Genomic DNA, 72,089 nt, shown 5'->3' with positions numbered 1-72,089 from the left:
GCTTAATGGTTGGTTACTATGGGCAACACAGGCTGTGTAATCTGTTGTGGTCAAGAAGATGTACCTATGAAATAGATATATTAGATATTTATTATATATACTGTATATGTATACATTAGATATTAATTATATGGGGCTTTGCGTGTGGAGTGAGTGTGGCTATATGGAGTGGGTGGGGCTATGTGGAGTGGATGTGGCTTGATATATACATACATACACTCATTTATATATATATATATATATATATATATATATATATATATATTGATAATGTCCCTAGTCTCTCCGTATACACAGTATGAAGCTCTCTTATATACAGTATAATGCCCCCTCACTGTATATATACTGACTTCTTGGAATCCCCAAACTGTTTGATTGCTCCAATACTGTATGATGGCCCCATCACTGTAATCTCCACACCGTAAGATGGCCCCCTTAGGTAGCCTCCTTGTAGTATGCTGCACCAGATAGTCCACAATTTACAAAACAGTCTGCTAGTCACCATTTATTTATCTTAATGCATTCGCCATGTTGTATATGGGCCCTTGTACAAGTGATCAGGGGCATTGCTGTATGTACTCTATATAACTCATTTGTTGGCCATGTATATAGGCTTTTGCATACAATTGTGATATTATAAACCTTGGGAGCCATCCCCCACTTCACTGCTATTTTTACAGACATTGTTTGTTACTTTTTAGCCTGTTTATGCTGCTTACCTGTTTGTCCCAAATAAAGATTTTTTCACTTTTACTTTTCTAAAAATATTATTTTTTGGACTTTTTTGCATTGCGTTTCATTTGTGGTTGTTATAATGCATCCCCATAAGCAGGCTCTATATTGTATAATGCACCCCATAGGCAGACATTATAGTATAATGCACCCCTGTTGTGAGTTCATTTTCCCCTTCGTCAATGAGGTCTGGTGAACTCCCTATTCTGGTAAAGGAAGGTAATGAGCCTGATTATCAGGCACCTGAGCCTAATGATGATGACTGGCTGAGTGGAGTCACTGACTGGATATAAGGCTGCCGACGCCCTTCTGCCCTGCGGGTGATTTCTCTGTGGACTTCTAGGACACCAGTCTGATTCCTGCTCCTCTAAAGCTAAGTTTGCTGCTTTGCCTTTTTGCATTTGTGTTTTGTTTTTTGCCTTGCTTTTCTGGATTCTGCCATTCCCTGCTGGGGTGAGCTGAATCTCCTTTTGCCTGTTGCTCTGTCTTCAGAATATTCCTGAGTACTGACATAGTCTTTTTGACGCCTAGCGTCTTCAGGGCCTTTTTCACTGTCAGTCTGTTGGCTCTTATTTTCATAGGGTTTTTCACGGATTGCAGACAGCAGCCTTCCTGTCCTTTCCTATCTAGTTAGTCTTTGCTCAGTCTATCTTTCTGTCTGTGTTGTGTTCTTTCTTCTTGCTTCACCGTCATTATATGTGGGGGGCTGCCTTTTGTTTTGGGGTCTGCTCTGGGGTAGTTTAGACTTCCCTTTCTGTCTTTAAGCTATCTATTCCTCCGGCTGTGATCAAGGGGTCTAGGGCATCGTAGGAACCCCCCACGGCTACTGCTAGTTGTGTTGATAGGTTCAGGGGTCTGCAATCTGATAGCTGCCAACCTCTCTGGTTTTCTGGACTTAGCTTGCATTTCTGTTTTTGCCTCCTGCGGTGACTCAATCATAACAGAATCACCCGCCAAACCGCAGATCCTAGGGTACTCAATAGCAGGAAAGAATTGTGTTTTAAAAAAAAAAAAAAAAGGGTGTATATTCTTTCCTCTATATCTCTGAGGCCGCAGGGGGAATTTTTTTTTCTCTCAATGGAGATAAAGCAATTATCTGATCGTGTGGAGCAGCTCGCTGCGGAAGTGCGGGGAATCTCCGCCTATCTTGCTCGTTCGCATGCTGTTGAACCAAAGATCCCTATACCTGATGTATTTTTTGGGGATCGATCTAAATTTTTGAGTTTCAAAAATAATTGTAAATTATTTTTTGCCTTGAAGCCTAACTCGTCAGGGAGCTCCGCGCAGCAGGTTAAAATTGTCATCTCTTTGCTACGTGGCGATCCCCAGGATTGGGCGTTTTCTTTGAAACCAGATGATCCTATTCTGACTAATGTGAACGCATTCTTTCAAGCCTTGGGGTTGTTGTATGACGAACCTAATGCTATTGATCAGGCTGAAAAGACCCTGTTGGCATTGAACCAGGGTCGAGATTCTGCAGAGTTGTACTGTCAAAAGTTCCGAAAGTGGGCGGTCCTTACTACCTGGAATGATAATGCCTTGGCTGCTCTCTTTCGGAAGGGTTTGTCAGAAGCTATAAAAGATACTATGGTGGGATTTCCTGTTCCCTCTGGTCTGGATGATTCTATGTCATTAGCCATTCAGGTTGATCGGCGTTTACGTGAACGCAGGATTGCACGAGAGGTGTTGACACCGGTTGAACAGACGTCTGAACCTATGCAATGTGATAGAGTTTTGTCTAAGGCGCAACGTCAGGAGTTCAGAAGGCGTAATAAGCTGTGTTTTTTCTGTGGAGATGCCTTGCATATTATTTCTGTTTGTCCTAAACGAGAGAAACGCTTTGCACACACGTTTTCTGTTGGTGGTGTTCAACCTAAGTTTCTTCTGGCAATTACTCTGATCTGCTCCCTGTCCACATTTTCCGCCAAGGCTTTTGTGGATTCGGGAGCAGCGCTAAACCTAATGGACTTGGATTTTGCTAAACGTTGTGGATTTCCGATGACACCTCTGCAGACGCCTGTTATGAATGAGTCACCGTAGGAGGCAAAAGCAGAAATACAAGCTAAGTCCAGAAAACTAGAGAAGTTGGCAACTATCAGATTGCAGACCCCTGAACCTATCAACACAACTAGCAGTAGCCGTGGGGGGTTCCTACGATGCCCTAGACCCCTCGATCACAGCCGGAGAATTACATAGGCCTAAAGAAAGAAAGGGGAAATCTAAACTGCCCCAGAGCAGACCCCAAAGCAATAGGCAACCCCCAACATATAATGACGGTGAAGCAAGATGAAAATACTAACACAGACAGAAAGATAGATTGAGCAAAGACGGGGCCCAAAACTACCTAGATAGGAAAGGACAGGAAGGCTGCTGTCTGCAATCTGCCAAAACCCTATCAAAGACATAAGCCAACAAGCTGATAAGAAAAAGGCCCTGAAGCAGCTAGGCTTCAAAAACTAAATCAGCACTCAGGTATTTTCAGAAGACAAAGCTAAATGAATTCAGCACACCCCAGCAGGGAATGGCAGAAATCCAGAAAAACAAAGCAAAACAAAAACAAAGCACCAAAGCAAAAGGCCGAGCAGCAAACTTAGCTTTAGAGGAGCAGGAATTCAGACTGGTCTCCAAGGATCCCACAGAGAAATCACCCGCAGGGCAGAAGGGCGTCGGCAGCCTTATATCCAGTCAGTCACTCCACTCAGCCAGTCATCATCATCAGCCTCAGGTGTTTGATAATCAGGCTCACTACCTTTCTTTACCAGAAGAGGGAGTTCCTCGGGCCTCAGTAATGAAGGGGAAAATGAACTCACAACAGTACCTCCCCCTTGAGGAGGGGTCACCGAACCCTCAACTACGCCACCAGGGCGATCAGGGTGAGCCCGATGAAAGGCACGCACCAATCTTTTGGCATGAATATCAGAGGCAGAGACCCAGGAATTATCCTCCTGACCATAACCCTTCCACTTAACCAAATACTGGAGTCTCCGTCTAGCCAGACGGGAATCCAGTACTTTCTCTACCTCATATTCCATGTTACCTTCAACCAATACAGGGTCTGGAGATGCCACCCCCGGAACAACAGGTTCAACAAACCTCTTCAACAAAGATTTATGGAACACATTATGGATTTTAAATGTGACAGGAAGAGCCAAACGAAAAGAGACCGGATTAATAATCTCCACAATCTTGTAAGGTCCAATAAATCTAGGCTTAAACTTAGGAGAAGCCACCATCATAGCAATATTTTTTGATGATAACCAGACCATATCACCAACCTTAAACTGGGGACCAATGGTCCTATGTCGGTTGGAAAACCGCTGGGCCTTTTCCTGGGAGAGAGATAACTTATCCACCACTTGGTCCCAGATCTGGTGCATTCTCTCCACCACAGTGTCAACACCTGGGCAGGCAGAGGGCTCCACCTGCCCTGAAGAAAATCGAGGATGAAACCCAAAGTTACAAAAAAAAGGTGACATCAAAGTGGCAGAACTAGCTCTATTATTTAAAGCAAATTCGGCCAAGGGCAAAAATGAAACCCAATCATCCTGATCAGCAGAAATAAAACATCTCAAATATGACTCCAAGGTCTGGTTTGTTCTCTCTGTCTGCCCATTGGTCTGAGGGTGAAAAGCAGAGGAGAAGGACAACTGAATTCCCAGCCTGGAACAGAAAGTTCTCCAAAATCTAGACACAAACTGGACTCCTCTGTCATATACAATGTTCTCAGGAATCCCGTGCAAACGAACCACCTGTTGTAAAAACAGGGGCACCAACTCAGAGGAAGACGGCAACTTAGGGAGTGGTACAAGATGAACCATCTTAGAGAACCTATCACAAATCACCCAAATAACAGTCATCCTCTGAGAGACAGGCATATCAGAGATGAAATCCATTGAAATATGGGTCCATGGCCTCTTGGGGACAGGCAAAGGCATCAACAACCCACTAGAGCGAGAACACGATTTAGGCCGGGAGCACGTCCCACAGGACTGCACAAAATTCCTGACATCACGAGACAAGGAGGGCCACCAAAAAAAACGACTCACCAAATCTCTTGTACCAAAAATACCTGGATGACCAGCCAAAGCAGAGCAATGAACTTCAGACATCACTCTCTTCTTCCACTGGTCAGGAACATACAACTTTCCACTGGGACAACGCTCAGGTTTGTCCTCCTGGAACTCTTCCAGAGCATGTCTCAAATCGGGCGAGATGGCAGAAAGAACTACCCCTTCGCCTAAGATGGTAGCAGGCTTGGTCACCACAGGAGAATCAGCAAAGAAGCTCCTAGAGAGGGCGTCTGCCTTGACATTCTTTGTTCCAGGAAGAAAAGAAACCACAAAATCAAAACGTGTAAAAAACAAGGCCCACCTAGCCTGTCTAGGGTTCAAGCGCTTAGCCGACTCTAGGTAAATCAAATTCTTGTGGTCAGTGAGGACCACGACTTGATGCTTAGCTCCCTCCAACCAATATCTCCACTCCTCAAATGCCCATTTCATGGCCAACAGTTCCCTATTCCCCACATCATAATTACGTTCAGATGGAGAGAACTTTCGGGAAAAGAAAGCACAGGGATTCATTTTAGATGTTACAGGATCCTTTTGGGACAAAACAGCTCCTGCACCAATCTCAGAAGCATCCACCTCTACCTGGAATGGAAGTGAGACATCAGGTTGCCGCAAAACCTGGGCGGAGGTGAATCTTCGCTTCAGCTCCTGAAAGGAAGAAACAGCCTCCGGAGACCAATTTAACACATCAGCACCCTTTTTAGTCAAATCAGTCAATGGCTTGGCAATACTAGAAAATTTTGCTATAAATTTCCGATAAAAATTAGCAAAACCCAAAAACTTCTGGAGGGCCTTCAAAGAAGTGGGCTGAACCCAATCGTGAATGGCCTGTACCTAGGCCGGGTCCATTTCAATAGTTGACGGGGACAAAATAAATCCCAAAAAAGAAATCCTCTGTACTCCAAAAAGGCATTTAGATCCTTTGACATACAGGGAATTCTCCCTCAAGATCCGGAACACAGTCCGAATATGTTCCACTAGAGAATCCCAATCCTTGGAGAAGATCAAAATATCATCCAGATAGATAATCAAAAATTTAAAATATCGTTCATGAAGCACTAGAAGACAGAAGAGACCAATTTTCTAGTATTGCCAAGCCATTGACTGATCTGACTAAGAAGGGTGCTGATGTGTTGAATTGGTCTCCGGAGGCTGTTGCTTCCTTTCAGGAGCTAAAGCGGAGATTTACCTCCGCCCCGGTTTTGCGGCAACCTGATGTCTCACTCCCGTTCCAGGTAGAGGTGGATGCTTCTGAGATTGGTGCAGGAGCTGTTTTGTCCCAAAAGGATCCTGTAACATCTAAAATGAATCCCTGTGCTTTCTTTTCCCGAAAGTTCTCTCCATCTGAACGTAACTATGATGTGGGGAATCGGGAACTGTTGGCCATGAAATGGGCATTTGAGGAGTGGAGACATTGGTTGGAGGGAGCTAAACATCAAGTTGTGGTCCTCACTGACCACAAGAATTTGATTTACCTAGAGTCGGCTAAACGCTTGAACCCTAGACAGGCTAGGTGGGCCTTGTTTTTTACACGTTTTGATTTTGTGGTCTATTTTCTTGCTGGAACTAAGAATGTCAAGGCAGATGCCCTCTCTAGGAGCTTCTTTGCTGATTCTCCTGTGGTGACCAAGCCTGCTACCATCTTAGGCGAAGGGGTAGTTCTTTCTGCCATCTCGCCCGATTTGAGACTTGCTCTGCAAGAGTTCCAGGAGGACAAACCTGAGCGTTGTCCCAGTGGAAAGTTGTATGTTCCTGACCAGTGGAAGAAGAGAGTGATGTCTGAAGTTCATTGCTCTGCATTGGCTGGTCATCCAGGTATTTTTGGTACTAGAGATCTGGTGAGTCGCTCTTTTTGGTGGCCCACCTTGTCTCATGATGTCAGGAATTTTGTGCAGTCCTGTGGGACTTGCTCCCGGTCTAAATCTTGTTCTCGCTCTAGTGGGTTGTTGATGCCTTTGCCGATCCCCAGGAGGCCATGGACCCATATTTCAATGGATTTCATCTCTGATATGCCGGTCTCTCAAAGAATGACTGTTATTTGGGTGATTTGTGATAGGTTCTCTAAGATGGTTCATCTTGTACCACTTCCTAAGTTGCCGTCTTCCTCAGAGTTGGTGCCCCTGTTTTTGCAACAGGTGGTTCGCTTGCATGGGATTCCTGAGAACATTGTATCTGACAGAGGAGTTCAGTTTGTGTCTAGATTTTGGAGGACTTTCTGTTCCAAGCTGGAAATTCAGTTGTCCTTCTCCTCTGCTTTTCACCCTCAGACCAATGGGCAGACGGAGAGAACAAACCAGACCTTGGAGTCGTATTTGAGATGTTTTATTTCCGCTGATCAGGATGATTGGGTTTCATTTTTGCCCTTGGCCGAATTTGCTTTAAATAATAGAGCTAGTTCTGCCACTTTGATGTCACCTTTTTTTTGTAACTTTGGGTTTCATCCTCGATTTTCTTCAGGGCAGGTGGAGCCTTCTGCCTGCCCAGGTGTTGACACTGTGGTGGAGAGAATGCACCAGATCTGGGACCAAGTGGTGGATAAGTTATCTCTCTCCCAGGAAAAGGCCCAGCGGTTTTCCAATCGACATAAGACCATTGGTCCCCAGTTTAAGATTGGTGATACGGTGTGGTTATCATCAAAAAATATTGCTATGAAGGTGGTTTCTCCTAAGTTTAAGCCTAGATTTATTGGACCTTACAAGATTTTGGAGATTATTAATCCGGTCTCTTTTCGTTTTGCTCTTCCTGTCACATTTAAAATCCATAATGTGTTCCATAAGTCCTTGTTGAAGAGGTTTGTTGAACCAGTTGTTCCTGGGGTGGCACCTCCGGACCCTGTATTTTTTGAAGGTAACATGGAATATGAGGTAGAGAAAGTACTGGATTCCCGTCTGGCTAGACGGAGACTCCAGTATTTGGTTAAGTGGAAGGGTTATGGTCAGGAGGACAATTCCTGGGTCTCTGCCTCTGATATTCATGCCAAAAGATTGGTGCGTGCCTTTCATCGGGCTCACCCTGATCGCCCTGGTGGCGTGGTTGAGGGTTCGGTGACCCCTCCTCAAGGGGGAGGTACTGTTGTGAGTTCATTTTCCCCTTCGTCACTGAGGTCTGGTGAACTCCCTATTCTGGTGAGGGAAGGTAGTGAGCCTGATTATCAGGCACCTGAGCCTAATGATGATGATTGGCTGAGTGGAGTCACTGACTGGATATAAGGCTGCCGACGCCCTTCTGCCCTGTGGGTGATTTCTCTGTGGACTTCTAGGACACCAGTCTGATTCCTGCTCCTCTAAAGCTAAGTTTGCTGCTTTGCCTTTTTGCATTTGTGTTTTGTTTTTTGCCTTGCTTTTCTGGATTCTGCCATTCCTTGCTGGGGTGAGCTGAATCTCCTTTTGCCTGTTGCTCTGTCTTCAGAATATTCCTGAGTACTGACAAAGTCTTTTTGAAGCCTAGCGTCTTCAGGGTCTTTTTCACTGTCAGTCTGTTGGCTCTTATTTTCATAGGGTTTTTCACGGATTGCAGACAGCAGCCTTCCTGTCCTTTCCTATCTAGTTAGCTTGGGCCCCGTCTTTGCTCAGTCTATCTTTCTGTCTGTGTTGTGTTCTTTCTTCTTGCTTCACCGTCATTATATGTGGGGGGCTGCCTTTTGCTTTGGGGTCTGCTCTGGGGCAGTTTAGATTTCCCTTTCTGTCTTTAGGCTATCTATTCCTCCGGCTGTGATCGAGGGGTCTAGGGCATCGTAGGAACCCCCCACGGCTACTGCTAGTTGTGTTGATAGGTTCAGGGGTCTGCAATCCGATAGCTGCCAACCTCTCTGGTTTTCTGGACTTAGCTTGCATTTCTGTTTTTGCCTCCTGCGGTGACTCAATCATAACAGATTACATAATCACTGTCATTTCCAGTTTCGGAAGCTTTAGTGGAGGACATGTTGGAATAGCAGGCAGCAGGCAAGTGAAGCAATACAGAAAAGAAAAGTTAAGAAAAATTAAACTTGGTAAGTTCCAAACACAATTAAGCAAAAAAAAAAATAAATAAAATTGGACAACAATATTTACATTACAGGCAGTAGTCCAACAGCACAGCAGTCAGGCAGCACCAGGGCAGCAGAAACAGGACAGCAGCACCAGGAAGGCAGCACCAGGATGGCAGCACCAGGAAGGCAGCTCCAGGAAGGCAGAATCAGGAAGGCAGCATCAAGAAGGCCGCTCCAGGAAGGTAGCACCACGACTTAAGCTCCAGGAAGGCAGCTCGGGACCGGATCAGCAAACAGTCTACAAGGAACAGAAAGAAAAATTAGTACAGAGTACAGAATGCAAAAACAGACAGACAGACTTTTTCAAAGCTTCTATACTTATATCCAATGTACTGTGCTCGGATCCAGAGTCTGGAGAGTTATGGCCTTGCAGTGTCCACACTTCCTTTTATACAGCTGGAAATTAGCTGGTGGTGAATCACTTCCTGGAGCTGCTCATTCTGAAGTGCGCATTGCTTATCAAAGGTATGTGTACGCATGTCCTTGCGTTCCAATGCGTTCCCATAGACAGTAATGCGTTGTTTTGATGCACTCATTCGCTTGCGCATGCCTGCGCATATTTGATTTGGATTTTTTACGCCTCAAAAAATGCAACATGTTGCGTTCGCCGAACATCGCCGCACATCGCGAAATGACGCATGCATACGCAAATGCATGCAAACGCATGTTAAATATATTTATGCATGATACATGCAGATCTATGTGGATCAAACACTGCGCACACAAACGCTAATGTGTAACCAGCCTAAGATGTTTCTTTCATGCATTTGGTACATCTAAGGGTATGTGCGGACAGGTACTTTTTTAATGTTGATTTTTTTAATCATTCTGCTCCAAAAACTTTGTGTGCATATGCCCTACAGGTATGTGCCCACAGAGCCTTCTTTTTCAGACAGATTGTGCCCGGAATCCACATGAAAAAATCCCATAAAAGCGCCCCATAAAATGATCAAGTTGTGCAGCAATGCAAAAACTACATTGCTGTGCACATGTTCTGTATTAAAGGGAATCTGTCACCGGAAGTTGGCGGGCTATGTAAATGCCCTGTGTCCGGTCCGATGGGCGGTGTTTCTTCTGTTTTTCTCCACCCTGTCCGTGGCCTCCATCGTCAATCTTTTCCGGAATTAGAGTTGTTCTCCTCCATAGTTCGCGCATGCTCAAAGCAATCTTGCCTTGCACATGCGCAGTATGCTTTGCCCCACTGCGGGCAAAGCCGAAAATCATTACTGCGCATGCGCCAGTACAATATGCGCTGTGTTCCTATATCATCTGAGTGCTGTGCGAAATACGCTGACCCTGGCAATGGAGAAGATGGAGAAATTAGTTTATCTGCCTCCTCCGCAGCTGTGCTCCGATCCGCTCTGTGGGACAGGCTCGGAGCACAGTAGCATGACACTCGGCTCACGCTCGCAGCAGAGCAGGAGCCAGGGGTCATTGGCATATCGCTTCCGAAGCTCTTGCATTGGATGCCATATGCTAGTATGACCCCGGCCTAATAGTCCTAAGCTTCTAAAACCTTTAAGAGATTATTATAATCCTCAAAGCAGTTAAGGACACGTCTGTTGAAAAACAGTGCCATGAAGTTTACATGGATTTTGTCCAAAATGCAGTTTTTAGCAGTTGAGAGTTTAAATAGGAAATGCTAGAACAACATTGTGGTTATATGATATACCTGAATTTGGATGGACTTGTAATATTTTTAATTCTAAAGGTCATTCATTTCTTGAGAATTTTGGACTAACGGTGTTTTAAATAGAATAAATAGATTCCAAAGTAGCATTGCTAGACTGAACTTTTATATTTGCTAGAAGCAGGGTCTCAAGGGATTGGTTCCATGACTTCTTCCATTTTTTTCCCAATGCAGATGTTCCAATAGCTATTATGAAAATAATTTAGAAGACTAAATAATTTATTTTGAAGACTTCGTTTAGCAATGATGTTGACTGTTACACACTTCTACACTAAACAAATGCACTGTGCCTAGTCTTTATACCTACATTATTCTATTGTGTATGATGTTGTCCTCACACTGGCCATACACATTTTATACATTTTTTTATGGTCAAAGGCTAAAAGCATCTCTGATGATTTGAAAAGATGAATATCACGGCAAGATGTGCCAAAATCTGTTTCAGTTGTGTGATTTTTATTTTATTGGTTTTGTATTTATATGATATTGAATGGTTGAACCTCGGCTTAAATGTATCAAATTACGAGATTTTGCAGTTTTAAATATGATATAATATGTATTGTGTAACTCAGAGTCATCATTACCAAATATGGTTAATATATTTATTTAGCTTCACACTATGTGCAAGTTCACCGAAAATGCCTACAAGAGCTAAAGATGGTATTGAAGTAGAATGCGGCTGCTGTCATGAAGACAAAGAAGCTGAAATTCTGAGCTACCAAAGGCTATGTACACACAGTGATTATTAGATGTCGAGTTTTCCCAGGAAAATGCCACCGGTTGTCCTCCTGAAGTGACTTGCAGTCACTCTTTCAGTAACTCCGCCACTCTGACAACTCTGTGCTTTCAAGTACAGAGAGCTGGTGGCTTCCTACCATTTTACATTGCTGTGCATTATGTTCATTTTATAGGGCACTTAAGTGGGGCTTTTTCAAGCGGATTCCAGGCGGAATCTGCTGAAAGATGTACTGTACACAAAACCTAAAAAATCTGTAGATGATGAATCCTAAGATGTAGCTCAAGCAGATTAGATCATAAAACATATCTGAATAATTTAGGCCACGTATCTGGCCAATCTTAACACTCCCTTAACGAAACGCTATGTAAGAGCTCCAGAATAATATTTGGTAAAAACAAATTAAATAAACCAACTTTAAAAGCGATATCCACTTTTTTGAAAATCAAGGCCCAGTATGGTTCAATATACAGTGTCTTGAAAAAGTATTCATATTCCATACAGTTTTCATGTTAAACCCACAAACTTTAAATGTTTTTTTTATTTGGACTTTTTGTGATACACCAACACAGTAGCAAGAATTTGTGATGGGTAAAGGAAATTTTATGAGTTTTTAAATATTTAAAAAATCTAATCTGAAAAATTGTGATGTGAACTTGTATTCAGCCCCATGAGTCAATACTTTGGAGGACCACCTTTTGCTGCAATTCCTTTTTTTGGGGATGTCTCTACCACCTTTGCGCAACTTGAGGCTAAAACTTTTGCCCACACATCTTTACAAACCGGCTCTAGGTTAGTGAGATTGGATGGAGAGCGTCTGTGAACAGCAATTTTTAGGGCTTGTCACAGATTCTCAATGGGATTTAGGTCTTGGCTTTGACTTGGCGATTCACATTTATGAGTATGATTTGATCTAAACCATTCCAATGCAGTTCTGGAGTAAAAGACGTGGAGTGACTTTAGGGTAATTATAGTCTACTCTCAACAAGCCTCCTACCAATCATAACTTTCATTACAGGCCATTCTGAATATAATCTGTCAAAAACAATGAGCTTTCCCTTTAACCCCTTAAGAACCAGGGGTATTTCTGTTTTTGCATTTCAATTTTTTGCTCCCGTTCTTCCCAGACCAATAACTTTGTTATCTTTCCGCCAATATGGCCATGTGAGGGCTTATTTTTTGCAGGACGAGTTGTACTTTTCAATGACACCATTGCATGTACCATATCTTGAACTGGAAAATGGGAAAAAAAATGCAATCCCACAATATTTTTTTTTACCATGTTCACTAAATGCTAAACTGCAATTATGATTCTCCAAGTCATTACGAGTTCGTAGTTGCCAAACATGTATAGCCTCTTTTTTATTAAATGGCAGAAAAAAAATGCAAAGTTTGTAAAAAAAAAAAAAAAAAAAAAGGTGCCATTATCCGAGACCCATAGCGTCTCTATCTTTCGGGATCTTGGGCTGGTTGAGGGCTTATTTATTGTGTGTCAAGCTGACATTTTTATTGGCACCATTTTGAGATAGATACTGTGACAACGACGGCCGTGGCCGCCGCCGTCCCACGGGCACCGGCTCCCTCCACAGCTCTCACTCACCCGGCGGTGCGCGCGCTCCCTCCTTCCTCCTGCTCACATGCTTCCCCTCTTCCTGGTCACCGGGCAGCTCCCCGCCCTCACATGCTCACTAGGGCGCGGGCGCGCGCCCGTTCTGATTGTTAACCCTGCGGTGGGTGGCGGCCGATTAGCGGTTAGCCAATCACTTGCCAGCAGGGGATATATCAGGCGTCTCCCATAAGGGGATGATGCCTGGTTATTGTGTGAAGTCCATACTTTGATTTGGCCGCCTATAGGGTCCCTATAGGTTTTCCTCCTGTCCTATACTCTTCATAGTCCTTTCGTCTGTGCCTCTCCTGGTTACCCTGTCCGCCCTTCGCCCTACTGGTCCTTGTCTCCTAGTCATCCATTCTGTCCCACTCCCTGTGTCTGGTTCCATTCCTGTCCAGTCTCCTAGCCTGTGGTTCCCCTGTCTTCTCTATTCTCTTGGTTACTGTTGCTTTGTCCGTCTCCTCGTCTCGCATCTTGGTCACGGTGCGGTCTCCCAGTCCTGCCTGTGGTCACTCCGGTCCCTTGAGCCGCCCCTCTTGGTTTCAGCTGTCGCGGTGTCTGATCCCCCACGGGCCTGCCCCAAACAGTCCCTGTATAGGGGTCGGTTCCACCTGGTGCGCTCGCCCTGGGGGCCTCAGTTCCACGATCCAGAGGGTCCACTCTCGGACACTGCCAAAACTCCCGAAGCGTCACAGTATAACCAGGCCATGGACCCTGCTGGAGCCACGGCCGCTACGCAAAAAGAGTTACTATTCCTGCGGGAGAACCAGACCCGGATTATATTCTTTATGAAGTCCATGGACACCCGGCTATCTGCCCTTCAAACCACCGATCCAGGGCACGCTCCCATGTTAGCCGGCATCCAACAGGAGCTCGCGCAGCAGCGCGACGCCCAGTCCCACATCCTAAATTATATGGCGTCCGTCGATGACCGTTTACTTTCTCTACAGTCCTCGGCGGCCGCCTCTGTCCAACCCCGGGATCTGGCATCTCACCCGCCACCTCGCCTGGGGAAGCCTTCCAGGTATAGCTGAGATCCAAAGCTATGCCGGGGCTTCTTGAACCAGTGCAGACTGCACTTTGAGCTGTTACCCCAGCAATACCCCTCCGACCGTGCCAAGGTGGCGTTCATCGTGTCCCTCCTTGAGGGAGAGGCTTTGGCCTGGGTGAATCCTTTGTGGGAGAGGGATGATCCTGTGGTCACTAGTATTCAGAGTTTCCTTGACCTGTTTCGCAAGGTATTTGATGAGCCCGGGCGCTTGGCTTCTACTACGGAGACTCTGTTTAACCTCCGCCAGGGTTCGCTCACAGTGGGGCAGTACGCCATCCGCTTCCGGACACTGTCTTCGGAGCTTGGGTGGAATAATGAGGCCCTGGTGGGAGCCTTTTGGAGGGGTCTTTCTGGCAAGATAAAAGACGAGCTTGCCGGACGGGATACGCCTACCACCCTGGAAGATCTCATATCCCTGGCCACTCGTATAGATCTCCGATTTCTCGAACGTTCTCGGGAGGCCGCCAGGGAGAGGAGACCCTTTAGGCTCTATCAAGCCCCCATCCCATGTTCCTCCATACCCTCTGCCAGCTCTGCCCCTGAACCCATGCAAATAGACCGTGTTAGGTTGTCTGAACAAAAGCGCAGGGAGAGAATGACGGAGGGACTTTGTCTGTATTGCGGCAGTGCCAATCATTTTTTGCCCACCTGTCCTGTGAGACCGGGAAACGCCTCCACCTAGGCCAGGTAAGAGAGGCTTCCCTAGGTGACTCTAATTCCTCTCTGCCCCTTACCATTTTGGCTTTAATTATTTTAGGTCGGGAGCGTAGATCTGTGGAGGCGTATGTGGACTTGGGTGCGGCTGGCAATTTCATTCGGCTAGAGGAGGTTAACAAGTTCCAGATTCCTGTGGTTACCTTGGAGAACCCACGTGCGATTGTGTCTGTGGATGGCAGACCACTTCCTGAGCTCATCACCATGGTTACTGCCGAACTTGAGTTTCAAGTGGGAGCTCTTCATCTGGAGAAGATAGCTTTCTACGTGCTGTCAATTTGTCCCACGCTGTCCTCCTTGGATTACCCTGGCTCAGATTGCATGAACCGGCCCTGGATTGGCGCTCTGGGGAGATTTTGCGCTGGGGCCATAATTGCCAGGAACACTGTCTGTTGTCAGTGGCCCATTCTCATCTGCCACAGGAACCAGCCGATCTTCCGGGACTCCCGGCACCATATCACGCGTATGCCGACGTCTTCAGTAAGAAGGAGGCGGATTCTTTGCCACCACACCGGTTCTTTGACTGTCCCATCAAGTTGATTCCGGGAGCTACTCCCCCAGTGGGAGAACGTACCCTTTGTCTCCAGCAGAAACCTCGGCCATGTCGGAGTTTATACACGAAAACTTGGCCAAGGGTTTTATTCGGAAATCTTCATCTCCTGCAGGCGCGGGTTTTCTCTTTGTTCGGAAGAAAGACGGATCCCTCAGGCCATGCATTGACTATCGAGGCCTGAATAATATTACCGTTAAAAATCGGTATCCTCTTCCGCTGATCCCAGAGCTCTTCGACCGGCTGAAAGGGGCCCGGGTCTTTACCAAACTGGACCTGAGAGGAGCCTATAATTTGATCCGAATCCGCGCTGGGGACGAGTGGAAGATGGCTTTCAATACTCGGGATGGCCATTATGAATATTTGGTCATGCCGTTCGGTCTTTGCAATGCCCCGGCAGTGTTCCAGGAATTCGTCAACAAGGTTTTTCGGGATTTATTATACTCCTGCGTGGTGGTATACTTAGATGACATTCTCATCTTTTCACCCGATCTTTCCTCGCATAGAAGAAGCGTTCGCCTGGTCCTGCAACGTCTTCGGGAGAACCGGCTCTATGCAAAATTGGAGAAATGCCTGTTTGAACAAACCTTGCTGCCTTTCCTGGGTTACATCATCACGGATTCTGGGCTGAAGATGGATCTCGAGAAACTCTCTGCTGTTCTCAAGTGGTCTCGTCCTGCCGGATTGAAGGCCATTCAGCGCTTTCCGGGATTTGCGAATTATTATTGACAGTTTGTCCCTCATTTCTCCTCGGTGACTAAACCTCTCACGCTCTTGACCCGAAAAGGAACCAAATCAAACACCTGGCCTCCCGAGGCTGGAGAGGCCTTTCTTGCCCTGAAGCGCTGTTTTGCTTCAGCACCAATCTTACATCGCCCTGTAGCCAGTAGGCCCTTCATTCTTGAGGTCGATGCCTCCTCCACAGGGGCTGGGGCAGTACTCTCCCAGCGGGCCTCATCCGGACATCTGGTACCCTGTGGGTTTTTTTCAAAATCCTTTTCCTCTGCCGAATGCAACTACTCTATTGGAGACCGGGAGTTGCTCGCTATAAAGATGGCTCTGGAGGAATGGCGGTATCTGCTTGAGGGGGCAGTTCACCCCTTTACTATATTCACGGACCACAAAAACAGCCTATCTTCAGTCTGCCCAAAGACTCAACGCCCGGCAAGCCCGGTGGTCCCTATACTTCTCGCGCTTTGATTTTAAGCTCCATTTTTGACCCGGGAACAAGAACGCCAAGGCGGATGCGCTCTCTAGGTCGTTGCAGACACCAGAAGCGGAGGAGGTTCCATCTTATATCATCGAGCCTGCGAAAGTTATTACTTTGGCTCCCGTGAGCCTCTCCACCCTTCTGCCAGGCAGGACCTTCATTCCACAGGGCAAAAGACTGGAGGTGCTACGCTGAGGGCACTCGTCCAAAATCGCAGGACACGTCAGGACCAAGAAGACCCGCTTGCTTCTCTCCCACTACTATTGGTGGCCCTCTCTTCGCCAGGACATCTGGACATCTTGGATTTTGTAGCATCCTGTACTACCTGTGCACAGAACAAGGTGCCTAGGGATCTGCCCTCCGGCCTCCTTCATCCGCTACCTGTTCCAGAGGCCCCCTGGCAGCAAATTGCCGTGGATTTTGTGACAGACCTGCCTTCCTCTTCTGGGTGCACTACTATCCTTGTGGTAATAGATTGCTTCTCCAAAATGGTCCATTTCATCCCGTTAACTGGCTTGCCTTCGGCTCCTAAGTTGGCCGAGATCTTTATCCATCAGATCTTCAAACTGCATGGACTCCCTCAACGGATCGTGTCTGATCAGGGAGTTCAATTTACCTCCCGATTCTGGAGAGCTCTCTTTCAGCACATGGGTACGTCTTTGGATTTCTCCTCCGCCTACCACCCTCAGACCAACGGGCAAGTGGAACGAGTCAATCAAGTTCTGACAACCTTCCTGCACCACTTTTCCAATGCCCACCAGGACTACTGGGTCTCGCTCCTCCCTTGGGCGGAATTTGCCCATAATAATCATCCTAATGAGTCCTCCTCCAAATCACCATTTTTTGTGGTCTCAGGCCAAAACCCTGGCATCCCGCTGCCCATCTCCACGTCTTCGGGCATGCCCGCGGCAGATGCTCTCGCCGCTGACTTCACGCAAATTTGGAAGGAGACCAAAGAAGCCCTTGTGAAGTCCAGTACCCGGATGAAAAAACAGGCGGACAAAAGACGAAGGGATCGTCCACCATACCATCCTGGTGACAAAGTCTGGCTTTCGACTAAACACATCCGTCTAAAAGTTTCCTCATACAAGTTGAGTCTCCGTTATATTGATCCTTTTGAGGTACTTGGATGCATTAACAACTCTACTTACAAATTCAGATTGCCGGCTTCACTTCGAGTTCCTAACGCCTTCCATGTCTCACTCCTTAAACCTGTCATCCTTAACCGTTTCTGTCCTGCTCCTATCTCGCCCCCTCAGCCAATTGGGGATGATAACGTCTTTGAAGTTAAGGACATTTTGGCCATGAAAAAGGTCAGAGGAAGAACCCTCTTTCTTATCAATTGGAAGGGATTTGGTCCCGAGGAGAGGTCCTGGGAGCCCCGGGAGAATATAAATGCCCCGCAAATTCTGAAAAAGTTTTTGGCCGACTTCAGAAGGGGGAGATGTAAGGAGGGGGGTACTGTGACAACGACGGCCGTGGCCGCCGCCATCCCACGGGCACCAGCTCCCTCCGCAGCTCTCATTCACCCGGCAGCGCGCGCGCTGCCTCCTTCCTCCTGCTCACGTGCTTCCCCTCTTCCTGGTCGCCGGGCAGCTCCCCACTCTCTCATGCACACTAGGGCGTGGGCGCATGCCCGTTCTGATTGTTAACCCTGCGGTGGGTGGCGGCCGATTAGCGGTTAGCCAATCACCTGCCAGCAGGTGATAAATCAGGCGTCTCCCATAAGGGGATGATGCCTGGTTATTGTGTGAAGTCCATACTTTGATTTGGCCGCCTATAGGGTCCCTATAGGTTTTCCTCCTGTCCTATACTCTTCCTAGTCCTTTCGTCTGTGCCTCTCCTGGTTACCCTGTCCGCCCTTCGCCCTACTGGTCCTTGTCTCCTAGTCATCCGTTCTGTCCCACTCCCTGTGTCTGGTTCCATTCCTGTCCAGTTTCCTAGCCTGTGGTTCCCCTGTCTTCTCTATCCTCTCGGTTACTGTTGCTTTGTCCGTCTCCTTGTCTCGCACCTTGGTCACGGTGCGGTCTCCCAGTCCTGCCTGTGGTCACTCCGGTCCCTTGAGCCGCCCCTCTTGCTTTCAGCTGTCGCGGTGTCTGATCCCCCACGGGCCTGCCCCAAACGGTCCCTGTATAGGGGTCGGTTCCACCTGGTGCACTCGCCCCGGGGGCCTCAGTTCCGCGATCCAGAGGGTCCACTCTCGGACGCTGCCAAAACTCCTGAAGCATCACAGATACAATGTTTTGACCATCCTTTATTGCATTTTACAATGTTGCAGCAACCAAGAAAATGTAATTCTTGTGTTTTGATTTTTTTTCTTGTTACGCCATTTAAATTTTTTAAATATTTTTTAAAACTTTTTTTTTTTACTTTTTACTTGCTTCAATAGTTTTCATGGGAAACCAGAAGCTGCAATCATCTGATCACTTGTGTTACACATAGCAGGGCTTCAGTCCTGCAACGAGTAACTAAAATGCTCATCTTCTATGAGCGCCGACCACCGGAAGGTACTCATAGCAGTTCAACAATGACAACCACAGGGGTCTCCTGCAGACCCCGGGTTATCATGCCAACCCATCAGCAACCCGTGGTCATGTGATATGGCACCAAAGGGAGGAGCTAAGAAGTGCATCTGGTTTGCGTGAGTTGAATGCCACTATCAGGGATTGACAGCGGCATTTAACTAGTTAACAGCCACAGTTGAATCGCAATTCCACCTGTGGCTGTTAGGGGCACACGTCAGCTGATTAGATCAGCTGTCATGTGCCGGAAAAGGTGCGGGCTCATCGTCGGAGCCTGCACCAAAAAATAGGAAGTGACCAATGACGGACACTACATATCATAGGTCATTAAGGGTTTAAAATTAAGATCTTTTATAGAAAAACAACTAAAAATCTATGGCAAAACACATTAATCTACATTTTTGTTTGCTTGTTTTTTGTGCACTTGGCAATGATATTTTAAAATATTTACCTAATCACTTTGTCTCATTTGATCTTCCTTTGCACAATCATCAGATGATGTTTGAAATATTATTATCCATTTACCTTCTGACCTAGAAAAGGTTATACCAGCATCGATGAGAGCTTCAGAACGTACGCCAGATCACAGAACAGTCAGCAGTCTTTCTTGATGAAGCAATGTGTGCCTTCATGGGAGCGTGCTGTTCTGGAATAAAGTTTACGGAATGATAGAAGCAGTTGTGACATGTCAACTCACATATCAGATCCATGTCTGGCATTGATGTCAGTTATCTGAAATAAATATAGCTTCCCATCAGTCAATGAGGGTTAGCTGTCTAAACAGAGAAATCTAATATGACAAGTCTAAACTAAACTTGAAGAGCATCTGTTGGTCTGTCATACAATGTGACTGTATTTACCTACCGCATAAAACAAACATTGAAGAATATATCAAGAACGGAGCTAATATTAACACTAATGTTGGAGAGGTTTGGTGTCAAATCAAAAAAAGTAAACCTCTGGAGGGATGTGCATCATTTTAACCACATCACCACTAATTTTCACTCCTTTCAGCCTCTTTACTCTTTGCAGTCTTGGTCTCTTTTTATTTTGCGGGCAGGTAGCAACTTGTCCCCTGGGGCCAGAAAGCAAGAGAATCTCCTAGGAGTGCACTGCAATGTGCTCTTGCTACCACCTTATCCTACAGATGCATGGATGACGTCATGCCATCCCTGACAAATCAAATGCCATGCTGGGGATGCTGGACAGTAAGAGATTTGTGGGCTTCTCATCTAATTGCCAGGCACCACTGATCTAGATGTTGGACTGAAGTTCCTAGAATCGTTCCACTCATCTCTGTTTATTAGCTTATTTCACACACATAGATAGGCAAAGTGGGAAAAAGACTTTCAAAGTGCATCTGCTGCCTTGCCCAAGTGACTCCCTAATTTCAGCCACTTGTCTTTTTTTCTGTGAATATGCTGTTGCTTTGTGAAACATACGGTTGCAGCACACTATGAGGTTGAATATTCATGAAACGTAGGTTGACCCTGCAGCTTCATTTTCCCAATGCCTCTGATTGACAGTTTTTTCCTTAGTAATAATAGTGAAAAATCTGTGAATCAGCAGCTGGAGAGGGACTGTATTAAACCACAAAAGGTTTAGTTATTAATTATTTTATTATCCCAAACCATCTAGGTAACTAGGAAAGATCCAGAGTATCAAATCCCATCCGGTCTGCTGCTGTCTGTACTATCATATTCCATAGCACCAATAAAAACTAAAAGCAAGCCTGTCAGCTTCATCACACTGCCATCCCTGACAGCAGCGTGCCGTTGTTACAATCATTTTGCTTGTGGTTTGTTTTTTTTTAATTTTCATGGAAACCAGTTATTTTGAATCCACAGATCTGTTTAATGTTGCCTCGTATGAAACAAAAATTTGACCTTAAAACTGGTCTACATTTAATCTCAAATATATTCCGTGCTAAAAAGGCCAATGGTTAAAGCAATCAGAAAGATAAAAACAGCAGACAACATGCTTCAAGCTCTAACCCCAACATATTTTTCACTTTTAACTATTCCTACTATAACTGATGGAGTTGCTCATTATGTGCTTATACAAGAGAGCGAAACAGCTCTTTCCAGGACATTAGTAGATGAAGGATGTAAGCTAAATGTGCATACATGGGGTGGCACGGTGGCTCAGTGGTTAGCAATGCAGCTTTTCTGCGCTGGGGTTCTGGGTCCAAAGCCCACCAAGGACAACATCTGCAAGGAGTTTGTATGTTCTCCCCGTGTTTGTGTGGGTTTTTTCCAGGTTCTCTGATTTCCACCCATACTCCAAAGACATACTGATAGGGAACGTAGATTTTGAGCCCCATCGGGGGCAGTGTCAATAATGTCTGTAAAGCGCTGTGGAATTAATGGCGCTATCTAAATTAGTAAAATAAATAAATAAAATACATTAGCTTCAACAGTTATTTTTAAAAAATTGCATTTAATATATTTGAATCCCATTTGTATAGAGGCCCAGTGCCACTTTTCCAGCTAGAAAAACTATGTCAACCCACAAAAACTTTGCCTTCTAGCCCCACAAGTGTGACTAATTCACTAAAAGAGTATAGATGGCATTGCACATTGCCAGGTGAGGCAAACAATTATGTCTATTTTCCTGTTGGGCCAAATTGAATTTGCAGAGAAGAGAGGAAAAAAACAAACACAAATAGTATTTTCCCTTTTCCTGGAGGATCGGTGCAATCTTTGTTTCGCATGAATATCAGTTTACTTGTCCAAGCACATAGTGATCTATGTGTATTGAAGCGTCATTTTTAAAGGTTCCATAAAACACTCTGTTATCCAGCAAACCCTCTGTTTTTATAAATTTGTAAATTTACAAATATTACACAAGTTATATAAAATATTACTAAGTCATGACATTATTTGCTCAATGTGCAACGATAAGATTACAGGGACACGAAATGACTACTATGAATACATTTATAAACAGTATGTTTTAAGATCTGAATGTGCAATCAGTTTTTAGCCAATTTTCCAGTAAATAAAACATTTGTAGTACTTAGCCAAGTCAATAGACATATTTGTCACAATGCTAAAATGCAGTGTTTGATGTCTTTCTAATAATTAACCACAACTCAAAACTAATACAGGTTTTTGTTCCCACAGTTCCTGAAAATGTTACATAACATGATAGGAAGTTATAAACTTGATAATTATGAAATGTTATCATATATGCATATTTGTGTCTAAAAAAAAAAAAAAAAGCTTTCACCTGGTTTTAATGACACCGCATTCCAAATTATTATGCAAATGGAATATAAGTGTCATAAAGAAAGATTTATTGTTTTGTTTTCCAAATAAACTAAAGGATGGAATTGTGTCTCAGGGCTCTTTGGATTACTGGAATCAATCTCAAACACTTGTGTTAATTAATTTGCCAGGTGAGCCCAATGAAAGGAATACTACTTAAGAAAGAAATTCAACATTATTAAACAGGCCACAGGTGTTAAGAAATATGGGAAAGAAACAGGATTTCTGCTTTCAAAAAGCGTGAAATAGTGCAATGCCTTGTACAATGTATGAAAACATTGCACATTTCATGAAAAGTTAAGTGTGATCATCGTACTGTGAAGAGATTTGTGGGTGATACAAAGCATAGATGAATTTGGGCAGATAAAGGCATAATGAGGAATGTTTCTGTCAGACAAATTCATCAAATTATGACAGAAGCTTCTAAAATACCTGTTATGATACAGGACTGGGTAGGAGTAATTGTATTGCAACCACTAGGGGTAATAGAGGCAGGTATTGTATTTAGGGAAGCCAGAGGTTGGTACACAGGAGAAGGATTGCAATGTAGGATAAGCAGGTAGCGTAGTTAGTGGATAGCCACTGGTCAATATGTAAGGGGGTGAAGAGGAAGAAGAGTCAAAAAGGGGTTACCTTTCCTGCTCCGTATCTGGAACCACCTAGCCAGACAGCAGGGTTGTCGGGGGGAAGACTTTCTGGCCTGGACCGAGTGGACCATGTGACTGCAAGGGGCAGTGAGGGAAAAGAAGGGGCGGTGGACCGGAAGCTTTGCAGGGAGAGGGCATGAAAGGAGAGTGTGCCAGGCACAGAGCAGAGTGCGACAGAGACAGGAGAGAGTGCGCCAGAGAGAAAGCAGGCTGCAGCACCTCGCTCCCAGATAGCGATAACTCCCCATCAGAGAACTGGGACTGAAGTACGAGACATAGTGAACGCTGTATGTGAGTACATGGACTCGGTAGCATCTGTGACCAGAGGAGACCTCCCTCTGGCAGTGCAGAGACAGTGACCCGAGCGCGCAGTCCCGGTGACCGCGGTGACAGGCCAGAGCCCCTGAGTGTGGCAGAGAGACTTCTTAGTAAGTTCAATAACATTCCTGTGGAAAGACAGTCGGAGTATCATAAAGAGACTCAGAGCAGGGGAGACTCAGTTCCGCAGTGTCTTCCTGTTCCTTACTGTAACCCCTGAGGTCCCAGCTTCATCCAGAGGAGAGACTACAGAGACTGCAAGCACCGCTGTTGTCGGTGCCAACGTGGGAGAAAGAGACCCTTTAATCAAGCTTTCCCCGGCTTTATAAGTGATAATAATTCCAGTTGACCGTTTCAACGGTGCATAACTGTTTAATAGCTTTCTTTAATCTAGTTTGCTGTTTATATTGTTTACTCTGTCACATTTAATCCCCCACTGCTTCTCCCTGTGTGGAAAGTATATTCCCTGTAAATAAACCCTTTAACTCTTGGTCTGTCTCTGATCCATAGAGACATCTTCAGCACCTGCAGTATATTACAAATACACAGGAGCAGCAGGATAGTATGGAAGAGTAGCATGTAGATCGAAAGCTTAACTAAAGCCTAAAAGCTTAATAATCTCGCAAGGAGGCAAGTACAAGGTCAGGATTAAGTTGGATGTCCAATCAAGGAATCACAGAATGAGCGAATCAGGAAAACACAGGGTGGAGCCAAACAGAAACAATAGGTACTGATATCTGAACTAGTAGGGAGTTGTCCTTAGGTTTGAATAGCTTAAGGGGAAGAGCTGCTCGCTGGTGCACAGGAGTTGCCTGGTTTGAATCCTGACAGTAGTCTCTCCCTGGACATCTCAGGGACTGGTATCCCAGCTCTCGTAAGCCTGGGTGCATGAACATTGCACTCTAGCTCCCTTGAATTTTATTCCGGTCCATAACCATTCCATTGCACCGGATACTGTAATTTACCACTTATTTTTTAGCGTCCAGAATTTTATCCACAATGTATTTTTCTGTAAGAGTGTGACAGGGAGAGTCATATGCCTCTCCCCTTAAAGATAATGTTCGTGAATTGTATTGTATGAGTAATGTGGTTTTATTGTGGAAACACATGACATCATCATATGGGCAGTGTAATCTTAGTATATGTAAACTTTTCACTTTGCAGTAAGTAATAAAAATGCCTTAGACATTCTCTCTCTCTCTCTCTCTCATTATTTCTGGCATTTGGCAAATCTTCTTCTTCTTTAGCCTTCTGTAACATCTGTATTAGTTTTTCCTTGGTTTCTTGCAACTTTGTGAGCCTGTGAATAGCAGCAGGGTTAGCAGGAAACTATGGCTAACTATGCAAGCCATAGTTAGCATAATATGGACTTTGGGATGTAGAACTGTGGAGTTGTTATAGGCAAATTCTGATGTTGGTAAAGAGTCCACTGTCACACTGTCCTTATAAGCAGGGCTGGCGTTAGGGGCAGGCAGACCAGGCAGCTGCCTGGGGCCACCGCTCCTCCAGGGGCCATAGCGGCACACCATGCTGCTTCCATGGGGCCCCTGAGAAAGAGGGACCTGGCGCCACCCTATTTCCCCATAGCGCATTCAAGTTATCGGCATCATAGATGCAGATATAGTTGAAAACTGTGACGGTTTCTGGAGTGGACCCTCTGGGTCGTGGCACCCACCCACTTAGGGCGAGCTGACCTAGTGAGGACCACCCCCTATACAGGGAGTGTCAAGGGCAAGCCCAAGGGGGTGAGCCACCACAATTGCTGGAACCAGATGGCCGGCTCATGGGAGACATGAGTCTGAGTGTCTAGCAGCAGGGAACGTGCTAGGTGCAAGCAAGTGCAAAGTGTGGTCACAGGGTTACGTCAGGTACAAGACAGTTCTAGACTTTGTCACTAGGACACGATGGTTATGAAGCAAAGCAGGGTGCGAGCAGGTGAGCACGCCAGGGTCCAAGGCATGGTGTGTGGTATGAGACACGCCAGGGCCCAAGGCATGGTGCATGCTAGGAAGCACCCCAGGGTTCAAGACAGGGTCACAGGTTCAAGGCATGGTCCTGTGCATGCTAGGAGGCACGCCAGGGTTCAAGGTTCAAGGCAGGGTCCGACGCGTGCTACGAGGCACGCCAGGGTTTAAGACATGCAAAAAAAACCCTGTTTGGGAGAGAAGAACAGACAAATTGCGGTGCCCTAAGTGCGTAAACACAATATTGTAGTCTTTAAAGGGTGCACAATTTTATGCACTCACCTGATAGAAGATTAATATGGCTTTAGATTGTGTAGCCTCAAAAATCCTTCCTTCTGGTATACTTTTCAATAGACAGGGCTTGCAGCTTGCCTCGGGTGAATCCAAGTGAAAGAGCCAGATTCAGGCTCACACAGGATGAGTAAATCAAGAAAGGCACATCCAGCCCATGAATGGCAGCACTTCCCCTTAAAAAAGAGGAGATACAACGTGTTTCAGATACAGTGTATATCCTTCATCAGGTATCATAAAAAAGGGGTTCAAGACATGGACAAGACATGTGCTAGAGAGCACAACAGATCAGAGTACAAGAGCAAAGCTTAAAAGCAGAGTACAGGCACAGAGCACAGGACCGAATACGGTACAGTGCACGAAGCAGAGTACAGGCAGAGAGCGGAACGTATGCTGAGGCACAGAGATGGGTACAAGGAAAACAGTATAAAAAGGAAGAGAATAGGAAAGCAGAGCTTGTGCAAGAGAGCACAAAGAGGAAAGGTATAGGAAAGACAGAGCTTGTGCAAGGAAGCACAAAGAGAATGAGCATAGATAAGATAAGATAATCCTTTAATCATCCCACCATAGGAGGAACAGAGCATGTGCTAAAGAGCACGGCTGGAGATGAACCAGGAAAGACAGGACATGACAGAGTGAAAGAGCGAAGGACAAGGCAAGGTACAGGACACTAGACAAAGTACAAGCACAGTGTGTGTGCGAAGAAGCACAACAGAGCAGGGTGCAGGGGCGCTGAATACAGGAACCGACTGAGCAGGGACCACGCAGACCTACAGGGTTCACAACATGATAATCAGGCCCCTCCCATAGGAAGAGGTGGCCTGATATAGGGCATGAGCAATTGGACTTCTGGGTCAGGTCCCCCAGGATCATAGAGATGATTTCCGGGTCAGGTCCTCCAGGATCATAGAGAGGACTTCCAGGTCAGGTCCTCCAGTAACATAGAGAGGACATCCGTATCAGGGCCTCCAGGATCACCGGGAGGATTTCCGGGTCACGTCCTCCAGGACCACAGAGAGGGTTTCCAGGTCAGGTCCTCGAGGACCATAGCGATGGAGCGGCTGCAGTCAGAGCATAAAGGGGCATGCACACGGGCTGGGCATAGCCGTCCAGCCAGAAGATCCAGTATAGGAGGTACGCATGAGCACTAGCAACAGCGTGCAGCCATAGGGCTAATTGAGCATGTGTGCACTCTAGAGGGCCCCTGGAGTGGCCGCAGGGTCCCAGCTCCAGGGATCATGCGGTGCAAGCGGCATGACGAAAGCAGTGATGGAGGAGAGAGCATCATGTGATGCTCCCTCTTCCATCACTCCCACTCGGCCTCTGACTCAGTGTGTGCCAGCAGTGGAGCTGATGAGACACTGAGATGCTCTGCAGAAACCACAGCAGCGGGGGAATGAGGAGGAGAGGTAAGTATTATGTGTGTGGGTATATATATGCATTATAGTGTGTGTGTGTGTGTGTGTGTGTATATGCATGCATTATAGAGTGTGTGTATATGTCTGCTGCACTATACTTTGTGAGGGAGAAATGCACTATACTGTTTTGTGTGTGTGTGTCTGTCTGCTACACTATACTGTGTGTGGGGAGACTGCACTATACTGTATTGTGTATGTATCTGTTGCACTATACTGTGTGGGGGGACTGCACTATACTGTGTTGTTTGTGCAGGAAGACTGCACTATACTGTGTGTGGGGGGAATGCACTTTACTGTGTATGTGGGGGGCTGCATTATACTATGTGTGGAGGCTTCATTATACTTTGTGTCGTGGCTGCACTATACTGTGTGAGGAGCTGCATTGTACTGTGAGTGGGGGCTGCACTATACTGTGTTTGGGGGCTGCATTATACTGTATGTGGGAGCTGCATTATACTGTGTGTGGGGGCTGCACTATACTGTGTGTGGGGGGCTGCACTATATTTTGTGGGTGGGGGCTGCATTATACTGTGTGGGGGCTGCATTATACTATGTCTGGGAGCTGCACTATACTGTCTGGGAGGACTGCACTGTACTGTGTGTGGGGGGACTGCATTATACTGTGTGTGGGGGGACTGCACTATGCTGTTTATGTGGGGGGCTGCACTATACTATGTATGTGAGGGGGCTGCATTATACTGTGTCTTGGGGCTGTATTATATTGTGTGTGGGGCTGCACTATACTGTGTGTGGGGGACTGCACTATACTGTGTGTGAGGGGCTGTATTATACTGTGTGTGGAAGGCTGCACTATACTGTGTGTGTGTTTGTGAGGGGCTGAATTATGCCATGTGTGTTGGGGGGCTGCATTATACTGTGTGTGGGGGGCTGCATTATACTCTGAGGGGTCTGCATTATACCTTGAGGGGGTTGCATTATGTTCTATGAGGGGGACTGCATTATACTCTATGAGGGGACTACATTATATTCTATGAGGGGGCTGCAGTATACTTTGAAGGGGGGTACTTTATACTCTGAATGGGCTGTATTATACTCTGAGGGGGCTGCAGTACACAGGGCTGCATTATACTCTAAGTTGGGCTGCATTATACTCTGAGGGTGGCTGCATTATACTCAATCAAGGACCATGTAGTGTGCATTTTACTATATGGGACCTGCAGTATACTGTATCAAGGACTATGTGTACCATTCTTCCTCAGCCGGAGTAAGGGTAGGTGCACACGATCAGTAAATGATGCGGGTAGGATGCAGCGTCCAGATTTTACAGCATAGTGCATGGGATTTCAAGAAATCCCATTTCCACTATGCATGCACAGACACCCACGGCTCACCCTTGGACATGCGGCGCATCTCTCCAGACCACAGCATGTCTACTCATCTTGCTGAGATGCGAACCTACACAAGAAAAATATCACCCGTGCAATGTATTGGACGGGGTGAGTTCGCAGGGTTCAATGAACACATGCCGATTCACCTGCGTTAAATAGCCCTTTGGACCCAGCTGACATGTGCTGCGTCCAAAGTGTTGCCAATTACTGAACGTGTGCACCTACCCTAAGGAGGCCGGGGAACAAGCTTCAAACTACTTCAATACTGTCAATCACGCACGTTTAGCGGCCTGAACTCAGTGCATGTAAATACAATCAAAATGTTTCTGTGTGATGGTGCAATATGTGAGCATTTGGGGCCTCACTTTAAACTTTTGCCCAGAGGCCCACTTTGTCTAAAACCGGCCCTGCTTATAAGTAAATGAGGTCTGTAGGGCACTGCTGGTATCCACCATGTGACATATAGCACAGCATTGCATTATGTCTTCTATTATAATCAGAAGTCACAAACCTGATGTGAGCATGGCTTTTATTTTTCATAACTTTTTTATCCTGCTTCTGGTCTCCCCAGCAGAGTTGAGCTAATAGAACCGCACATGTTAGAATTTCGAAAATTTTTATCGAACATTAGCGGTTTTTGTGCTGTTCGATCGATTTCGAACTGGTTGTGTGGTCCGATACTGTTCGAAATCGTGTTCGAAATGGCTGTTGCATCGCACTTTCAGTTTCGCCGCCATGCCCGACATTGTGTCACCGCGAATAGAACCAATCATCATGAAGCGAGGGAAGGGTGCCGCGGCCATGTTCGTTCCTGGCATTACACTGATTGGCTCAGAGCGGCGCGTCATCGGTCGTGTCAGCGCTCGCGTCCTCGATCGCGTCATCGCCCATATAAAAGACTCGAGAGCGCGTTCGCCGGACGCTGTTTTGTGGGAGCTCAGATAGTAGTAGCTGGTTGGAGAGTTAGAGCAAGCAAAGCAGTCAGTTTCGCAGACAAGTGGCAGTTAGTAGTCAATGCAGTGTAGGTAGGGCTAGCCGATCCAGTAGGGTAAGTGCTGTTCTGTAGACTGGTCTAGTGTAGGGAGATCTGTGAATACAGTGATTTTTACATAGGGCCAGTTTATAGTTCAGCTGCACTACTGTGAGAAGCTTAGTTCTCATCAACACTGTGCTGAACTATTATCCCCCTTGTTTCTCGAAGCACTAAAGTCCTTTAAGGCCGAACCCAAAAGCTCTTTTTAGAGCTACAGACCCAAAAGTCCTCTTCAGGGCTAATTTATTGTGTGCACAGGCACATAGTGCGTAGCTGGCAGCTGCATTTATGACACAAAATGGTCAGAATGATCCGTAGTGCTGCTCTTGCCCGCGGTGCAAATGCGGGTGCAGCGCAGAGTCCAATGCTGCCGTCCAGCAGCGTTAGTCGTGCAGCTGGGGGACGAACTCTCAGTTCGCTTGTGCGTGGCCGTCTCCGTATTAGTCTGGCTGACACCCGCACACAAGAGTCCGTCCTGAAATGGATGACAGCCACACCATCCTCCCAGTCTGTAGCTTCGCAGTCTGCTGCCTCGTCTCAGTCTGCTGTGTCACAAGAACACCCCTCTGCAGTGGCGCCCCCTGTTTCTGTGGTACGAGAAACAGACTCCGTGGAGCTGTTTTCCCACACAGTTCCTACATCTCCTCGTCTGCACAACCCATTACCAAGCAGTTTGGGTGCAGATGATGATGGTGATCTGCTGAGTGATGCCCAAACCTGGGATTTATTTGAGGAGGTGGCGCAAGTTGTCGCAGGGCCTGCAGCAGAATCCTCACTGCTCAGACCACTCATCATGGACACTGATGATGAGGACGACACTATGATCCCATATGCTGCATCACAGGGCCCCATAAGTGCTCATTCGCCTGTAGTACGTTCGGATGAGTCACTTGAATCTGCTGCGGCTGATGATGACGAGGTTTTGGACCCAACATGGCGTGAAGCCACGGTGTCCCCAAATCAAACCTCTGATGAGGAGGGGTGTGGAGCAGAGGAGACTCTAACTTCTCCACAGCAGGCTAGTAGTGATCCTCCCATAGACACTACGCCAACAGCAGCACCATTGCCTGTGAGTCCCCGCAGTGAACCCCGAGCTGCATCTTATGGGCGCAACAAATCCTCTTTGGCGTGGGATTTCTTTAGGCTGGCCGACGGGAGTACTGATGTCATATGTAAGCTATGCGGTAATCGCTATAGTCGTGGCACAAACCGCTCGAATCTGACATCAAGTGTCCTGACCCGGCATTTGCAACACAAACACGTTATTGTGTGGCAAAGCCATCTGGAAAAATGCGGACACACGGTGCCAGCAGCTACCACCTCTACCTCACAGAGACGCGCTATTGGCACTGCTACATCTGTGCCAAGCGCTGCTGTTGGTGCTGCTGGAAATGTGGGCCCGTCCGTCGGTCAGCAGAGTGTGAGACGCAAGCGTGTGCGTGACACTGGCTCCACAGTGTCTGCTGGCAGCGTCTTGTCAGACACCACTCACACGACATCACAGGAAACCCTGCAGACCTCTGTTTCCGAAATGTGGGCACGCAAGTCTCCCTGGCCAAATAGCATCCCTAAGGCCCAGAGTCTGACGTTTGCAATCACTAAGCTGCTGGCTAGTGAAATGCTGCCCTTCAGACTGGTGGAGACGAAGGATTTCCGAGGAGTCTTTTCCCTGGCTTGCCCACGCTACCAACTTCCAAGCAGGCATTTCTTTTCAAAAACTGCAATGCCAGGGCTCCACAGGCACGTAGTGGCCAACATATCAAATGCCCTGCGGAACTCGGTGTGTAAGAAGGTCCACTTTACCACCGATACGTGGACCAGCAAGCACGGGCAGGGGAGATACATCACACTGACGGCACACTGGGTGAACTTAGTGTCACACAGTGCCGAACGTGCTGGTGGTGAACCACTTCCAGTTTTGAAAGCCCCAAGACTGGCTGGCCAGACAGCAGTGCACAGCACCTCCACTGCAGAGTCCTCTCCCTTCTCCTCTACAGGCAGCGGCATGCGCAGGCAGGCCATCCTGCATATGCGCTGCTTAGGAGACCGCTCACACACCGGTGACGAGCTGTGGGTGGCAATATCAGAGGACTTTGAAAATTGGCTCACGCCAAATGATATTGAGCCTGGGAAGGTTGTGTCGGATAACGGCACAAACCTTTTGGCAGCTTTTCGGAGGGGTGGGCTGACTCATGTGCCCTGCATGGCACATGTGCTAAATCTGGTCGTGCAGAGGTTCTTGAGGAACTATCCGGGTCTGCATGTGCTGCTGGATAAAGTGCGTAAGCTGTGTGCACATTTCAGGCGCTCGCCCACATCCTGTGCTCGTCTGGCTGCACTGCAGCGTTCACTGGGGCTGCCTGTCACTCGCTTACTGTCCGATGTTCCCTCCCGGTGGAACTCCACCCTGCACATGCTGCAGCATCTGTGCCAGCAGAGACTGGTTGTAGAGCAGTATGTGGTGCAGACACTGGCCATTTCAGCCCTTCGGAGTTGGGCACAAATGAAGGACCTGTGTGCGGTGCTCAGCGGCTTTGACACCGCCATTAATATGTTTAGTGCCGATGATGCACTGGTCAGCATCACAGTGCCTGACCTTGAAGGGTCTACTTTGCGAAATGGGGTCATTTATGGGCGTTTTCTGTTATTAGCCCCTTAAAGTGACTTTGGAACTGACTTGGTCCTTTTAAAAGTGGGTTTTGGAAATTTTATTGTAAATTTGAAAAAACACATGTAAAACTATAAACTTTCTCACGTCCTGAAACAAAATTTTAATTCCAAAATGATGCGAATATGAGGTAAACATGTGGAGGATGTTAATCAATAACTATTATGGGGGGTACCCCTATTTTTGTAAAAAGCAGAGAATTTCAAAGTTAAAAAAAAAAAAATTTGCAAAATTCCAGCGTATTTTTTTTCCATACAGAAAGGTATTCACAGTGAGAAACATGACTACATACCTCGCTCCACTATCTCCCGTCGTATGGTCTCGAGACGATCCCGCTCCTTCAGTTTAAGGTCGCTCCTCTTTTTCTGTAGCTGACCCGCGGTGCGTTCGACGCTGAATTTGTGCTGGAGCACCCTTCCGACCTTTCGCAGTATCCTCTCCTTGTGGTCATTGGGATGTCACTGGTGCTCCCTCTCCATGTCATAGTCCAGTTCATCCATGATCTGGACCATCGCAGCCACCTCTTTGTGTCCCAGGGGGGAGACTCTGCTGCGGTGGCTGGAGCTTCTGTGGCGGCTGCTGCTACTGGCCATTGCTGCTGCAAACTCTGCAAGTGCCGAAACGGTCGTTTGCGTGGTCACGTGAGCCCTCGCGAGAACGAGCGTTGGTTTCGCTCTGTACCCGTCTATGCGTGACGGAAGTGACCGCATTCGCGCTCGCAAATGCGGTCCAATTAGCGAGCGCGTTCACACGCGAACGCACTCGCAGATAAAAGTGTATTCGAACAATGTTCTATTTGAATTCGAAATGAAATTGAACATTTTCGAATCGAACCGCACTTTTTGCGGTTCGATTCGAAATTCGATTCGAATAGAACATTTTTTTGTTCGCTCATCTCTACTCCCCAGTTTCTGAATTGATGGATAGTTCTGACACATAAAGTATCATCATATTTGTACAAAATAGCATTATTTTAATACTTTTATAGGCAATTAAATTAATTTCCATTGTTGCACATATGCTAGCTAAAATAATTGGAATGCTTTATCTAGGCCAAGTAAGGGGTCTGTATTTCAAAATAATGAATTGCAGTGATTAGCAAATGCCAAGGACATTATTGCACTGTCATTTCCAGCAGTGTTTTAGAACCCAGAGACTTCAGATCAGGATTAATGGTTATTAAATATTATTGTAATGTCTACATGAAAAAAAGACATTGTCCTTCAGAAAATTGTAGCATAGTTTATGAAATAGACCAACAAGTATAAGATTAACTACTGTAGGTAGTTCAATGCTGCCTCTTACCTTAAAGGGCTTGTCTTTGACTTACCGATTGAGGAAGTATCCAAAGATAGGTCATCACAATGAAATGCCCTGCTATGTATAGCACAAGCGATCAGATGATTGCAAAGTCAAGTCCACTAAGGGGACTATTAAATACAGTAAAATGTTAAAAAAAAGTTTTAAAAAATATGAAAAAAATAAAAAAATCACAAAAGTTCAAATTACCTCCCTTTTTCCCCCATTAATCCCTTCATGACCAGAGGTATTTTCGTTTTTGCATTTTCGTCTTTTGCTCCCCTTCTTAACAGAGACATAACTTGTTTATTTTTCTGTCAATATGGCAATGTGAGGTTTTTCTTTTTGTGGGATGATTTGTGATTTTTAATGGCATCAGTCACTGATGCAAGCGTCGGCAGCTTCTCATTCATTCATCAGTGGCTTACAGCCGGGACGGTAGCATTAGCACCGCTCCCGGTTGTAAACTGTATATCCCCCAGATATGGATTGCGCCGTGGCACTGAACACCGGACAGGTATGGTATATTGTTGTTTTTTTAATTTTTTCTTTATTACAGGAGATCGAGGGCGTCGTTTGGATTAGCAGAACAATAAAGATGGCAAAACTGTGTGGTGTTTCATTTCATTAAAATACTTTTTCTGGCTATGTGTTTATTTAACCCTTTACGTACTATAGGATTAGTAATGGAGAGATGTCTTATTGACACCTCTCCATTACTAAGCCAGGCTTAATGTCACCTTACAATACAAAGGTGACATTAACCCCCTATTACCCCATATGCCACCACTACAGGGCAGTGGAAAGAGAGGGGCTAAGTGCCGGAATTGGCACATCTTACAGATGTGCCTTTTCTGGGGTGGCTGGGGGCAGATGTTTTTAGCCAGTCACTGGTTTTCACCCCGTGGCGCAGAAAATTGTGCAGGAGCCCACGCCATTTTTTCCCCGAAAATAATCTTTAATTAAATACATACAGGTCTCCTATTTTACATACACACACTACTAAATGTATTTACATTTATAAATCAAACTGTTCCTCATGGATTTACTGTATGTAAACCATGTCTTCTATCCTGTTGGCTTCTGCATTGATTTTACAGAAGCTGACAAATGAATTAACGGCTATTCTTCAATCTATCTGTCTATGAAATATAAAGATATATATATGTGTGTTATTGACATATATATATATACACCTATTCTATGTGTATATATGTATTCTATCTATTCTAACACAATCTATCTATCTATCTGTTTTGAAGATTATTTGGTTTTAAAATGATGTTTACAGTTGTGTTTTACAATGCGATTTTAGCATGAGCTTTTACATACAGAGAACTGCTGTAAGTAAAAGCTCATGTTAAAATTGCATTGCATATGGATGTCACACTGATACTAGATGCGAGGATATCAAATCATTGCATTGCAAACGGATTACATACGGATCACTGTTCGGGGAACATTTGTGCGATTCTCGGGTGTCAAAATCGTACCGATTTTTTATACGTTAATTGTGACTCCAGCCTTATGCAGAAAATCAATTTATAAGATGGCAAGGGCTATATACAAATCTTATACTTTGAGTCATTTGAGTGGAGAAGTTATACCCATATAACCCTGATTGACATCAGGCCCGTTATCTGACCTCGCTGCTAGCTGAGCTGATATGCCACTCATAGGTAATTTACAAGGAGTAGCATGACAACATCGATAAGGCTGTGTTCACACACAACATTTTTTTAGCGGTTTTTACCATGGTTTTCACTATAAAACCGCTAAAAATAAGCTTCCCTGTCATTTCTATGCATTTTGCACTTTTTGTGCACAATGATGCGTCTTTTACCATGAAAAAACCGCATCGCGGTAAAAACCGCAGCATGCTAATTAATTTTGCAGATTTTTCCGCGGTTTTGGCTTCTTCCATGCGGTTTGAAACCGCTGTGGAAAAAAACGCATCAAAAACCACCGCGGAAAAATAGGTGCGGTTTCTGGGAAGGGATTCAGGTTTTTGAGCAGAAATTTTCTGCAACGTGTGCACTTAGCCTACATCTTGCTGGATCTAGCATGTGTAAAGGAAGATAATGTCAAGCATGGTTTTGTTGACTTCACCGCCCTTGTCCAGAATGCACAAGTGAACAGTGCATGCACAGGATTTTGGCTAAGAAGCATGGCAGGATATCAATCAGAAATTTATATAATAAAATCAGGGACACATTGACTCCTCAACTCTGCTAGCACCACCCAAATGACTACAAGGTAAGCAATTTACATACAGCACACATAATTTTGCCCAACTGGAAAATGAAGCCATGTTTTGCACACTTTCGATGAGATTAGGGTCACACGACTGTTTTCTCTCCATCCTCAAACGGTCCGATTATGCTTAGCAGGGTCCGATCACAGTTTGATCAGAGTCTGATCAGAGTGGGATCTATTTTTCTCAGAGGTGGTCCGAAAACAAAAGTTTCTCCACCTTCTCCATACAGTCAGTCCGTGAAATCGAACAGCACTCAGATGTCATGCAAGTGCGATCCAATGTTTTTCACGGATCCATAGACTTGCATTGCCGATTTTCATCCAATTCTCTAAAACAACAGATAGCACTCGTCCGATTTAAATGGTTGTGTGCACGAGCCCTGGGCCACAGAGCTCCTTAGAGGCAGTGTACCTGCAGAATACCTAAACATAGGTGCCTTTTAAATATGACTTACTGACATATATAAAGTTTTATCAAGACGTGTAAGAGTTTGAGTTTTGAATAAAACCTTTTCAAGGTGCGGTTGCTTGGAGGAAATGGAGCCGCTGTTACTGTATAATACAGACTTGTTTGCATTGTTATACATGGCAAGTTATAAGAAAAGAAGTCACCTAGAAGATGAATGACCGTAAGTAAACAACATGAATGGCAGCTCAGCATTATCGATTGCGGTCGAAAATTCCCTGGCCATAAATCAAAGGCAATTTAGAGGCAGAAGAACACAATCTCAAACCATTGCTAGGCGGCTCATTTTGACGTCCCCATGATGTAAATAACACATTCTTACTTAAGAACATATTGTTAAAGGTATTAAATTAAACCAGTATGAGTATTGCTTAAAATTGCTTAGGCTAGTTTCACACTAGCGTTACCGGGCGCAGCGCATGGCAGCTGCTAAGCTCCGCCCCCTGCTGCGCCCTCTCCGGTCAGCTCCTCCTCTGATCGCATGACGCTGCATGCGATCAGCGTACCCTATAATTAGTGTTGGGTACGCTGGTCGTGCGCTGGTACACTTTTGACGGCGAATGCGCCCTTTTGGTGCTGCACCGATGTGCGCCAAACGCACTGTGTTGCATTTTTGTGCGCTCGGCTCAGCGCCAAAAGGGCGCAAAATCATGCCACCCCCGGCCGCATGATTTTGCCGGTGCTTGCGCCCTTTTGGTGCTGCGCCGAGAGCACACGCTAAATATAGGGTACATTGATCGCATGCAGCGTCATGCGATCAGAGGAGGAGCTGACCGGAGGGGGCGTGGCCGGGGGCGGAGCTTAGCGGCAGCTGTGCACTGCACCCGGTAACGCTAGTGTGAAACTAGCCTTACAAATACACAGTACTGAATAATAGCTTACATTACAGATGAGTGACACTGCACAGTAAGGATAGGATAGCAAATCTTATTATTATGTCTGTTTTGAGGACTGTATGTAATTACAGTATGTACTGTACTTTCTTATCCAGTGTCCTTGGACTGATTAAGAAGAATCCTCCACTAAGTCCAAATACTTATTAACTTTGTTTGCTTTAAAAAGCGCGCAGGAATCACCAAATTTGTAGTTTATTACTAAGGTATTCTATATACTTTAGATTTTTTTTGCTTACTGCATTAACCAGTTTTTGAGACCATCACCATGATATTAGCGTTAACAGCTGAACCGTAAAAGCTAAAACAAGAGCTGAAGAGCTCATGGAATGTCTAACTGTAAAATATGGAGATATTGAAAACGAACTGTTTCTGCAAAGCATGATAACCTTTGCAACCAATGTTTTGGTTTTAATTGCTTCACTACTTCTAAAATAAGAAAAATTAAACCCTATCACAGTATTGCCACTACAGATTCTGTTAGGACAGTGCTAGCGCCTCTGCATGAGTCCCCTTCCTCCTCTCAGCAAGGACGCCGGCGTGTTCACTCACCCTCCCATGCTGCTGCGGGGCCCGCTGTCTCTGTCTCCTTCCAGGGCCTACGCACAGCACTCAGGCTTCCTGGGTGAGTGCTCAGGGGTAAAAATGTATATAATGCACCTTCCACAAATGGGAGGTACCTTAGCAACATTAGTATCAGTGCGTTTCCTGTTATCCAGTTATTAGGTCCCTGTACCTGTGCGCTCTGAATCTGATCCTACCCGTCCATTTAGCAGACCCTGTCCACCATACCTGCACCTGATCCTGTCCATCCTGCTGCACCTAGTCCTGTTCCTGACATGTCTTTTCTGGATGTAATTGTATCCGGGGAGGGATTCTGCATGGATCCAGGGAAGGTTCAGGCCATTACAGATTGGGTGCAGCCTCATGACCTGAAGGGGTTGCAGCGATTTCTGGGCTTCGCTAATTATTATAGGAAGTTCAATAAAGGGTTCTCGCAGGTGGTAAAACCCTTGACGGACCTCACTCTTAAAGGGGCAGATGTAAAAAATTGGTCCGTGGCAGCAAAAAATTCCTTCCTGGCTTTAAAGAAGTGTTTTACTACAGCCCCTGTGTTGGTACAACCTGATTCGTCAAGACCTTTTATCGTTGAGGTCTACGCTTCGGAGGTGGGGGTGGGGGCAGTATTGTCACAGGGCCCCTCTACCCTGACTAACCTCAAACCCTGTGCCTTTATCTCTAAGAAGTTCTCTTCGGCCGAGAGAAACTATGATGTCAGTAACAGGGAATTGTTAGCAGTTAAATTGGCCTTCGAAGAATGGAGGCTTTTTTGGAGGGGGCCGCTCATCCCATTACGGTCATCACTGATCATAAAAACCTGGCCTATATCGAGTCTGCTAAGAGATTGACCCCCAGACAGGCTCGGTGGGCACTTTTTTTTTCTCAATTTCATTTTACCATAACGTTCCAACCAGGGTCTAAAAATGTAAAGGCTGATGCCTTATCCCGAAGTTTTGATTCTGTGTCCCCTCCAGAACCTCCTTCCTCCATTCTACAACCGGGAGTGGTTGTAGCCGAAATCTCCTCTGAGTTACAGAGAGAGATTCTGGAAGCACAAGCACAAGCTCCCAGGAATAAACCCCCAAGTAAATTGTTTGTACCCGAACAATTCCGTCCCACACTCCTTCAAGAATTTCATGACTCTGTGTTAAGTGCACACCCTGGTATTGCAGCTACCCAGGGGGCAGTAGCTAGGGATTTTTGGTGGCCCTCTATGGGTACTGATATAAAAAGGTTTGTGAATACTTGTGGGGTGCGCGCACTCTAAAAGCTCTCAGGTCCGGCCGGCCGGGGAATTGGTGCCTTTGCCCATTCCGGATAAACCATGGACACACCTGTCCATGGACTTTATCACTAACCTTCCACCTTCCAAGGGCAACTCAGTGGTATGGGTAGAGGTTGATAGATTTTCTAAGCAAGCCCACTTTGTGCCATTACCTGCATTACCATCCGCTGAAACCTTGGCCTGCTTGTTTATACAGCACATTGTTCGACTGCATGGAGTGCCTGTGAACATGGTGTCGGACAGGGGTGTGCAATTTGTGGCCAGGTTTTGGAGAGTGTTTTGTATGAAGTTGGGGGTCACGTTGTCATTCTCCTCTGCCTATCACCCGGAATCCAACGGACAAACGGAACGCACCAACCAGTCCTTGGAGCAGATTCTGAGATGCCTGGCCTCCTCCAGACAGGAAGACTGGTGTGAAGTATTACCCATGGCAGAATTTGCAGTCAACTGTCGGATTAATCAGTCTACCAGAAAGTCTCCCTTTCTGGTCAATTATGGGTTTGTTCTGCAGTTTGGGGAATTTTCTCATATGGATTCGGATTGCCCTGGTGCCGAGGGGATGGTACAACAATTAAAAAGGCTCTGGCAGGAGGTACAGGGGAACATCTCCAAAGCCCAGAAGAAGTTCAAACATTTTGCAGACAGGAGGAGGGGGTGGTTCCTACGTTGACAGTGGGGGAAAAAGTCTGGTTGTCCACCCGTAACATCAAACTTAAAACCTGTGGGGACAGTTAGAGAAGATCCCTCATCTGTGGCTCCACCAGTGTTGGTAGAGGGTCAACTGGAGTACGAGGTAGGGCGCATCGTTGATTCACGGTGGGTGCGCTGGAGACTTCAGTACCTTATCCATTGGAAGGGATATTCCGTTGAGGATCGGTTGTGGGTTCCGGCCAGTTCGCTGCATGCTGATCGACTGGTGCGGGCTTTTCATGCCAGGTATCCTGAGAAACCTGTGGGTCCAGTGGCCCCCCATTAAGAGGGGGGTACTGTCATGGTTAGGAAATGGTTAATGTCCTGTTCTCACAGGGTTAACTTTTGCTCGTCTCTCTTTGGATCTGGGAGGGGCATTTATACTCACTCCAAACTAGCATTCTCTGTCAGTTATACTGCTGTTTTGGTGTGTCTGACCCCTGGTGTGCGTGTAATCTGCGTTGTTTGTTTTGCTTCCCGTGTATGACCTGGCTTGTTCCTTCACTCTGTCCTCCGTCTCTCGTTTTTGTACTACTGTCTTTTCTGGTTCTGACCTCCTGGCTTGGCTTTCGTTACTCTGTTACAGTTTACCCCTATTGTACCGTCTAATGCCCATTCTGGTTTTCTGATCTATTGCTACTTGCTGACTATCCATTCTGTCTAATCTTTTGGTACTGTATTGCTATCTCGTGCTTTGACCTCAGCTTGATCTGGTTTCTGTCTCTGTCTATGCCCATTGGTAACATTGTCCTGTAGTTACCTTTCTAGGAGTTTCCCTGCAGCTCCTAGCTCGGTGGAGCTTAGGCCACGCCCCCAGCAGCCACGTGCTTCAGGTCCTGGAGCATGCATTGTCACCACTGCTGCCCGCTCCGCAGGTATCTTTGTGCACAGTCTTTGTGCTCAGGACACGCGCACTGGCTCTGTGAGCAAGTGCAAGTGCGGTGTTCCTGACAGAATGTTTTATCATCTCTGACATAGGCCTGGAGATGGATCCAGAGAAGATGTCTTCCATTCTCAAGTGGCCATGTCCAGCCGTTGTTAAAGCGATCCAGCGGTTCCTGGGATTCGCCACTTACTACCAACAAATCATTCCACAGTTTTCATCCCGGACTGCTCTCATCTCTGCTATGATCCATAAGGGTGCTGATCCAAAGATATGGGCTCCAGAGGCTGAGAAGACTCTCCCTGAAACAGGCCTTTTCCTCTGCTCCAGTATTACATCATCTGGAAGTAAACAAGCAATTATTTCTGGAGGTAGATGCTTCAGCTTCTGTGGCTGGAGCAGTTTTCACCCAAAAGTCCTCCTCCGGCCATATGGTGACCTGTTGTTTCTTCTACAAGGCCTTTTCTGCTCTGAAGCGCAACAACCCGATTGGCAACCGAGACTTGTTGGCAATTAATATGGCTCTAGAGGCATGGTGGTACCTTCTTGGGGGAGCAATCCATCTGGTTGTCATTGATACTGACTATAAGAATCTGTCCTATCTGCAGTCCACGCAAAGACTAAACCAGTGCCAGGATACAAGGTCGTTATTTTTTGCCCGTTTAGATTTTTTTTGCATTTCCAGCCAGCTAACAAGAACATGAAGGCTGATGCACTTTCCCACTCCTTCCTGCTCACTGACCAAGAGGAAGAACCGCAAAGCATCACTGACCCATCCAAGACGGTTATTGTGGTCCAGGTAAATTTGTCCCAAATTCCACCAGGTAAGGCTTTGGTGTCAGAATCTGACATGACAAGAGGCAACTTCTGCTATGGTGGCACTTCTCCAAGGTGGCCGGTAGTGCCAGGCAGAGAAAGATATTGCAGCTCATATCATGTCACTACTGCTGGCCTTCCATGCATAAGGAAATCATGGATTTTGTTTCCACCTGTCCATCCTGGGCTCACAACAAAATTCCTAGGCAACTCCCATCTGGACAACTCCTACTATTTCCTGTGCCCTTTGTGCCTTGGCAACATATTGTCATGGACTTTATTACAGACCTTCCTATGTTGTCAGGCTGTTAAGTCATCTGGATAGTGGTGGATCACCTCTCAAAGATGGCACTTTTCATCCCAATGCCGGGCCTTCTGTCTGCTCTTGAGCTTGCAGAGAAATTCACCCAGCACATCTTTCATCTTCACGGGTTCCCTCAACACATTGTTTCTGACCAAGGTGTCCAGTTCACATCCAGATTTTGGCGAGCATTGTGCAAGCATTGGAACATTGTGCTGGCCTTCTCGTCCGCATAACACCCTCAATCCAAAGAACAGCTAGAGAGAATCAACCACATTCTGACCAACTTCTTGTGGCACTTCACAAGCGCACATCATCACAATTGGGTCTAGCTCTTAGTATGGGCAGAGTACTCCTATAACCACGAAAGCGAGTCTTCTGCAAGTTTTCCATTCCTATTATCTTTGGGCAACAATCAGGAATCCCTCTTTTGATGACAGCCGCTTCTTGCGAACCAGCAGCCGATGCCCTTACACGTGATTTCTTTAAGATATAGGAGGACATTAACGCCACTCTAAAGAGATCGTCTGAGCGTATGAAGAGGCATGCACACAAGAGACTTTTGGATCCACCTTGTTATCATCCAGTGAACAAGGTATGTCTGTCTTGTAACTACATCTGTCTTAAGACCTCTTTGAAGTCATCAAGCAAATTTTGCTATATCCAATAAGGTGAAGCTACCATCCTCCTTACGAATACCTAATTCCTTCCATGTGTCCCTCCTGAAGCTGGTCATCATGAGTCCCTTCTTTAAGCATCCTGGTGTCATGCCTGCTCCCATCAGCTCTGAAGATATCTTTGAAGTACAGTTTATCCTAGTCTTGAAGAGGGTGAGAGGAAAAGCTCTTTCTTAGTTGATTGGTAGACATTTGGTCTTGAGGAGAGATCTTGGGAGCCCCAAAAATATTTATTCCCCACTTTTTTAACAGAAATTCCTTGCGTGCTTGAAGAAGAGGGAGCATAAGGAGGGTATTGTTAGGACAGTGCCGGGGCCCCTGCATGAGCCCCTTTCCTCCTCTCAGCAGGGATGCTGGCATGTTCACTCAATTCCCCATGCTGTTGTGGTCCCTGTTGTTTCTCTCTGTCTCCTTCTAGGGCCTGCGCTTAACACGCAGTTTTCCTGGGAGTATGCGTAGGGCATGCACCCTGCTTCTTAAAGGGGCCACAGGTGCTCTTCTGAAAATGTCCCCAGCCAATGGCTGGGAGACAATAAGCATTTAAGGCAACTTCCCCAAGTGGGAGGTGCCTTAGCAAAGTTACTATCAGTGTGTTTCCTGTTACCTAGTTGTCCCTAACCTGTGTGCTCTGAATCTAACATAGTAACATAGTAACATAGTTATTAAGGTTGAAGGGAGACTTTAAGTCCATCTAGTTCAACCCATATCCTATCCTAACTTGCCCTAACATGTTGATCCAGAGGAAGGCAAAAAAAACCCATGTGGCAACAGTAGGCTTCACATTGGGGAAAAAAATTCCTTCCCGACTCCACATACGGCAATCAGACTAGTTCCCTGGATCAACGCAATATTAAGGAGACTAGTGTATATACCCTGTAATATTATACTTTTCAAGAAAGGCATCCAGTCCCTTCCTAAATTTTAGTAGTGAATCACTCATTACAACATCATATGGCAGAGAGTTCCATAGTCTCACTGCTCTTACAGTAAAGAATCCGCGTCTGTGAGTATGCTTAAATCTTCTTTCCTCCAGACGTAGAGGATGCCCCCTTGTCCCCGTCACAGGTCTAAGAGTAAAAAGAAAGGTCTTTGTATTGTCCCCGCATATATTTATACTTTGTAATAAGATCACCCCTAAGCCTTCGATTCTCCAAACTAAATAACCCCAAGTGTAATAACCTGTCTTGGTATTGCAGACCCCCTAGTTCCCTAATAACCTTGGTCGCTCTTCTCTGCACCTGCTCCAGTTCAGCTATGTCTTTCTTATACACCGGAGACCAGAACTGTACACAGTATTCTAAGTGTGGTCGCACTAGTGACTTATGTAGAGGTAAAATTATGTTCTCCTCATGAGCATCTATGCCTCTTTTAATGCATCCCATTATTTTATTTGCCTTTGCAGCAGCTGCTTGACTCTGGCCACTAAATGTGAGTTTGTCGTCCACCCATACACCCAGGTCTTTTTCAGTGACTGTTTTGCCCAGTGTTTTACAATTAAGCACATAATTATACAACTTGTTCGTTCTACCCAAGTGCATGACCTTACATTTATCCCCATTAAAGCTCATTTGCCATTTATCAGCCCAAGCTTCTAGTTTACATAAATCCTCCTGTAATATAAAATTGTCCTCCTCTGTATTAATTACCCTGCAGAGTTTAGTGTCATCTGCAAATATTGAAATTCTACTCTCTATGCCCCCTACAAGGTCATTAATAAATATGTTAAAAAGAAGCGGGCCCAAAACTGACCCCTGTGGTACCCCACTGCTAACCGTGACCCAGTCCGAGTGTGCTCCATTAATAACCACCCTTTGTTTCCTATCCCTGACCCAGCTCTTAACCCACCTACACATATTTTCCCCTATCCCCATTGTTCTCATTTTATGTATCAACCTTTTGTGTGGCACCTTATCAAAAGCTTTTGAAAAGTCCATGTACACCACGTCCACTGCATTCCCTTGGTCCAGTCCGGAACTTACCTCTTCATAAAAGCTTATCAGATTAGTCTGACAGGAACGGTCTCTTGTAAACCCATGTTGATATTGGGTCATAAGGTTATTCTTCTCCAGATACTCCAGTATAGTATCTCTTAGAAAACCCTCCAGGATTTTACCCACAGTTGAGGTTAAACTTACTGGCCTATAATTTCCAAGTTCAGTTTTTGTCCCCTTTTTGAATATTGGCACCACATTTGCTATACGCCAGTCCTGTGGTACAGACCCTGTTATTATGGAATCTTTAAAGATTAAAAATAGTGGTCTATCTATGACTGTGCTTAATTCCTGCAGTACTCGGGGGTGTATCCCATCCGGGCCCGGGGATTTGTCAATTTTAGTGATTTGTAGACGCCGCCGTACTTCCTGCTGGGTTAAGCAGGTGACATTTAATGGAGAATTTTTATCCCTGATCATGTTATCCGTCATGGGATTTTCTTGTGTAAATACTGTTGAAAAAAAGTTATTTAGCATATTGGCTTTTTCCTCATCCTCATCCACCATTTCACCCAGACTATTTTTAAGGGGACCAACACTATCATTTTTTAGCTTCTTACTATTTATGTAGTTAAAGAATATTTTGGGATTATTTTTACTTTCTCTGGCAATGAGTCTCTCTGTCTCAATCTTTGCTGTCTTGATTTGCTTTTTACAGAATTTATTTAATCTTCTGTATTTAGTTAATGCCTCATCACTACCTACTTGCTTTAATTCTCTAAATGCTTTATTTTTGTCCCTTATTGCGCCCCTTACAGCTCTATTTAGCCATAGTGGTTTCCTCCTATTTCTCGCATGTTTATTCCCATACGGTATATATTGTGCACAGGTCCTATTCAGGATGCTAATAAATGTCTCCCATTTTCTTTGTGTGTTTTTATGTCTCAGGATATCGTCCCAGTTAATTGCACCAAGATCATCTCTCATCCGGTGGAAATTTGCCTTCCTGAAGTTTAGTGTCCTTGTAACCCCTCTACTACACGTCTTATTAAAGGATACATGAAAACTTATTAATTTGTGATCACTATTACCCAAGTGACCCTCAACCCTTACATTTGATATGCGGTCTGGCCTGTTGGTTAATATTAGGTCTAGCAGTGCCCCCCCTCTTGTTGGGTCCTGAACCAGTTGTGAAAGGTAATTGTCTCTCATCGTTGTCAGAAACCTATTACCCTTGCTGGAACTGCAGGTTTCGGTTCCCCAATGTATTTCAGGGTAGTTGAAGTCCCCCATAATAATGACTTCTCCTTGAGTCGCTGCTTCATCTATTTGCTTTATGAGGATATTCTCTGTAGCTTCCATTATTTTTGGAGATTTATAACAAACCCCTATCAGTAATTTATTATTTTTCCCCCCTCCCCTTATCTCTACCCACAGGGACTCTACATTTTCATTAGATTCATATATATTATCACGAAGGATGGGTTTTAAGGATGATTTTACATATAAACACACGCCTCCCCCTCGCTTATTTGTTCGGTCATTTTTGAACAGACTATAGCCCTGTAAATTAACCGCCCAGTCTTGGCTCTCGTCCAGCCATGTCTCAGATATCCCCACCATGTCATAATTATGTTCCAACAACATTAACTCCAATTCCTCCATTTTGTTGGCGAGACTTCTGGCATTAGTATACATGCACTTTATGTATCTCTCTGTACCTCTATTCTTTCTTAAATTATTAACTGTTCTAACCCCACCCCCCATGCCACCTCCACCCCCAATGTCATTATTTGTGCCCAGGTCTCTATCTGCACTGTCTTCCCCTCCTATAAAAGGAATACCCTCCCCCCCGTCCCTAGTTTAAACACTCCTCCAACCTTCTAGCCATTTTCTCAACCAGCATAGCGGCACCCTCCCCATTGAGGTGCAGCCCGTCCCTAGCGTAGAACCTGTAGCCAACTGAGAAGTCGGCCCAGTTCTGCAGGAACCCAAACCCCTCCTTCCTACACCAATTCCTGAGCCACTTATTAACCTCCCTAATCTCCCGTTGCCTCTCTGGTGTGGCACGTGGTACAGGAAGTATTTCCGAAAATACCACCTTGGAGGTCCTTGCTTTAAGCTTACAGCCTAATTCCCTGAAATCATCTTTAAGGACCTTCTACCTACCTCTAACTTTGTCATTTTTGCCAATGTGCACCATGACCGCTGGATCCTCACCAGCCCCTCCCAGTAATCTGTCAACCCGATCAGCGATGTGTCAGACTCGAGCGCCAGGTAGGCAGCACACCGTTCGACGATCCCTGTCTTTGTGACAGATTGCCCTATCTGTTCCCCTAATAATTGAGTCTCCCACTACCAGAACCTGTCTGGCCTGCCCTGCTCTCCTATTTCCCCCCTTACTGGAGCAGACACTCCTCCGGCTTTCAGAGGACATGCCTTGCTGCAGCAGTGCTACTCCTGCACTAACACTCCCCTCATCTGCCAACTTAGCAAACTTATTGGGGTGTGCCAGATCAGGACTAGCCTCCCTGGTGCTCTTCCCTCTACCCCGCCTTCTAACTGTCACCCAGCTAGCTGCTTCATTTTCCTGCAGCTCCAACCTAGCATCCCCCCCTCATCTATCCCATTGAGCGTCTGCTCAGTGAGCAGAAGACTCCTTTCCATATTGTCTATGGATCTCAGTGTTGCCAGCTGCACATTTAGATCCTGTATCTGGGCTTCCAAATGCACAACGTGCTCACATCTTGCACAGCAGTATGCACCCTCGACCGGCTGTTCAAGGATTTCATACATGCGGCAAGACGTGCACTGGATGGCATTGGCAATAGTGGAGCACATCCTAATGGGGATTGCACCAGACAATAAGATAAGCAAAAATAAATTAAAAAAAAAAAAAAAAAAAGAATTAATATAACAGCAATTCAGTAAGACCTCCCTTGGAAACTCCCTGAATCTAAAGTCACTGAATTTCAAGTCACACACTTACCACAGTTCGCACTTATGCTGTCCATCCCTTGTACCTGACCGTGTCCACCCTGTCTGCACCTGAACATGTCCGATCTGCTGTACCCAAACCCGAATCTGTCCTGCTTGTGCCTAGTCCTTTTCCTAATCCATCTGAGCCTGCACCTGTGAACCTGCAACTTTGATCCCATACCTATGACCATCCCATGTTCCTGTATCTGTCCTGCCTGTGCCTGATTCTGGCCATTCCTGCTTGCCTGCCCCTTTGTGGGTCAGCTGTCATGGCCCCGGAGTCTGTCCTGGAGTAGCACCTAGCATCCACCTGGGCTCAAACCTAACCACACAACCAGGGGCTTTAGTAAAGAGCCAGGTGTTCGCTTAGTTAAGCCTTTCCAGGGTCTTCCCAAACCGTGGCACAGTAGTTCCACAACCACAAGTATAACAGATTCTTTAAAGATATATTATTCTGTGGTTACAAACTTCACAAACAGATCCATTTCTAATAATGCAAAGAAGGAAGCAATTAATCCATAACAAGTGCACGTGGTATCAGGTTTAAGCCTCATAGCTTCAGCAACATGTGGCAAAAAAAATTTGAAGGAAACCACAATACTCCAATGAATGTAAATACTGTATAATAAAGTTCTTCATCAATAAAAAATAGCAACCTTTAAAATCTTAATGAGTCTTTCTCAAGCTGATATCAGTACATTGGCCGTTACACAAGAAGCCAATAGTAGAGCATTAACCTATCAGCAGGACAGTTATATTATACATTGTTTGAGTAGGAACAGGAAGAACACTACAGAGCCCTACAAAGTATCCTCTAACAAGATACTGGTGTGCTTATTTCTGACCAACTGTTAGAACTTGGCTCAATGAGGGTGCTTTGAGTAAGACCTGTGCTCACCATCCATCACTGTGCAACATAATTGTCATTTGCCAGAGAGCGCCAGAACTCACAGGTCACCATTGATGACCAGTTCTCTTAACAAATGAGCAGTTTCACACTGAACACATGTGACAGACATGAAAGAGTCTTGGTGCCATTGAGTAGCACTCACATTGCTCAACCTTGAATCCCATTTTCAAGGACGCTATCAGTAAGATCAACGCTCCTAAACCGTCTATATGAGCATGTAGGTCATAAAAAGTTCATTAAAATGTTACCTTGATATCTGTGATCTGATGTCTTATTTCTGAGAAATCTATTCTTTTCTTATATGGAAAAGAGCTGTTAAGAGCTACGGGATGAACACAGAGAATCCCTCCCTGAGAATCTTCCTCCAGAGCACACTGTTACTGATGTAAGGGTGGTGTCAGACTACTGTAGAATACGCGCGAGTGCTATGCGAGAAAGCATTGCATCGCACTCGGCCTAGTGTTAATGTATGGGACAGCTCACATCACTGTTTATTTTCTTGGGCGTATGCAGTGTGGGTGTAAAATTGCAGCATGCTGCGATTGTCACCGAGACTCACCAATGTAAGCCTATGGGTGCGAGAAAAAAAATCGCACAGCACCCAGACCATGCTAGTGCTGTCCTATTTTTACACACCAGTGTCCTTTGAAAAGCCAGCCATTCATCTTCCAAATACAGTAAAATTACAGAGTGACAGGTTAGAATAGAATAGATAGAATAGATATATACACATAGAAAGCTTAGAAATATAGATGTCAGTGACACAGACATATATATGTATATATATTACAATAGAATACAATAGATATATGCATATAAAACATAGATGTCAGTGACACACACATATACTGTATATGCACAGTATATATATTACATACATAGAAGAAAAGCCGGCAATTCATCTGCTGTGTACTGTAAAATCACCTCACGAGCCAACAGGATAGAAGAGATGGGTTACATACAGTGAATACAAATAGAACAGTTAGATATACAAATGTCTGTGACAATTACAAATAGTGCAGTGTGTGTGCAGCATACTGTACATGCATTTAATTATTGAAATATTATTTTTAGGAAAAAAATGGTGTGGGCTCCAGCACAATTTTCATAACCAGCAAAGGGATAGCCGATGGCTGGGGCCAGATGTTTATAGTCTGGGAAGGGGGTAATACCCATGGAGCTTCCTAGGCTATTAAATCAGCTCACAACTGTATACTTAGCCTTTACTGGCTATTAAAATGGGGGACCTCCAAAAAAATTGACGTAGGGTCCCCCTATAATTAATAACCAGCAAAGGCTATAATGACAGCATATTAATAGCCTAGGAAGGGGCCAAAGATACTGGCACACCCCCAGGCTAAAAACATCAGCTCTCAGCCACCCCAGAAAAGATGCATCTCTAAGCCTACTTTCAGATTTGCGGTCGGAGGCGCAGCGCAGGGCCACTGCTAAGCTCCGCCCCTGGCCATACCTCCTCCGGTTAGCTCCGCCTATGGGCACATGATGCTGCATGCAACCAACGTACCCTATATTTAGCACTGGGTACACTGGCCGTGAGCTGGTATGATTTTGCCAGCAATTGCGCCCTTTTGACGCTGCGCCTAGCGCACAAAAACACGCTGTGTTCCATTATTGTGCGCTAGGCGCAGCGCCAAAAGGGTGCAAGCACCGGAAAAATCATACCAGCGCACGGCCAGCGTACCCAACGCTAAATATAGGGTACGCTGGTCGCATGCAGCATCATGAGCCCATAGGTGGAGGTAACAGGAGGAGGCACGGCCAGAGGCGGAGCTTAGTGACAGCCCGGCGCTGCGCCTCCGAACATAAATCTGAAAGTAGCCTAAGATGCACCAGTTCTAACACTTAGCCTCGCTCTTTCCACTTACCCTGTAGTGGTGGCAAGTGGGGTGATAGTTGGGGGGTTGATGTCACCTTTATATTGTAAGGTGACATCAAACCCCGAGGTTAGTAAAGGAGAGGCGTCAATAGGACTCCCCCATTACTAATCCCATAGTCACATTGTATAAAAACACAGACACCCAGAGAAAAAGAATGACACAGACTACTTTAATAATCTTAATTAAACCATACATATGACCTCAGCCATTCACCCGATGCTCTTATCATCTGCAAAAGAGTTAAAAAAAACACAATATTCCTCACCTTTTGGCAGAGATACTGCTAGTCCAATTGTCCCATGATGAGTCTAACTCTGCTATATCTAGATGGAAGGCATGGTTGCATCATGAGACCATACAGCCTGTCATCCAGCAGACTCTGAGCACTGTGTGCTCAATGTCTTTCTGTGAACTCCTATTACCTATCTGACAGCACTGCTCAGTTCTCCTGCTTAGGGTGCTGTCAGACATGTCAGACAGGTCCTGCAAGTTCACAGCCAATGAACTCACTTCACCTTTCTGACATCAGTACAAGCGCCTTGGGAAAATGTGCATTACTCTGGAATAAACATCAGATCGCAGATATCAAGGTATCATTTAATTCTGCTTCCTATGACCTACATGCCCATATAGATGCCTTTAACCCCTTTCTGACATATGTCGCAATAATATGTCCCTGTGCCTATTTGACCAGGAATGGATTATTTAGTCATTGCGATCGCCCGTTCACATGGGCGGGCTGTGCGTGGGCAATTGCCACTGGGTGTCAGCTATTTCTGATAACTGATACCCGGCAATAAATGCCAGGAGCAGTCATGCACCGCTCCTGGAACTTTAACCCCCTAAATCCTGTGATCGAACGTGATCACAGCATTCTGGTAGCAGGCAGAGGGATAACAGCCCCTCTGCCTTTGGATCAGAGAGCCCGTGGAGTGACGTGGGGTCCCAATCATTGCATGGTGCCACCAAAGCTAGGAAAACAGCTTGATCATGTGCAGTGCATGATCAGCAACTTTTTCTGTCAGTGCAGAGCTGACAGTTTGTACTGCTTGGGGATGATGCTGCATCTCCATGATTTACAAGCGATCAGCCTCCAAAAAATGATAGTCCCATAGTGGAACAAAGTTAAAAAAAAGGAAAAAAAAATTGTTTTAAATAATTGTAAAAATATTTTTTAAAAACTTAAAAGATCTTGCATCTATAAATATTTTTATGAAAAAATATAAACAATAAAAGTACACATAAACTGTGTTCCAAATTATTATGCAAAAAGAGTTTAGGAGTGATAAGGTTAGAATTTTTTTGTTTGTCATTTAAACTCATTGATGGTGATGTGTGTCAGGGCTCTTTATATCACTGAAAGCATTTGCAGATACCTGTGCAAATTAGTTTGGCAGGTGTGTCCAAATAAAGGCAAGACTACGTAAGAAGGCTGTTCCACATTATTAAGCAGCCTACATTTTTTGCCAAAATGGGAAAGAAAAAGGATGTGTCGGCTGCTGAGAAGCAACAAATTGTGGAGTATTTAGGTCAAGGCATGACTGCAATCAACATTGCCAAGAAACTTCATCGTGATCATCGCACAATCAAGAAGTATGTAGCTGATTCCCAGCACACACGTGTGCGTGCTGATAAGGAAAAATTGAGGAATCTTTCCAACAGGCAATTGCGTCAGCTGAAAAGAGCAGCTGCAAAAATGCCTTGTCGTAGCAGCAGACATGTTTTTGAAGCTGCTGGTGCCTCCAACGTCCCCCAAACAACAAGATGCAGGGTCCTTCAGAGGTTTGCAGCTGTGCGTAAGCCATCCTGTCGACCACCTCTATCCACTGAACACAAGCAGAAACGAGAAATGGCTCCAATGGGCCAAACGATAAATGAAGACTGACTTCCAAACTGTTTTGTTCACCGATGAGTGCCGTGCAAGGCTCGATGGTCCAGATGAATGGAGTGGAGGATGGCTGGTTGAAGGACACCCCATGAAAACACGGCTAAGGCGCCAACAAGGAGGAGGTGGAGTAATGTTTTGGGCTGGAATCATGGGGAGAGAGATTGTCAGCCCCTTTAGGGTCCCTGAAGGGGTAAAGATGAACTCCATAATCTATGTGGAGTTTCTAAAACAGCACTTCCTGCCATGGTTCAAGAGGAAGAACCGTGCTTTTCGCAGCAAGATCATTTTTATGCATGATAATGCACCGTCTCATGCTGCAAATAACACATCTGCATCTCTGGCTGCTATGGGCATAAAAGAGGACAAACTTATGGTGTGGCCACCATCTTCCCCTTACCTCAACCCCATTGAGAACCTCTGGAGCATCATCAAAAGGAGTGTCTATGATGGCGGGAGGCAGTTCACATCTAAGCAACAGCTCTGGGAGGGTATTCTGTCCACATGCAAAACAATTGAAGCACAAACCATCCAAAAACTGACAAATTCAATGGACGAGAGAGTTCAGAAGCTTCTTTCGAACAAGGGGTCCTATGTGCAAATGTAACATCACCTAGAATAAAGTTTTGACTTGAAAACTGTTTGATTGCATTTTGTAATAAGCTGATAATGCTTATAATTTCACAATTGACCATTTTTTTGTTCAAAATAAAAATAAAAAGGTTGAAAAGTCTGCTGTGCATAATAATTTGGAACATGCATTTTGAGTGTTTCTTATTTTTAAAAATATACTGTTTTCATAGGCAGTTTGTTCAAAAGCATTGCAATTATACTAGAATATTAGATGACTGGAAAATAACAATGACTGCAATTCATATATGTAATTTAGAGAAAATATGAGGAAATATTTTTTGCATAATAATTTGGAACACAGTGTATTTGGTATCGGTGCTTTTCATCATACCACTGGAAAAAAAGGAATAACGTCATCTTGTTCTGCAATGAACAAGCCACCTTACAGCTCCATCAGCAGAAAAATTAAAACATTATAGTGCTCAGAATAAAGTGATGGAAAAATAATTATTTTTTCTATAAAATAGTTTTACCACACGTGGAACACCATAAACCCCCTCCCCTCCAAAAAAAATATCCTGAATTGCTTATTTTTGTTCATTCTTCCTCCAAAAAATCAGAATAGAAAGCGATAAAAAAAGTCATGTGCCTAAAAATGGAACCAATATAAACGTTAACTCGTCCTGCAAAAAACAAGTCCACACTTGACTCTATGGGCCAAAATATGGAAAAATTATAGCTCTCAAAATGTGGGGATGCAAAAACAGTTTTTTGCAATAAAAAGCGTTTTTTAGCGTGTGACAGCAGCCAAACAAAACACCCTATGTAAATCTGGTATCGCTGTAATTGCACTGACCCGAACAATAAAGTCGCTTCATTACTTACAGTTGTGGCCCAAAGTATTGACACCCCTGCAATTCTGTCAGATAATACTCAGTTTCTTCCTGAAAATGATTGCAAACACAAATTCTTTGGTATTATTATCTTCATTTAATTTGTCTTAAATGAAAAAACACAAAAAGAATTGTCCTAAAGCCAAATTGGATATAATTCCACACCAAACATAAAAAAGAGGGTGGACAAAAGTATTGGCACTGTTCGAAAAATCATGTGATGCTCCTCTAATTTGTGTAATTAACAGCACCTGTAACTTACCTGTGGCACCTAACAGGTGTTGGCAATAACTAAATCACACTTGCAGCCAGTTGACATGGATGAAAGTTGATTCAATCTCTGTCCTGTGTCCTTGTGTGTACCACATTGAGCATGGAGAAAAGAAAGAAGACCAAAGAACTGTCTGAGGACTTGAGAAACCAACTTGTGAGGAAGCATGAGCAATCTCAAGGCTACAAGTCCATCTCCAAAGACCTGAATGATCCTGTGTCTACCGTGCGCAGTGTCATCAAGAAGTTTAAAGCGCATGGCACTGTGGCTAACCTCCCTAGATGTGGACGGAAAAGAAAAATTGACAAGAGATTTCAACGCAAGATTGTGCGGATGTTGGATAAAGAACCTCGACTAACATTCAATCAAGTTCAAGCTGCCCTGCAGTCCGAGGGTGCAACAGTGTCAACCCGTACTATCCGTTGGCGTCTGAATGAAAAGGGACTGTATGGTAGGATTCCCAGGAAGACCCCACTTCTTACCCCGAGACATAAAAAAGCCAGGCTGGAGTTTGCCAAAACTTACCTGAAAAAGCCTAAAACATTTTGGAAGAATGTTCTCTGGACAGATGAGACAAAAGTAGAGCTTTTTGGGCAAAGGCATCAACATAGAATTTACAGGAGAAAAAAAGAGGCATTCAAAGAAAAGAACACGGTCCCTACAGTCAAACATGGTGGAAGTTCCCTGATATTTTGGGGTTGCTTTGCTGCCTCTGGCACTGGACTGCTTGACCGTGTGCATGGCATTATGAAGTCTGAAGACTACCAACAAATTTTGCAGCATAATGTAGGGCCCAGTGTGAGAAAGCTGGGTCTCCCTCAGAGGTCATGGGTCTTCCAGTAGGACAATGACCCAAAACCCACTTCAAAAAGCACTAAAAAATGGTTTGAGAGAAAGCACTGGAGGGTTCTAAGGTGGCCAGCAATGAGTCCAGACCTGAATCCCATAGAACACCCGTGGAGAGATCTAAAAATGGCAGTTTGGAGAAGGCACCCTTCAAATATCAGGGACCTGGAGCAGTTTGCCAAAGAAGAATGGTCTAAAATTCCAGCAGAGCATGGTAAGAAACTCATTGATGGTTACTGTAAGCGGTTGGTCACAGTTATTTTGGCTAAAGGTTGTGCAACCAAGTATTAAGCTGAGGGTGCCAATACTTTTGTCTGGCCCATTTTTGGAGTTTTGTGTGAAATGATCAATGTTTTGCTTTTTGCTTCATTCTCTTTTGTGTTTTTCATTTAAGACAAATTAAATGAAGATAATAATACCAAAGAATTTGTGTTTGCAATCATTTTCAGGGAGAAAGAGTATTATCTGACAGAATTGCAGGGGTGTCAATACTTTTGGCCACAACTGTATATGAGAAATGGTGTAAAAAAGAAATAATACCAATTCTTCACCTGCTGTAGAATTTTTTATTCTGCCTCCCAAAGATCACAGTAAGGCTCAGCTCACATACCATATATCCTGCGCTTTGCACTGAGCACTTGCACCGGGGTTCCCATGTAAATCTTTGAAATATATGATTCAGACAGAATTTCTTGTGGGAAATTTCCTTTAATGAGGCAGATGGAGTCACTGTGGACGCTGTCTGACCTGTGATCTGGTGGTCTGCGTCTTTTTAGGATTACGTAAAAGTGCCGTCAGACACAGTTTTGTGCACTTCTGGAAAGAAGGACACCGCTGAACAGAGGCTAGATGGAGTCCAGAGTAACTCTGCTGCCTCATTATAGTCAATGGATCCCTTGGGCGTTTCATCTGAATCACATCACACAGTGGTCAGTGTAGAGCGCCAGATAAATATGACCCCAAACATTATGTAAAGTGTTCACAATAAAATCTTCAACTCAATTCACAAAAAAAGCAAATACCCAGTCAGGACCATCATCTGTTAATGGAAATATAGGGGGCTTCCATGTTACTGGTAGTACAAAGGCTTTGGAAAAGCGACATGGCTCCTCACAAGCCAAAAGAAATTCAGCAAATTCTCCACTCCCAAATCCAAATGCCCCCTCCCTTCTAAGCCTAAATTACATATTGTGTCCACATTTGGCATTTCTGAAGTGATGTGAGCCTGCCTAACTTACAGGTGCATGCCTCCAGAATTATGGGCTCAGCATAACGTACTGGTGACTGCAACGTACTGGTCACTACAGTGTACTGATCACTACAATGACAGTTTGCAATTTTTACTCAGCAACATTCATTGCTGCTTGTTTCTGGAAAATACTAATGGAGTCAAAATCGTCACTACGCCTGTAGATCAATTCCCAAAGGGGCAAAATTTTGTTTGTAAAAATATAGTTATTTTTTCTTCACAGTCCAATAGTATAAGATTCTGTGACACACTCGTGGTGTCAATATGATCACTGCACCCCTATATGAATTCATTAAGAGGTGTAGTTTGTAAAATGGGGTCACTTATGGGGCGTTCTACTGCTCTGGCACCTCATGGGCTCTCCCAGTGGGTCATGGCACCTGCAAACCATAGCAGTAAAATCTAGCACTTCTTGCCTTCTGAGCTTTGCACTGTGCCTGAAAAACATTTCCCGATTACATGTAGGGTGTTGGCGCACTCAGGAAAAAATGGACCTCAGTTTGCTGTAAAAAAAATCTTCATATTAACCCTTAGAAAATGTAAAAACTTGGTGCTAAAACAACATTTTAGTGAAAAAATGTAATTTATTCTTTATTCACCTCTCAATGGTATACAATTCTGTGAGGAACATGTGGTATCAATATGATCACTGCACCCCTAGATTAATTCATTGAGGAAGGTAGTTTGTAAAATGAGTTCACATATATGGAGTTTCTGTTGTACTGGTACCTCAGGGGCTCTACCAATGTGACATAGCACCCTCAAACCTTTCCAGCAAAATCTGAACTCCAATATAGCACCTCTTCCCTTCAGAGCTTTGCACTGTGCCTCAAAAGTAGTATTCCCCCACATATGGGGTATTTGCGTACTCAGGAGCAATTGCATAACAAATAGTATGGTGCATTTTCTCCTGTTACCCCTATAAAAAATGCCATATTTTGGGCTAAAAACATATTTCTGGTGAAAATTTTATTTTTTCTATTTTTATGAATCAACGTTATAATCTTCTGTGAAGCACCTGAGGGTTTAATGTGCTCACCACATGTCTAGATCAGTTTCCTGAGGGGTCTAGTTTCCAAAATGTTATAACTTGTGGGGGATTTTCACTGTTTAGGCCCATCAGGGGCTCTCCAAACGTGACATGGTGTTCGCCAATTGTTCAAGCAAATTTTGCAATCAAAAAGTCAACTGGCGCTCCTTCCCTTCCGAGCTCTGCCAAGCGCCCAAATAGGGTTTGTCTCCCTCATATGGGGTATCAGCATGCTCAGGAGAAATTACACAACAAATTTTGGGGTCCATTTTGTCCTGTTACCCTTGTCAAAATACAAAAATTTGGATCTGAATTAAATTTTTGTGAAAAAAGTAAAATGTTCATTTTTTTCCATATTCCAAAAATTCCTGTGAAGCACCTGAAGGGTTAATAAACTTTTTTTTTAATGTGGTATTGAGCACCATGAGGGGTGCAGTTTTTAGAATGGTGTCAGTGTTGAGTATTTTCTGTCATATAGACCCCTCAAAGTGACTTCAAATATTATGTGGTCTCTAAAAAATGGATTTTGCACATTTTGTTGGAAAAATGAAAAATCTCTCAACTTTTAACCCTTATAACTTCCTAACAAAAAAAAAATTTGGTTCCAAAATTGTGCTGATATAAAATAGACATGTTGGAAATGTGGCTAAAAGGTTGAAACTCTGTAATATGCATGGTCCTTATGTGCCTATATTGTAGTGCTGACAATATTTGGATATGCTCCTGATAACTGAGCTCAAACAACAGGCTGTTGTCTTCTCTCAGACCAGGATCATGGCCCCAATTACCTTATAGAGGTATTCCCATCGCCTATATCCTATTCCAAAATGTAGTAGGTATAATAATAATATTAGCAAATACCTACATTTAGAAATATAGTATAGCTTTTATGATTTGCTATGTCTCTTTCCTCATGTGAAGGTCATTGCTGTAGTTTAGTTAGGTACAGTATCTATGGTTATGACCACTAGCAGCCTGCTAAGTAACTGTCACCAATATGAATGGTCGTAACCATAGATACCTAAGCTACTGCAATGACCTACATAAGAAGAAGAGACGTAGCTAATCAGAAGAACTATACTACATTTCTATTTATAGGTATTTGCTAATATTATTATTATTACAACTATTACAAATTGGGATAGATTCTTGGAGATGGGACTACCCCTGTAAAGTAAATCGTGCCCTGATCCAGGTCTGAGAGATGACAACATCCTGTTGTCTGAGCCATCTGATCTGGAGCATACCTAGACGTTGGTAGGAGTACATTACAGGTATGTAGGGGCCATACACATTAAACAGTCACATTATTAGTTTCCGTGATGGAACGCCCATGAATTCGATCTGCCTGTGATTTAAATTTTCTTACTTTACATCTTCAGTATGATTTGAAATCTAGCCCTCAGTTTGTTTCCATCAACATTTTGTTCTCATTGAATCACACAATTTATATCAGTAATGTTTTTCAACATTTGTTCCTTGACATCAATTGTGTGATTTACTTGATGCCTTTATTTTTTGCGCAATGTACCTGTAAGGGGTGCAGGGGCTAGTTTAATGTCCGGCACTCCTTGCATACTTTCCTGGTAAGGCAGGTACGTCCTATATGTCCTGTAATGTTGTTACATTGTGTATTGCATTGTACCTATGTTTATGTGTTGAGGAGATATAGGGACAGTGCAGGGCTTAGACCAGTAGGGGGGCACAATAGAATAGGATTAGTCAAAGCAATAGGATTTTCTCTGGTTAGGAGGGGCTAAGAAAGAGTAGTTGGGGAGCTTCTTGGAGTTATTCAGTGTGAGCCGGGAGCAAGGACAGTGTAGTCATGTCCGGGAAACATTTAAGCAAAGGAGCCCAGTGGTCCTGGGCCTAAGAGCTGACAGTCACACGGTGGTGGAGGAATATCAGGGCAGCATAAGAATGGTAGCAACGGATCAACCCTTAACGTCTGAGGTCTACGACCTTGAAAAGATTGGAAAAGCCATCCTTCAACTTCACCTTTGGAGAGGGAAGCAGGCGGGGAACTCCTGAAGCAGGTTAGTCTGACCAGTCAGGGAGTTGCGGTACTGGAGGACACGGTACGGAAATGTGATATTCCTGGAGGAGTGAGGGACAGTACGGGGAACGGAATGGTTATATTCTGCAAAGAATCTTGAACTGTTTCTGTGACTAAACTAGACGAGCTGAGTAAAGTTGTGTTGCTGAAAATGATTTTGGCCTCTATCATTGCATGATGCTGACAGAAAAGGAGCCCCGGCAGTTTGAAATGACCCTGACTTACAAGTGAGTGGACTACAATGTGTTGATGTGGCGGGGAGCCAGGGTGTGCCAGAACTGCCACCGTCAGTCATGACTACTGCCCTGGCCTCCGTTACCTACCCTTTCTCTGTAGGATGCCACAACAATTGTTTTCAATAGCTGCATTTTTGTTTTAAAGAAAAACTTCTGTTATTGCTATTATGTCCTTAATATGTAGCTTTTTTTTGTTTAGTTTTTTCATTTCTACTCCAAACATCCAACTACATACAGGGTTTGTGTATAGCTGTGCATACACACACCACAGTTTTTGGCATGAAGACCTATATAGAAGGGCCAATAATCATAATTGAGCAGTCATTAGAATTCCTGTTTCACGATTATCGGTTTGTGTGAGGGTGCGTTCCCACTCCTTGGACGTGTTGCAATTTGTTTTCTAAATGCATACTTTTGCCATGGTTTTTTCCAAAACCACAGCAAAAAGTTGGGGTTCTGCTGCAATTACTGGTAAAACCCCCAATGTGGCCCCAATTTGTGAATGCAATTACTTGACAAATGAAAAAGATGCTTCTTCATCTGGTGATTTGATTGTTTATGTGGATATTGAAATCAAATGTTATCTGTAACACATCATCCCGTGTAAACAGAAGATGTACCTCCAATCACTGTGATGTTCAATGTACACAGAATGATCATATTTACAATTGCGTTCGGTCGGCCGCTTTAAACATGATATAACACTTCTTTGGGTGATAGACATTTCATAAACTTGCACACAGACAAACATGTACACTTATTTCAATAGGGAGAGGAAATTGACAGTCCCATGCAACACGCCTCATGCCCTCGAAGGACAATCAAGAGTCCCCCAAATGGTCAATGCAATTGATATCAGAAGTTCCAACCAACTTGTAAAGAGTATGTCCAGCTTTAACAGGAACAAACGTCATACTTATATAGAAAAGATTCGATTTGAGTCTTTTATGTGTTTATTCCTCCAGTGATTTTCCAGTCGGCTTCTTACAGGCGGAACACAAGACTACAAAATGTACTTTATCTATGAACCTCATATAAAGCTGTTGTGTGAGAACAGTTACATAATGTGCACCTCAATGTCATGTTGACATGCTTAACGATTGTAATCATTTGCAAGTGCCTCTTGTGACTCTCATGTGGTTGGAGAAAGGAATTTCTCCACTAATGACCTTTATGAAAGGTACAAGAAGCAGACACATTGTTCTATATGCAAATTTAGTTTAACTGCTATGTTTACATTGTGCATCCTATATATTCTTTACAGTGTTTCATTCCTTCTGTCCAATAAAATTGGAGATTTGGACCCGGCGCCCACATGGCTGTCATACTACCATAAAAAATCAACTGTATACTCAATTCCATGCTTAAAAAATTCTCAATGCCAAGGACAACATGCGAAATGCAAATGAACAAGTGACAAATGACTGGGCAATGGTTGTTATTAACTTCCTTTTCATATTGAAGTAAATGGAGCAAACATGCTTTAACAGTGCAAAAACAAAACAGTCTCTTTTAATTTATCTGAAAAAGATATCAGAGTAGTCCAAAGTCAGGACTCACAATATAGTCTTGGAGCTTTCTTCCTTAAGGCTAAGTTCACATCACACTTTTTGTCACATGCCATGGGCACCATTGGAACTTCGGAGTACAACTCTGAAAAATGGGATTCAGGCATATCCATTAACAGGGTCAATGACTGTAATTAAACACTTTAATGAACACTTTTTGTTCTGCCCATTTATGTGCAGCAAGTATTTTCATAAGTGCTGAACCAGTTATGACCATTAGATGTCATGTCATAGTTGTTCTCTTTACTGTTCCTGGATTTAGGAGCCTTTCCCTTTAATATCTTGTTCTGATTAGAACCACCCCTTCTGTTTCCCGGGACTAGGGAACTTGTAGCCATTTTCACCCCGGATCTCTGAGTTACACACACGTGTTCCTGACTCTCCCTACAAATCACTGCTTCTGTCAAGCGGATTCCGGTGAGGGTTGATACAGTTATATGTTTGTGCAATATATCTGTGCTAGCTAGCCATTATGCTGCCACCGTGCAGTGGCTTATGAGAGAGGTATATGGTGCAATGTATTTTCCAGCTCTTTGCACTGCATGTAGATAGATGCATTTCTGTTTAGGGTAGTGCAATGCTGACAGCCTAAGTTTGCTTTAGATATCCCTCTTAACTGCATTATGTGTTGTATTGTGCAACCTCTGTAATACTCTTGTTACTGAAGTAATAGCACCCTGTATTATTGCTGTTGTTTTATTATCTGCCAGTACTGATATATTGTCTATTTCTTTGTAGTTTTTACCTGTTATCATCCACCATTGTTGTTCACTGTTACCAGGTTCACATCATCATCTCTATAAACATAGCCTTAAGCACCGATACAGTCTTTTTACTGGGAGTGGATGAAGGGTTTAGCCGTATGCTGGAATCCACGCAGCATCATACATGGAAGAAGGCAGAAAAGTAAAAATGGAGCACCGGTCACAGGAAGTGATTACACAGGCTGTACGGGACCGCTACCACCCAGACTGCACCGCGTACGGGTATTACAGCAGCTGCCATACAGCTGCAGGGAATAAGAGCCCAGGGCTCAGAAAAAACGGGCCGCTGGTCACACGCGGTGATTGCATAGACTGTACGGGACCAATAACACCCACACTGCTCCGCATATGGGTATCACAGCAGCCGCCATACAGCCGCAGAATGTGAGTGCAGCCCGCCAACAAAATTCCCGCCACTCGCCACTCTGATGTCCGTTTATACATAGACTCAGTTTCCTGCCAATATACTCAGCAGTACGCAGCTAAACACACAATGTCTTGAAACAGCACATCCTCACTCTAAACGAGGTCACACGCAAGCTCTAGCAGGTCGTCAATAACAGAGCTCGCTGCCGAAGCCAAAGCGGCCAAAGCAAGATCCTCCTTCGCTGAGCGAGAGATGCATCTAAAGCTGAGAAAAGCAGAGCACGAAGCAGCGAAGGTACGTCTGCAAGCAGAGCAAGAGACTGAAACCGCACGTTTGCAGGCAGAGAGAGAGGCCGAAACTGCAAGCCTGCAAGCCGAAACTGTATGTTTGCAGGCAGAGAAAGAGACCGAAACTGCACATCTGCAGGCAAAGCAAGAAGCCAAAGCTGCACATTTGCAGGTAGAGCAAGAGGTGGAGAGTGCGCACCTGCGAGCGTCTCTAGAAAGACTTGCAGCAGACAAAGAGACAGCAGCTGCAATAGCTAAGGCAGAGTATTTGAAAGCTATTAAGGATCCTGATTATGAGAGATGCAGCAACATTCTCGGATCAGATCTAGAGCAGCAAAATCCAGCGCAGTGAGTCACAGAGTACAGCCCTGATACACCACATCGATCAGCCTATGCTAATTACCAGCGATCTTCACTACTATAGACGAGGAGGCGTCCAGCACAGAGATGTCGACCACAGCTACCATTTCACTGAGCAGAAGGTACAGCTCCCATCTCACCTTAAAGAGACACCTTCTTCACCGAGAAAGTACTGCACAGACTATCCAAAATCAGAAGCGTCTTACAGGTATGGTGATACACCACACACTAGACATGACTATAACACTCCGGCTCGAGCCAGCACTGACCGAGCCACCATGGACTTTGCAAAGTACTTTACCCGCCGAGAACTGGTGGTTACAAAGGGACTTGTAAAGTTCACTGATAAACCCGAGATCTATAGGTCATGGTGAGCCTCGTTCCAGAACGCCATTCGTGGTCTCGACCTTTCTAGTAGTGAGGAGTTAGATCTCCTAGTAAAGTGGCTCGGAAGTGAGTCGGTCGAACATGCCAAAAGACTAAGAGACATTAATATAAAGCACCCACACACAGGTCTATGTAAAGTGTGGGAAAGACGCTTCTTAATCCAGAATACTCACTGAACCCCTGAACCCTCATGCATTGTTCACCCTCTGTTTTTAATTGGTATGTCTGCTGAACCCGCTTCTTAATCCAGAATACTCACTGAACCCCTAAACCCTCATGCATTGTTCACCCTCTGTTTTTAATTGGTATGTCTGCTAAACCTGCTTCTTAATCCAGAATACTCACTGAACCCCTGAACCCTCATGCATTGTTCACCCTCTGTTTTTAATTGGTATGTCTGTACTCTGTTTTTCCCCTGACTTTAATTCCATGTATCATACTTCAAATTGACTGTATGCATATTGATATGCCCATGCTCCTCACACCTAGTCTTATCAGTTCATCTTATCCTACCTCTTTCTTCAATTTTGATGCTAGTCAAATGTCCCATTAACTGCAATCTGTTAATTGCCCCCTGCTGTGAACCGTCCTCCAGCCCCCTTCTCCTCCTCCCTCCCTCACTCACCTGGCTTCATTTCATGGACATTTGAATGGTATAAGTTGAACAGAGCAGGTCAGATATGACCTTGGTCAGATGTGACATCATTTGAAGTGACATTTTTAAAGCGATACGTGAGAAATATACCAGAAATCGGTCAGACGGTAAGACTAACCACTGCTTTCTTACTTTTTTTTCCCTCCTCTTTAACCATGCTCACATTTGCCATCACCGTTTTTACTCCACTAATCTTTCCTCTCCTTCGCTATCCCCAAACCCCTGCACCCTCGAACCAAATAACTATCTCCCCCTCTCTCTTACCCCCCACCTCGCTTTATCTGCAGACATACTCCTTAACCTCAGACCTCTCCTACTAAAATACAATACAAGACGATCATTCTCCTTTTCCCACCTGCTTTCACTTTCTCTGCTTCTCACTGCTGGTGACATATCCCCCAATCCTCGCCCCCCCCTGCCTCATACATCCCACTTATCCTCACCCTTATCTTTCTCACACTAAGAGAAACTACCGCAATCCCTTACACTTAAAACCTGTGTCACTGACCCCCTCCCGCACCCTCTTTCTGGAGCACTTTGGAATGCTCGCTCCATCTGCAACAAGCTCCACGTGATCCACGGCCTCTTTACCTCCCGCAACCTTTCCTTCCTGGCCCTTACTGTGACCTGGCTGACACCCCCTGATACGGCCTCCCTGACCGCACTGAGTTATGGCGGCCTCCACTTTACCCACACTCCTCGCCGTGGCAACAGACAAGGTGGAGGAGTGGGTTTCCTCCTTTCTAAAAACTGCTCCTTCAACCCTATCCAACCCCCACTTTCCCTTATCCTCCCTTCTTTCGAGGTTCACTCTGTCTGTATTTACTCTCCCTCCAATCTCCACATGGCTGTCATATACCAACCACTGAGCTCAGTCACTGCCTTTATCGACCAATTCTCCACCTGGCTCCTCCACTTTCTCTCTGCTGACATCCCCACCATCATCATGGGGGACTTCAACATCCCCATTGACACCCACCAGCCAGCAGCCTCCAAACTCCTGTCACTTACCTCATCCTTTGACTTACTCCACCCACATAGATGGACATACATTAGACCTCATCTTCACCCGCCTCTGTTCCCTATCTAATCTCACAACCTCTCCCTTCCCCCTATCTGACCACCATCTACTCACCTTCTCAACCTTGTCCTTCTCACCTGCCTCCCATGTCCGGCCACTAGCACATCCTCGCAGAAACCTCGCACACCTAGACATTCACAGACTCTCAGACTCTCTTCTACCTCTGTCCTCCATATCTTCACTCCACAACACGGACAGTGCCACCGCTTTCTATAACACCACCCTCACATCAGCCATAGACTCAGTCGCTCCTCTCATGCATGGCAAAGTTCGACAAACCAATAGGCAACCCTGGCACAACAACCTCATCAAAAAACTTCGACAAGCGGAGCGACGTTGGAAGAAAACATGCCTGCCGGACTTCACTGCTTTCAAACAAGCTACACTTGCCTTTAAATCAGCCCTCACATCTGCTAAACAGACCTATTTCACAAACCTTGTATCTTCATTATCTCACAACCCAAAACAACTGTTCAGGACATTCAACTCTCTCTTCTGCCCACCACTGCCACCTCCAACTCCCCTCATCTCTACTGAGGACTTTGCCACCTACTTCAAAAACAAGATCGACCAAACAAGGCAAACCTTTACAGTTCCACCACCCCTACCGCTCCACATACCAGACCTCTGCCCTTCCCTAATAACTTCCCTTTCCAACATCACTGAAGGAGAGCTTACTAATCTCCTTTCCAAATCACACCTCACCACCTGTGCACTTGACCCCATCCCTTCCCACCTGCTCCCCAACCTCACTAACATGATCATTGCAGCCCTAACCCATCTCTTCAACCTATCCCTATCTTCTGGTACCTTCCCCTCTGCCTTCAAACATGCCACCATAACACCCATCCTCAAAAAATCAAACCTTGACCCAACTGCTATGCCCAGCTTTCGCCCAATATCACTGCTCCCGTTTGCTTCCAAACTCCTTGAACAGCATGTCCATGCTCAACTTTCCTCCCACCTCTCATCTAACTCCCTCCTTGACATCCTGCAATCTGGCTTCCACCCCACCACTCCACTGAAACTGCCCTGACCAAAATTACTAATGACTTACTCACAGCCAAAGCTAACAGACAGTTCTCCATCCTTCTCTGACCTGTCCTCAGCCTTTGACACAGTTGACCACTGCCTACTGCTACAGATTCTTTCTTCCCTTGGCATAAAAGACCTTGCCCTGTCCTGGATTTCCTCATACCTTTCTCACTGCATATTCAGCGTTTCCCACTCCCACACTACCTCCTCATCCCGCCCTCTCTCTGTTGGAGTCCCCCAAGGCTCTGTCCTGGGGCCCCTACTTTCTTCCATCTATACTCTTGGCCAGGACAACTCATAAAGTCCCATGGCTTCCAGTACCACCTGTATGCAGATGACACTCAGATCTACCTCTCTGGCCCAGATATCACCTCTCTGCTGTACAGAATCCCAGAGTATCAATCAGCCATATCCTCCTTTTTCACCTCTCGCTTCCTAAAACTCAACGTAGACAAAACTGAACTCATTATCTTTCCTCCATCTCACGTATCTACCCTACCCGATCTATCTATTATGGTAAACGGCATCATGCTCTCTCCCGCACCTGAAATCCGCTGCCTCGGAGGAACTCTCGACTCTGCCCTGTCCTTCAAACCACACGTCCAATCTCTTGCCACCTCCTGTCGCTTCAAACTCAATAATATTTCCAGAATCCGTCCCTTTCTCAGTCCTCAATCTACTAAAACTCTTGTACATGCCCTCATCATCTCCCGCCTTGACTACTGAAACACTCTCCTTTGTGGCCTCCCTGCTAACTCTCTTGCACCACTCCAGTCTGTCCTCAATTCTGCTGCCTGACTAATCCACCTCTCTCCTCGCTACTCCCCTGTCTCTCCCCTCTGCAAATCCCTCCATTGGCTCCCAATTCCCCAACGAATCCTGTTCAAACTACAAACACTGACCTACAAAGCCATCCACAACCTTTCCCCTCCCTATATCTCTGAACTAATCTCCCAATATCTTCCCTAATGTAATCTTTGATCCTCCCAAGACCTCCTACTCTCCTCCACACTTATTCTTTCCTCACACAACCGCCTCCAAAATATCTCCCAAATATCCCCTATCCTCTGGAATGCCATGCCTCAACACGTCCGATTATCCACCACCCTCGGATCCTTCAAACGGAACCTAAAAACCCATCTTTTCAGGAAAGCTTACAACCTGCAATAACCATTCTGCCGCCTCACCACCGCCTCAGCTGCCGCCTCATCACCACCAGAGCTGCTGCACCCCCAACCTTTTGTCTCTTCCCCACTATCCCGTAGAATGTAAGTCCACAAGGACAGGGTCCCCTCCCCTCTGTACCAGTCTGTCATTGTAAATTTGTTTACTGTTATCGATATCTTTAACTTTGTATGTAACCCCCATTCTCATGTACAGCACCATGGATTTAATGTCACTATATAAATAATAATGAAAATATAGAGAATGCTTTATATAAAAGAACTGATGTTTTCCCTAAGGTAGGACCTAAAGGTTGTCAAAAGCTTAGAGAATTGAGTCATTTATTGATAGAGTTACAGGTTGACCAGGAGGAAGGAGACTTGCCCGGATTTTCATTCTTAAACACTGCTAGGGGTGTCAATCTGATAATGCAAAAACTTCCTTACAACCTACAAGAAAAGTGGGTTACATATGGTTCACAGTATAAACAAAATCATAGTATAACGTTCCCTCCTTTCACTGTTTTTGTAGATTTTGTCATCCAACAAGCTAAGATCAGAAATGACCCTAGTTTTGCGTTCACTCCGTTCACTCTGTCATGTTCCACTGCCCCCAGTGTCAAACCCAGTAGGACACCCGTGGCAGTCCACAAAACTAACATTGTTTCCACAGGCCCTCCTCACAATGCAAATAAACCCCCTCCAGACAAGAACAAGCCTCAGCATGTTAGTAAACAGTTTCCTCTACACAAGAAACTACATCCTCTACTAAAATGTAGAGCCTTCAGGGAGAAGTCTTTGGAGGATCGCAAAGGTTTCCTCAAGGAGAACATACATTTCAGTAGGTTAACATTTCGGATTTTAAAATCATTTTCAAGCTGGTGTTATTGTTATAAAGTATTCTAATTTACTGAGATAATGACTTTTGGGTTTTCATTGGCTGTAAGCCATAATCATCAATATTAACAGAAATAAATACTTGAAATAGACCACTCTGTTTGTAATGACTCTATATAATATATGAGTTTCACTTTTTGTATTGAAGAACTGAAATAAATTAACGTTTCGATGATATTATAATTTTGTTAGAAGTACCTGTAAATGGTTTGCCTTGAGTGAGGGGCACCATTTCTGAAATGGGTCACTAAAAGGCACCATTACTATTTGAAGGACAATAAGTTTGTACAAATACTGATATTTGAGTTGAATGTATGACACATGGTACCGTGCGGATAAACAAATTCAGCCTAACATGTAAGTAAAACAATAAGCTTCACAGGTTGTGTAGCGTTATGGGTATACTCCAGTCGTCCTACTGAGCCCGATATATACTCTATGGTAGGTATCTATTGGGTTTCATTTATAAATGTAAGTGTTGTGCTATTTTAAAAAGGACCTGACCACTCTTCTGTCATGTCTCTTTCACTTGCGTTGCCAATTAACTAATTATATTGAACATCTGTTCCAAGAACTCTGTGATGTGTTCCTTTGTTATGAAACTAATGATTTCTAGTTGGCGTTTCTCTACACAGTCTAGTACTGGTCAGTCAGGAGATGGAAAAGTAAATGCCCAGTTGATAATTTATTCACACATTTTGAGCAACAATCCCAGGGGAAAAGCACAAAGCAGAGTTCTAAGAAAAGTTGCTTGGAACGGAAGTGTTTACTGAAACATGCATGTGCCAGGTGGTGACGGGAAGTTTGGTACCGGAATTTTAGGACTCGTCCTTGCTGTAGAATGATCTTTATTGACACAGAAAATTTATTGTGACCTCAGTGGGCATGGTCTTTATAGGTGATAACAATAGCAGGATATAAGGAAAGTACAACATTTTCCATTCTCTTCAGCTATTGCATTTTTTACAGAGGCAGATGTAAGCAGAAATACTCAATGACTCTTAAGAAACTAATGGTCTCTGTACTTCGCATTAGTCTCCTTTTAAGCACACAATTAATCATGAATAGATTCAGTAACGTAGCTATATTTTTAGTTATGATTTTTGTTTTTTTACCTTACTCCTCTGCATTAATTTATTTTATTTATTCCCTTTCCTCCTCCACTTCCATTATCAAGATTCTAGATATCCTCCTAATAGTGGAAATACAGTAAGGCAGTGGTCTACAGCCTTTCTCACCTTTAGAGCCACATTTAGCTCTGAGATAGGGTCATGTGCCACATCCAGCTCCTGCCCTCCTCACAGTTATGTCCCTCAGACATTAATTACCGATATGACAGCCAAAGCTTTTCCACAGAAATCACAACAAGACAGTATGCCAAAATCCAGGGGTTCCCACCTTTCTCACCTTCAACAAGTGCTCCCATCACACTCCCAGAAACATCCAGCTTCAAGAACTTTCTCTGACTGGCAATATCATCCTGTCTCCAGCTTAAAAGACTTAAATTAACTGTGAACCACCAAGGCCAGTATATGTGCATCCAAATCTGCTCTCCTGTGCTGGGCTACTCATAAAAGTCTCCATCTGGAAACATGCTCTTCATAGCCGTTTGCTAATCCTGGTAGTAGAACACCAAGCTGGCAGACAGCCACGAGACACACATTATGCACATGCGATCCACATGTGACTCCTGAGGCACAGGTTGGGAACCCCTGCAGTAAGGTGTAACTAAAGTTCCTACAACAATTCGCATAAGTACTGTGAGTTGTTGGGACTCTTAGGCTGGGTTCACACGTAGCGGAACTCTCGCGGTAATTACCGCGAGAATTCTGGAATTCCATTCCGCCGGAAAATCGCATTTTAAATTCCCGCTATTTTCCCGTGGAAAAACTAGCATTTTGCAAGCGTAATTAGCTTGCAGAATTGCTAGCGTTTTCCAAGCGATCTGCAGCATCGCTTGGACAACTGATTGACAGGTTGGTCACACTCGTCAAACATAGTGTTTATCGAGTGTGCCCAACTTTATACTATTGAGGCCGCCTATGCCTAGGCGGCCTCAATAGTAAAAGATAGAATGTAAAAAATAATAATAATAAAAAAATATATTGTTATTCTCACCTTCCGACGTCCCGCGTAGCCTTCCCGCCTCTCTCCATGCTCCCGGTCCCAGTAGTCCTTTGCGACAATTACCGCGATGACGTCTGTTCTTGCGGGATCGCAACGTCTCGCGGCCATTCGCGATGACGTCGCGCGAATGACCGCGAGACTTCACGATCCCGCAGGAACGGACGTCATCACTCGCAAAGAATTACTGGGACCGGGAGCGTGGAGAGAGGCGGGAAGGCTGCGCGGGACGTCGAAAGGTGAGAATAACAATATTTTTTATTTTAAATTCTATTTTTTACACGGATATGGTACCCAAAGCCTGGAGGACAGTCTCCTCTCCTCCGGACCATGGGTACCATCCGCAAATGTTCTGCTTACTTTTCGCATGGTGTGCACAGCCACATGCAGAAAGTAAGCAGAACAATGCATTCCTATAGGTGCAGGATCGCCACGATTCCGCGAAATTAATGAGCATGCTGCGGTTTTTACCGCGAAGCGATTCCGCCGCGGTAAAAACCGCAGCATTAGCACAGTATTGCGGAATCCCATAGGAATGCATGGGATGCTTATTTTTCGCATTTTCGTGGCAAAATCGCGCGGTTAAAACCGCCATGGAAACGCGACAAAAACGCCACGGTGAACTCAGCCTTAGTATCTGCTATGTCCGCTACCAGGGCCGGCGTCTGCACCTGGCACACCCGGTCAAGTTCCATGGCCCAGGTGCCATTGGGGACACCGACACGCTATGGGGGCCCAATGCATGTGCCAGTGTCGGCGCCCACGAGTGTGCACCCCCGGTTGCTCCATTCTCTGGTACTTAGGATGCTCACCTCTCCCTGTTCCACCTCTGTAGCGTCTTCTGTCCTCTGATTGTGATGTTAAGGCCAGAGAGCGCATTGACGTCACTAGTGTGCACACTCTGAAATAACAGTCACAGTGCAGAGAGCCGGAAGACAGCGACACTGAGGGGTCCGGAGCAGAGGTGCAGCCAGCAAGGAGAGGTATTTCATTTTTTTTAATGTTTGGAGCAATATATGGAGTCAATTACCTATGGAAAATCTTATGGTTCAAATTACATATGGAACAATATATGGGGCCAATTATATATATAGATCATCTTATCGGGCCAATTACATACAGTGGGTTCGGAAAATATTCAGACCCCTTTAAATTTTTCACTCTTTGTTTCATTGCAGCCATTTGGTAAATTCAAAAAAGTTCATTTTTTTCTCATTAATGCACACTCTGCACCCCATCTTGACTAGTGTTGAGCATTCTGATACCGCAAGTATCGGGTATCGGCCGATATTCACGGTATCGGAATTCCGATACTGAGTTCCGATATTTTTAGCATATCGAATACCGGAATCGGAAGTTCCCATAATGCTATGAGCCAGTTTGATTTGATTCAGCCAATGGCAATCCTCAGAAGTGTGGGCACATCCTGTTAGGCATGTAGGCATGTTAACTAATGGCATGGCTGTGATTGGCTGCTGAAATGATGTCATGATGCACTATAAAAGCCGCCGCCGCCATTTAGCGTTCACTCTGCTGTGAATTCAGTTAGGGACAGGCTGCTGTTCAAGACTCTGAGGGACTGTTAGAGATAGCGATTTTCCAAATAATATTGTGCTTTACCCAGGCTACATTCTCAATCAGTGTAGCTTTCTTTTGCCTTGCAGCAGCGCTGTTCACAGCTGTCTGCAAGGTCTGTGTGAGTGCAGCTCACGCTGTGTAGTGTGTCCTGCAGCCACGTCTGGTTGAAGGCTGCTCAGTGTGCATCACTGCCTCATACATATTTTTCTTTTATTGCTGCTCATTTTTCATTCTCCTATTAGTGTGCATCCATCCGTATCCATATACGTTGTTTGCAAACACTATAGGAGTAGACAGCGGAGCCTTTCTGCAGCCTTCCAGTGCTAGTGCACAGCTATCTGTACTGTTCACGGCTGTTTGAGAGGTCTGTGTGTGAGTGCAGCTCACGCTGTAGTGTGTCCTGCAGCTACGTCTGGTTGTAGGCCACTCAGCGTGCGTCACTGCCTCATTCATATTTTTCTTTTATTGCAGCTCATTTTTCATTAATTCTCCTATTAGTGTGCATCCATCTGTATCCATCTACATTGGTTGGTTGCAAACACTATATAGGAGTAGATAGAGGAGATTTTTTTCTGGCTTGTGCCCTGCAGCCGCAGCCAGATTAGTATTACTCTATTTTTTGGAGCCTCACCTTTTGCATTGTAGGTTACCGTCCTGCATTGTAATAGCTCCAAAAAGTTTGTGATACTATCGCTTTCAAATCTTTGGTCACATCCTTTTTGTTTTTTTGAAAAAAAAAACTAAATAAAGTTCACCAAACACTCCACTTGACAGTTGTGTAGGCCACATTAGCTCACATTAAAGTGTAGTTCACAAGTGTTTCTTATACCTGTTAGCAGCTGTTCAGGAATAAGCACACTAAGCCCCCCTTTGTACTTTTCTGCCTATCTTTATCAGTCTACCAAGATGAAGAAGGCAGGGAGTAAGGCACGTGGTCGTGGGCGTGGGTGTGGAGTTTCAGCAGGGAGAGGACGTGGGGATTCAGCAGGGAGAGGACGTGGGGATTCTGTGCCTGCTGCGAGCACCAGTGACTCAGCATCCCCCTTGCCGTACCCCACTGCTGTGGGACGAACA

This window comes from Dendrobates tinctorius, unplaced genomic scaffold (genome assembly GCF_039654945.1).
Source record: "Dendrobates tinctorius isolate UK_male_01 unplaced genomic scaffold, ASM3965494v1 ptg000011l, whole genome shotgun sequence".
Taxonomy (NCBI): domain Eukaryota; kingdom Metazoa; phylum Chordata; class Amphibia; order Anura; family Dendrobatidae; genus Dendrobates; species Dendrobates tinctorius.
The sequence above is the reverse complement of the archived record's forward strand: the minus strand, read 5'-3'. Positions refer to the sequence as shown.